General features: G+C 45.0%; 3 protein-coding genes across 3 annotated transcripts; 1 reads left to right on the top strand and 2 right to left on the bottom strand.

The window, feature by feature from the left end:
- Positions 1-25770: 25770 nt before the first annotated feature.
- LOC308175120 (6-phosphofructo-2-kinase/fructose-2,6-bisphosphatase 4-like) lies at positions 25771-30870 on the top strand (the record flags this gene model as incomplete). Its single annotated transcript, XM_080550840.1, has 13 exons — positions 25771-25882; positions 26042-26138; positions 26358-26424; positions 26519-26593; positions 27365-27421; positions 27667-27788; positions 28017-28224; positions 28644-28790; positions 28894-28998; positions 29232-29361; positions 29729-29791; positions 30000-30064; positions 30419-30870. 13 exons carry the CDS (start codon positions 25771-25773, stop codon positions 30476-30478), a joined length of 1308 nt encoding a protein of 435 aa, XP_080406966.1. The 3' UTR covers positions 30479-30870.
- A 1338-nt stretch (positions 30871-32208) lies between these two features.
- LOC308175123 (actin-related protein 2/3 complex subunit 4-like) lies at positions 32209-41629 on the bottom strand (the record flags this gene model as incomplete). The annotated part of the gene is made up of 4 exons (XM_080550843.1): positions 32209-32406; positions 38657-38752; positions 39090-39201; positions 41622-41629. The coding sequence occupies 4 exons, from the start codon at positions 41627-41629 to the stop codon at positions 32209-32211; spliced, it is 414 nt and encodes a 137-aa protein (XP_080406969.1).
- Positions 41630-41963: 334 nt separating this feature from the next.
- On the bottom strand, positions 41964-43858 carry LOC308175122 (uncharacterized protein; the record flags this gene model as incomplete). The annotated part of the gene is made up of 3 exons (XM_080550842.1): positions 41964-42329; positions 43188-43355; positions 43523-43858. The coding sequence occupies 3 exons, from the start codon at positions 43856-43858 to the stop codon at positions 41964-41966; spliced, it is 870 nt and encodes a 289-aa protein (XP_080406968.1).
- Positions 43859-72089: the final 28231 nt, after the last annotated feature.

The following is a 72089-nucleotide window of genomic DNA, read 5'->3' as shown; positions in this document are numbered from 1 at the left end:
TCCGTCTACTCTGTTCTACTCTGCAATTAGGGGTGTAACGGATCACCTAACTCACGGATCGGATCGTGTCACGGATTTTGAGTCACGGATCGGATCATTTTTCGGATCAACACAAAACATATATATATTTTTAATAAAAACAACATTTTCCTTGAATTCTGTAAAAACACCACTTTTAATGTGTGAAACAAAAAAACAACATTCAAGATGTCAAAACTGATATATATATATATCACATATATATATATAACATCTATATATAACAACATATATATAACATCACTGCTGCAAAGTAACAGAGTACTTTTTTTGTGTGTTTACACAATCACCCAGGCTGCTTAGCGGGTGATATGACGTGATATAATTGGGACAGAGATGAGTGAATGAATGTTGTTGTCAACTCAGTACACATGCAGAGAGTGAGAATAAAGCGCACATGATTGTTTTTCTACCGGTTACATTTGAATGAATGAATGGTCTTTATTGTCATTGTTACAGTACAGGTACCAAACAACGAAATTTAGGAGGGGTGGCTCCCCTGGTGTTAGGAAAGAAAAATAAATAAATAAATAATTGCTATTGATCCGCGGTACACATGCGTTCCGAACCGTGGAGGGCGATCCGAACGGATCACGGATTATCCGTGATCCGTTACACCCCTATCTGCAACTGGGTCCAAATACATTATCCCATCGTAACAACACCACTGCTAGAAAGCATATGTTTGTAGTTGGAACAGGGAGCATTTTGAGGGAGGGGTCAGAATATGGCAGCCTGCCTTTCATGATGGCATATTCTGACCCCCCCCCCCCCACCCCCCTAACTATTGTTTGCAAAGTCTGAGACACTTCATATTTATTGTGGTGACATCCTTAGGTAATTGGGTGGTACCCCTGAAAGCACATGCTTGTAGTTATGACAGGGAGCATTTTGAGGGGGGGGGGGGGGGGGTCAGAATATGAAAGTCATGCAGGCATATTCTGACCCCCCCCCCCCCCCCTAACTATTGTAGATAAGACAAGAAGGCAAGTTGGTGCAAGTGCAAAAGTAGTCTAAAGTATATTTTCTTTGCAGGTATAACCTGACACCAGAACAAAAAAAAATATTAACACAATTCAAACAAAACAACAACATATGTAACAACCGAAACAAAACAAAAATGACAATGAATACAGAAATATAGACATTATTTACAAAATCAACAAACGATTGATCATTTTGCTTAGAACAGTATTGTAGTAACATCCTAGGCTGATCTGTCTCATTAGACAACTGGAGTGCAGGAAAAATAGTGTGAGACGAAGTCAATACAAACATAGGAGGGGCGGGTCCTAACCAGAGGTAATGAACAGATGTCAGAGATATTTATCTCAACTAGGGCTGGGACGACGCGTCGACGTAGTCGACATAATCGACAACGTCAATACGCCGACTTGCGTAATGTGCGTCGCAAATAAACAACATGGCTGCGACCAGTGGAAACATGGAGGAGGCTACTAGCTAATGTTACACAAGCAATGTAGCTCACCACAGTTTGTATGTCTTGTCTTCTGGTTTTTCCTGCATAGAGAATTATGAGGCGGCCGCCTCCGTCATATTTCTAGCCGCATCCAGCTCTCGACAAACTGACGGTCGTATTTTCTACAAGCGCTGCACTCGGTGGATTTCTGTAATTGCAATTGTGGCACTGCGCCGACGTGGTGGCGGGGGCGCTGTTTCGCAAATAAGTTAGCTTTCGTTTTTGCTAGCAAAATAGCTGATAGTATGTTGACTGCTCAAGGAGAATACATATTTGAAAGTACAGAATGCCTGAGAGCCTTATATTGCATTATATTTTGAATGGTCATCTGGTGCCTGAATATTGTGTTTTCCTTTACATAAATAATGAAATTTCCACCATAAATTGATGCAGAAAGGGCACTAATTGGTGCATATCAATTCACCAGAATGCAAGAAATTAAGTATTTGATGTTTAAGGACCCCCAGACAGCCCTGCTTCATGGGTCCCCCCCGATGTCAAACACCACTGGTACCACCTCCGCCTCATTTTGAGCCAGGAAAAACCCTGATGGCCAGCTATTACCCAGAGTGCTTTATAAAGACACTGTTAAACAGAGAGAGACAATACAGCCATTATTTTGGGGAAAATTAAGTGATACATTAATCGAACAGCAAAAATAATAATCGTTAGACTAATCGGTAAACTAGTCGTTAGAGTAATCGACTAACCGAAAAAATAATCGCTAGATTAATCGTTAGAAAAATAGTCGTTTGGGACAGCCCTAATCTCAATATCTCTCTTGTTGTTTCTGTAGTAACATACTTAAAACAATTATATCCAAAATTAAACCACAGCTTGGGTTCTGGCAGGTAGGCCCAGATAGGGGCCTGTCCTTGATTACAAAAAGTTGACGTTAGGAATAGGGTATAACGCTAGGTATAACGTTGGAACTTTTTTCTGGGAGGGGGTGCTGTAAATAAAGGAAGATTTAGATGTTCACAAATCATCTTTATTATGACAATAGAAAATGGTTCATATCAAAGAGGATTGTAAGTCGCTTTGGAATAAGGCGTCTGCTAAATGCCAAAAATGTAAATGCATAGCCTATGTCACGCATGAACATATAAATCATGAAGAATCAAAACACATTAGGCAATTCATATGCCCTTGAAGGTACAAATAATTGTAGCCTACAACCACCCAGTTACCTAAGGATGTCACCACAATAAATGTGAAGTGTCTCAGACTTTGCAAACAATAGTTAGGGGGGGGGGGGGGGGCAGAATATGCCATCATGAAAGGCAGGCTGCCATATTCTGACCCCTCCCTCAAAATGCTCCCTGTTCCAACTAAAGACATGAAAGGCAGGCTGCCATATTCTGACCCCTCCCTCAAAATGCTCCCTGTTCCAACTAAAGACATGAAAGACAGGCTGCCATATTCTGACCCCCTCCCTCAAAATGCTCCCTGTTCCAACTAAAGACATGAAAGGCAGGCTGCCATATTCTGACCCCCTCCCTCAAAATGCTCCCTGTTCCAACTAAAGACATGAAAGGCAGGCTGCCATATTCTGACCCCTCCCTCAAAATGCTCCCTGTTCCAACTAAAGACATGAAAGGCAGGCTGCCATATTCTGACCCCCTCCCTCAAAATGCTCCCTGTTCCAACTAAAGACATGAAAGGCAGGCTGCCATATTCTGACCCCTCCCTCAAAATGCTCCCTGTTCCAACTAAAGACATGAAAGGCAGGCTGCCATATTCTGACCCCCTCCCTCAAAATGCTCCCTGTTCCAACTAAAGACATGAAAGACAGGCTGCCATATTCTGACCCCTCCCTCAAAATGCTCCCTGTTCCAACTACAAACATGTGCTTTCTAGCAGTGGTGTAGGTGACTGAAGTGGGTAGTCTATATTATAAAAGCAAACATTCTGAAATTGTTCGGTTTTTACATTGATTGATTGATTGAAAACTTTATTAGAAGATTTGCAGAAGTAGGTACATGAAAGTACATATTACATACAAGGCCAACTAACAGGATAAAAACCCAAGAAAGCCACTGGCTTATTTCAATTGGGGTCCTTGATTCTCAATTCATCGTTACATGTAAGACAGACAAAAAAAACTAGTACTATCTCTACAAGATAATACAGACAAATAACTAGTACTATCTACAAGATAAACATACATCCATCATGGGAAGAACAATACAACAAAACATAAGGTATGTACAGCGGGTAGGACAGGTGGGGACATACACCACAGGTGGGGGCGGGGGACAAAACACAAAGTATGTACAGTGGGTAGTTCGGGTCTTTTAATCTGATTTTTGATTTAGAGGGTCCAGTTACGGATTGCAGCCTCCTGTAAATGTTTTTTGAGAGTGGTTTTGAAGGTGGGCAGTGTTTTGCACTCCTTTAAGATTATAGGAAGGGCGTTCCACATTTTTACTGCATAGTTTGCAAACGAGTTTAACCCCTTGTTTGTGGTGCAACGCGGTTGAACGTGGTTCGTGGAGCTCTTATCCACCACATCAGTGGTGGATAAGAAGTGCAGTGAGCAAAACATGTAGGTTAACCACAATACATGTGAGGGGGGATAACTAATATAATACATAAACGTATTACTTGTAAACTATTATGTATTCTAAGTGCTCTCGTAGTGTATTATCGTATTTGCTGAGTGGTAGAAACTGTAGAAACACTCATCTTGTCGAAAGAACAGCGCAGATCACCGGCCAATCAGATAGCGCCTTATAATCAGCTAATGAATATTACGAGTTACCAATCGAGACGGCAAAACAGGGAAATGTTTGTCTCAAAAATACATACGTAAATCCAAGCAGAGCAAAACACGGTTCACAAAACACGGTTCACGAATGGAGAGATATTTGCGGGTCGGTCGCAAAACACGCTTGCGTGGATCTGTTCACGCACGCATGAATTCTTTTTACGGCACACGACTCGAGAGATGTGTGCGGATGGATAGCAAAACACGGTATTATACTTTCGTACGTGTGTATTTATGATATAAATCTATCTCCATACCATTGTATCTAGCAGCTCTGTACTGACCATTGTATCTAGCAGCTCTCTGCTTCATTCATCAATCACTCCAACTCCTACCGTCAGGTCGGCGCCTCCGTTGTTGTTCAAGCTAGTGTCGCTTTCCCAGTCTTTGTGTAATAAGTGAACATATTGTAATGTTTGCCCTCTAGCACAGTTATAAACTTAATAAATGACTCGTGTTGTCTTCAGTCTCAGCACTGTGTGCGTTTATTGACCCGCCATTTTAGTTTCACGTCCCGTTTCACATCCCGTTCCCTGGTCTCGCGAGAATAGCTGACGTCTATCCTAAGGCCAGCGGTGAGGTATAATATTATGATTTATAGTATATCAGATGCGTCAGATGTTACAACTCCTTTTTCCCCAAAAAAGTGCTGCCGTACACAATAATAATTAGTCTAACAGGTGGATCAATAAACCCACACAGTGCTGAGACTGAAGACAACACAAGCAATTTAGTGTGTGTGTGTGTGTGTGTGTGTGTGTGTGTGTGTGTGTGTGTGTGTGTGTGTGTGTGTGTGTGTGTGTGTGTGTGTGGGTGTGTGTGTGTGTGTGTGGGTGTGTGGGTGCGCGTGCGTGCGTGTGTGTATAAGCATATGTTGAGTGTGTATTGTGTGTGTGAATGTGTGCATTGTTGTTATTATCATTATTAATGTGTCTTTCTCCTTTGTTGCCTGTTAGTTCGTTTATACAGTATGTGTCTTCTCTTCAGTGGTATAGTCTAGTTTTTTCTAGTGGGTATACTGTGATTTTGCCCTCCCAGTCAGAGTGACACCTGTCCCGTAGCGACACCCCATAAGCACCACCACACTCACTTATGCATACAGTATGCATCTACACCAGTGTTTGCTGCCTTGGGGGGGGTGGCATGGACTGTACTTGTACATCAAGCTGCCTCACGCTACAGAAACAGGAGATAGGCTCCTGCCCCCTAAGGGCCGTTAGGCTCGAGAACCATCGGTTCTCAAGGCTACTTATGTGGTCTTGACTACATGTCCACTTTCTCACCTGGTTCTTGCTGTCTCTCTGGTGTGCCGACACCATCCTGCTCTCTCATTCTCTCCCTCTCTATCCTCATCTCTCCCTCTTTTGCTGTCAACCAAAAGGCAAATATAACAACCAGAGTATTTATAATTTAATAAGAGGTATACATTGAATTCATATCAAATCATAACGTCATTCTAATTGAATATTGGGTTGCTGTGGGCAATGCAGTCAGATACTGTCTTTACTTACTCTCTCACCTGTAAGAAAATCGTATGTCAAACTACAAAAAACAGACATTTCCAATGAGTGAGGGTTTGTTCCAATGCTTCAATCCACTGTCCATGTACTGTAAATATACCATTATGGTATTACCATAAAGCCCAATTCTAGCAGAATAAGAAAGATTGTACATCTACTTTAAGTAAAATAATAAAGTGCATCCAGTTAGCTCTTTAGCTGGCATGTGTGCAGCAGACTAGCTCATCTAATCACCTCTGAGCACGCTAGCTAGCTTGCTAGTTCTTTGACACTATTATTCACATCATGAAACTATAATCAGACACTTTTTAGTCACAATAATAACGACTAATTTGAACCAACTTTCTCTGTCAGAACACAGTAATTATATTTGCTAACGTTTCAACTTGCTTACTTTCTTCTGCAGAGCTTTCACCCTGCAAAAACTGTCTCGCGTCAAAACAAAACAAAACCAAAACCATTCTCCAGCGCGGCACGAAGCGAAGTGTGGAGGTCTGGCCCGCCCACCCCAAGGCAATTGTTGGGGAAATACTGAGAGCATTCTGAACGACTGGTTATGCGATAACAAACATGTCAGAAAGTTCGAAGTAAGTGCTTCGTTACACAGACGGGGTTTATGAATAAAAGTGTGAAAGTTCTGTCACAAAACGCTGTTACGTATCCTCGCGCATTTTTAAGTGGGTATACGGAAATCCTTGGCCTTTCCTAGTGGGTATACGGCGTAGTCCTGCGTATCACGTAGACTACACCACTGTGTGTCTTGGTGGTTGGCCCCTTCCTCCTACTGTTTTTCAAGTCAACTTTGTTATCCTCATGAGTATAACTATTACTATTTGTATTGTTTTGTTTTCTTTCATTGGTTACTGAATAAGTCGTTTGTCTTTTTTTCTAAATAAAATAAGAATGTGAATAAGAATGTCTTTTTTTCTAAATAAAATGAGTCCCCTGAAGAAGGTGATGCTACAGCATACAATGTGATTCTAGAGAATTGTATGCTTCCAACTTAGTGACAACAGTTTGGGGAAGGCCCTTTCCAGGTTCAGCATGACAATGCCCCCATACACAAAGTGAGGTCCATAATGACATGGTTTTCTGAGTTTGGTCTGGGAGAACATGACTGGCCTGCACACAGAGCTCTGACCTCAACCCCATCGAACACCTTTGGGATGAATTGGAACGCCGACTGCAAGACAGTCCTTCTCACCCAACATCAGTGGCCGACCTCATTAATGCTCTTGTGGCTGAATGGGAGCAAATCCCCCGCAACCATATTCTAAAATCTAGTAGAAAGTCTTCCCAGAAGAGTGGAAGCTGTTACAGCAGCAAAGGTGGGACCAACTCCATATTAATGCCCATGGTTCTGGAATGACAAGTTCAACAAGCACATATGGGTGTGATGTTCGGGTGTCCCAATACTTTTGTCCATATAGTGTATATGGAAACTAAATTATTAAAATATGTTATTGTTTATTCAGATTTACAGAATTGGAATGCTCTGCCCTTGGATCTTAGATCAGCTGGCTCGGTCGAGGTTTTTAAAAAAACGGTAAACACTGTCTTGTATAGTCAGGCTTCTGGATAGCCCCTAGGGCCTGTCTCTCTGTGTACTGTTGATGCTGTTGTACACCTGTTGTTTGTTATTTGTTCTCATTTTCACTTGTTTGCCTGTTTTAACCTTCTGTGGCTTTCGCTCTTTTATTATGCTTCATTGTGTTTCTTCTTTGTTATGTAAAGCACTTTGTGACCCTTGGTCTGGGAAAGGTGCTGTATAAATACATTTGACTTACTTACTTACACCACCTATAACCTCACCCTGCACCAGATCGGACATCAGCTCCAGTCTATGTAAGGGAACCGACAACCCTAATCCCTGATCCACAACACCCCTGTGTGTGTCTGTCACCGGCTGGAAAGGAACACTGACTAACACAAATGATTCAGACGCCCCAATGTTCCTCAGGATCTTCACAGGAACCTTTTCATCAGCCCCCCCCCAGAGATACAAAACTCACCCCCCCCCCCAGAGATACAAGACCCTCTGTGATAAAAGGTGCGCAATCTGAATCAATTAATGTCTTATCATACACTCAGGGTTCCTACAAGTTTCAACAAGTCAATTCAAGACCTTTTTTAGACCTCTTTGAATATAATTTTAGACCTATTCGCGACACCATATGATAGCTTTTTGTCATCCTCGAGGTGATGAAATTAGGGATTCGTTGAAGTCATTTATGATGACATCTGCCCCGGACTGGCCTTCCTTCTAACAGAGTCGATCTGTAGTCTGTATTACCCTAAAGGTAAACTAAGATACTTAGGCTAGAGGCGGAGAGATTCACCCTGCTGTTCTCTGTCTTACTTGCTTTCTCCTATTGTCATATCCCACAAATAAGCCCTTAATAATAGCACTTAGAAATCATAGGCACATAGGTCCCTGTAGTTAATGACAGCTCTGATATTTTGTAAGGCTAGGCTAACCATTTAGTAGTAACTATAACGTGCATTGAATCTAATGTTTTACAGTTGACAAGAAGGGTACAAGGGACCTTTGTTACATAGGGAATTCCTAATAAATGCTGTGCCTGTCTCTAAATCCTGCCACTTAACCTATAAAGAACCTTCTGACTGAACGAACCTATTGCTTACTATAGCTTATTAACCTTTGAACCTAGTAATAATTTTACCCTCGCCTTAAGCATGCCTGTCATCAAGACCCTCGCTAGCGCCACCTAGGGGCAAGGCCAGGTAGTGGAGCAGCGAACGGTACGGTCATGCCGCATGACATCAATGGTTGCAGAGTCTTCCCGCTGCTAGAGAGAGTTCATGCAAGGATATTGAGTCCTTGTAATACCTTAATCTAGTAACCTGTTAATCCCTGGTATCCAGTTCACCTATTATAAGGTCAATCCAACCGATCATACGATTGATCTACCCATTATAGAACTGGATACCTTATAGGCTTTGACCCACCCTTTCATAGGATCAGAGGCCTCTAAACCAGTGGTTTTCAACCCTCTCCTCGGGGACCACCAGCCGTTCCACATATTTGATCTGTTCCACCACCAGCACACACCTGATTCAACTAATCAAGTACAAATCATAAGAGGGTTGAAAACCACTGCTCTAAACCATAACCCGGAGTTGACCAACCCTCTCAGAGGGTCACGGCTACCTTAAACGCTCTCAGAGGGTCATGGCTACCTTAAACCCTCTCAGAGGGTTACCATGGCTACCTTAAACCCTCTCAGAGGGTTACCATGGCTACCTTAAACCCTCTCAGAGGGTCATGGCTACCTTAAACCCTCTCAGAGGGTCATGGCTACCTTAGACCCCCTAGTGGAATGGAACAGCAGAATGATGTCATAAACATCTGCCTCTGTGCTGCATTGTCTTCCATATCAGCCTCAAATGTGCTGGGTGTGAAACGTCAACAGACGTGTTCACACGGATATCAGGGCGTCCAAAGAGAAACTGGTGGAAACTAGAAGAGAACACAACAACAGAACACCCCCTACTCTACCTTGTGGGAAATGCCAAAAGTCAGAAAACTACTTCCTTAAACAACAATGTCACAAAATGTAATTTTACTTCATTTCGACAGCAACACCACATAATACCACCAACACATGTTTCTGTATTTCTCGATACCTCGACACAATGACTGTTCAGAGAAACAGCTGTTTGTGCGCTTCCATTATGAGGTCTAACCCTAACCCTTAAACCCTTTCAGAGGGTTACCATGGCTACCTTAAACCCTCTCAGAGGGTCACGGCTACCTTAAACCCTCTCAGAGGGTTACCATAGCTAACTTAAACCCTCTCAGAGGGTCACGGCTACCTTAAACCCTCTCAGAGGGTCATGGCTACCTCAAACCCTCTCAGAGGGTCATGGCCCTTAAACCCTCCTCTCCACCCTGATATAGGATTGAATTCACCCTTCTAAATCAATTTTTAAAATTGTTTTAATTATTTGTAAATATTTTATTCTCCTTGGAATGATACATGCACTCCATACACCGCACAGTCGCATGTCATTCCAAGTTTATGAATTGTAAAACATCTGTAACATCTGTAATCAAGACACCAGATGTTTCAATTCATAAATACCCTATTAATAATAATAACGTAATAATAATATTTGTTTATAATAGTGCTAATAATAATCATCCTAATACCTTGTCAAATCATTGAACCCCTCTTGTCAATTGCTCAAGTAATACTTTATTATTCATGAAGTGATGGTAAAAATGCCAGCACATGGATATATATAAATATATATCATCCCATAAGTGGGTAAAATGTATAAAAAAAAGAAATTAAAGAAATGAAATAAAATCATCAAGTAATTTAAAAGTCATACTAAATGTTAAAAATAATAATAAAAGGAAATTAAATGAATGACCAACCTTGTTCTTCCCATACTCTGCCTATCTGATATATATACAAAAATAATGGAGAAGTTCGGCTTCGACCGATGCCCTAATTTCTCCTTTCAGCCACCAGCCTGTATCCTCAGAGTTGAAATCGGCCCTCGGCAGAGCCTCGTTTCACTTCCCCAATACAAGTGAAGGCGGTTCCAAAAATAATTCAAGTCTGAGGCCCAATCCCGATTCTCTTTTTTACCACTTCAGCTTGTTTTGGAGTCACTCGTTTTGGAGTCACTCGTTTTGGAGCCAGAGCCGTAGTGGTTCCCCGGGGGAAATGGGACAACCCTTCATGGGACAACCCTAATACGTCATCTGTAGTGTAATGAATGGGTTAATTCATAGTCAGGACAGCGCATGCGCCTTAGAGCGAGTTCATGATATACCACTAGGTGACTGACAGGTGTCGAGAGAACCGAAGTATACTGGTTATACCTTTGTTGAACCCAGACTCAAGTGTCTTATTATTCTATGTCCAAGTGACATTACACGTAGTATCATAGAAAAGCATTGACGCTCGCGATTCATTCACAACTTGAATGAACTTGAAAGCTATCAATCGATCAAACAAGTCATCAAATAAAAAATAATAATGCTTCATTATCATGGGGGAGAGAAGTTCTACCCGGGATTTGTGTCGTATCGACACCATTCAAATGGTTTCAGATTCCCTGTCCTCTCCCCTATCCGGACACGTTTGAATTGTTATCCTAACCCACGGTAAACCACAGTAATTAACCCGCAAAGGGTGCCTCCGGGCACCGTGTTTGTCCGTGAATAACACCGGCTATGAAGGTGGTAAAAACACAATACTGCTTTGCTAACTTCACCATCGGTATACGGTCATTTTGAGCCATCAACCAACCCGCTGGTACCCCGGGACGTTATGTTTTGAACCCCGTGAGCATGGATAAATGTCTATCCGGAAAGAGTACACTCTCCTCGGCCACGGCACGCGCCTCTCCTCGGTAACGTGGAGGAACGAAAAGCTTACAGCAGGCGGTCTCCCATCCAGGTACTAACACGGCCCAACCCTGCTTGATTTAGGACAACAGTGCAACAACTTCGAGGCTGAACTTTAGTTACATTTACGGCGTCATATGCCATCAAAGGGAAACATGGAAAAATGCATGACAGATTTAATTTTATGACGTTACGAAATCCGAAGTGACAGGAACGCTGGAGAAACAGCCGCTGTCCACTGCATTAGTTAACTACATATATAATAGTACATAATAACAACTGCTCGGATTAGATTGCCGATTGTTGTTTTGGTATAATAACAACTATAGCGTCATATACCACCAAGGGGGGGGGAACACGGTGACTGTCAGCCTGTGACAAACGCGCTCCGGTGTCCTGCCCGCTGTCCCAAGCACGCTGGACTGTGGTACTTTCTATGTTAAGCACCTCGGCATAACAGCGATTTTGTTGTTATGCTTGTTGTAAAGAAAAGGTCTATAATGCATTGAAATAACATTAAATTATATAACCCATCAACAATATTACATAATAACAACTGCTCGGATAGGATTGCGGGTTGTTTTGGTTTAATTCGTGCCATAGCTGTAAATAAAACATGGACATAGGTCATGCGCGTCTATCATGCACACATCAGCCTAACGTTAGATAGATAACTTCACATTAAATATGTCTATCATCATCCGCTGTCAAACACCACAGGTAATCTTTTATTTCTAAACAGGAATGCACATCTCGATGTGAATCGCGCTCCTTATATTATTATATAATATATTATATTATGGGATGGCTGTGCTTGACGCTTCAATGGGGCTCTCCTGCATAGGCACAATAGCGGCATAATAGCGATCTTTTGTTGATATGCTTGTTGTAAAGAAAAGGTCTATGATGCATTGAAATGACATTAAACTAAGATAATACGATGGTTATCATATTTTTTCAAGTCTTTAATTACAAGTAATTCCAGAAAAAGTAAATGACATTTCAGGCTCGCTTCCGTATTACGAGAGCGAAAATAACATTTCTGTAGATGTTTCGCAATGCATGCCGGAAGGGAGTCTCATGGCTCCGAATCGAACGAGGGTCAAGATTTTCTCCGTTTGGAGCCAACCCTAACCCTAAATGAGTAATGAATTGGGACGCCACTACGGCTACACGTGAACGCGCAAAAAGGAGATTAGGGCTGAAAACGGAGCCAGAGTGGTGAATTGGGATTCACCCTGAGACCAAGTATTATTCAGTAAGAAACCCTCTACGTTTTACAGCCCAATTGGCTGGGATTACTCCAAACTATTAGCTACTAGCTAAAAAGAGGAAGTTCTCCTCTCCCGGAGACCATCTGGTCAAGAAGGGGAAAGTTACTAGCTCTTACGCCTAGTGAGCTTATTTTAGTAAAAGGGGAACTCCTTTGTCCTCAAGCTCTGTCCCTAGTTCAACATAAGACATTGTTTTAATCAACAACAAGATAGCGCACACATCCTATCTCAAGTCTCAGCTACATCACATTGGTCCTATCTCACATTTCTTATACATCTTGCAACACAATCAACCCCATTCTAGTGGGTACCTTGGATATGTTGATTTCTCTCAGAGTATATGTGTTTAGCTTTTCACTTCCTGATTCTATTCCTATGCAAGCAGGTCTACATTTCATAGCAAATCAGTCTGGCAGATCATGGCAGAAACATTCATCATTCATCAACAGAGTCATTGGTGGTAAACCCAGGTTAATCATGGGGAACAGCTCGATGTCATAGTTCAAGTCCAGACCCAATGCTGGCATTGGATCCTCCTCAGACGGAGGTGGGGTCTGCTCATCGTTGCCCTCTGGTGGTGTTATAATGACCTGTGGCAGGGTGGACTGCTCGATGCCTCCCTCTGGTGGCAAGAACCGTTGAGTGATCTTCAACAACCACTTATCCGGTGTGGTGAACATCACACACTCCTGCAGATTCTTCCTCTCTGATGCTTCTTCAGGCTATCTGCATGACTGAAACTCTTCCCACAGTCAGAGCACTGGTATGGTTTCTCTCCTGTGTGTATTCTCTGGTGTACTTTTAGGTTTGCTGCTTGATTGAAACTTGTCCCACACTGGGAGCAATGGTATGAATTCTCTCCTGAGTGTATTCTCTGATGTCTCCTTAGGGTTCCTACATGATTTAAACTCTTGCCACACTGGGAGCACTGGTATGGTTTCTCTCCTGTGTGTATTCTCAGGCGTGTCTTTAGGTGTCCTGCATGAATGAAACTCTTCCCACACTGGGAGCACTGGTATGGTTTCTCTCCTGTGTGTATTCTCTGGTGTATAGTTAGATATCCTGCCCACCTGAAACTCTTCCCACACTGTGTGCACTGGTATGGTTTCTCTCCTGTGTGTATTCTCTGGTGTATAGTTAGGTGTCCTGCTAGAGTAAAACATTCCTCACACTGGGAGCACTAGTAAGGTTTCTCTCCAGTGTGTATTCTCTGGTGTGTCTTTAGGTCTCCTGCTTGAATAAAACGTTTCTCACACTGTGTGCACTGGTATGGTTTCTCTCCTGAGTGTATTCTCTGATGTCTCCTTAGGGTTCCTACATGATTGAAACTCTTCCCACACTGTGTGCACTGGTATGGTTTCTCTCCTGTGTGTATTCTCTGGTGGAGAATTAGGTCTCCTGATCGATTGAAACTCTTGCCACACTGTGTGCACTGGTATGGTTTCTCTCCTGTGTGTATTCTCTGGTGTTCAATTAGGGATCCTGCCTGATTGAAACTCTTGCCACACTGTGTGCACTGGTATGGTTTCACTCCTGTGTGTATTCTCTGGTGTCTCTTTAGGCCTCCTGTTTGAGTAAAACATTTCTCACACTGTGTGCACTGGTATGGTTTCTCTCCTGTGTGTATTCTCTGGTGTGTATTTAGGTGTCCTGCATGAATGAAACTCTTCCCACACTGGGAGCACTGGTATGGTTTCTCTCCTGTGTGTATTCTCTGGTGTCTCTTTAGGTCTCCTGCTTGAGTAAAACATTTCGCACACTGTGTGCACTGGTATGGTTTCTCTCCTGTGTGAATTCTCAGGTGGCTCTTTAGGTTTTGTTCCCGATTGAAACTCTTGCCACACTGTGTGCAATGGTATGGTTTCTCTCCTGTGTGTATTCTCTGGTGTATAGTTAGGTTTCCTGCATGAATGAAACTCTTCCCACACTGGGAGCACTGGTATGGTTTCTCTCCTGTGTGTATTCTCTGGTGTATAGTTAGGTGTCCTGCTTGAGTAAAACATTTCTCACACTGGGAGCACTGGTAAGGTTTCTCTCCGGTGTGTATTCTCTGATGCTGCTTCAGGTGTGCTACATGCTTGTAACTCTTGCCACACTGGGAGCAGTGGTGTGTTTTCTCTCCTGAGTGTCTGTGTTGTTTATGGTTCCCTGATGTGGTGGCGCTGGGCTCACTGTCTGAACTTGCGTTGGAGCTCTGCTCATCTGTAAGAATATGAACATATACAGGGTTACAAACATATTTTGTGCAAAACATTGAGCAAAGTTGTCAAAAAGAAGAATATTATTTTAAATAGATATATACCTATAGTTTATACTGCAAAACATGGTGTCTCTCAAATATATTGTTAAAAGAAAAGGTGTAATAAAATAAAATAATATAAACATGCCTGTCCGTCATATACGTGTGAGTTTTTTCCCAACATAATACAAGGGTCAAAAGGTCAAATGGTATGACCAAGTGGATTGGGGGAGTAACACAATGGTTAACCCATTTAAACCGGGGGCGCTGTTGCGTTGTTCTACCTTTCAAGCCGGTAAAGCGGATACGTCATTTTGTAGTATGTGTATTTTTTCCACATTCTTCTGGTCTCTTGGCCAATGGAATGCATCAACATATACACGTGGGAGTATCTACACACGTGCAGATTATAATTTTTTTCACAATATCTTGGCAACAGCGGAGAAGTTTCTGAAGTTAGTTCGGAAGGGAGTGATATTGATGATGAGCTGCAACATTTGCAGGAAAAACACTATAAGAATAAAAGTTATTACTATTATGACAATGTTAAAACTGATTTGGATGATTTAGAAGGCTTTGAAACGGAATGGAAGACGGACAACTAGCACCGTAATCCTTGGAGGCGTTTCAACCGCGTCTCGTCAGCCTCGACAGCCTACAGTAAAGGGCCCTCCAAACTCATCACAGCTGGCTGAACTGCGCCCTTCATTCGCCAGGGCAAGACAGATCATTAGCCAACTTGTTGAGCCACTAAAGTGACGGTGCAGCCCCCCCGTCTCCCCCCCACCCTCACTCCCTGCTAGGGTTGGGTACCGAAAATCGGTACCGGTAGGTACCGGTTACTTTACATTCGGTATTTACCGTACCGAATTGCAAAGGAGATTTCGCTACCTCATTTCGGTACTTTTCTACTACAGTCAACCACACGTGACTGAGTCGTGACGTGACATCGCCTGTTACATTTCATGTCAGACTTCTTCTAGTCTTCAGAGACTACTCGCTCTCTCTCCAACAAATCCCCTGTCATATCTGAACTGATACTGGACAACAACCTGGACATACTTCTCCTCACTGAAACCTGGCAACAACCCTCGGACTACTACTCACTCAACCAGGCCACCCCCCCTAATTACACCTACATCGCTAAACCCCGCCTCTCCAAGCGAGGGGGTGGTCTCGCTGCTCTCCACAAACTCACCCTAACTGTCACTGTACTGGACCTCAACCTCCCACCCATGTCATCCTTCGAATACCTCACCTTTTCACTCCCCAACTCCATAACTGCACTTCTACTCTACCGCCCACCGAAGCCACACCCCTCTTTTCTGTCTGATCTCTCTGAACTCCTCACCATTGCCTCTTCCCTTTCTACCCGTCTCTTACTCACCGGTGACTTTAATATCCATGTCGACCAACCCAACTCCAACCTCACCTCTGATTTCCTCTCTCTCCTTGATTGCTTCCACCTCACCCAGCACATCAACTTCCCCACCCATGTAAAAGGCCACACACTCGACCTTGTCTGCTCTGCCTCCCTACCCATATCCAACCCCCACCCTTTTCCTTTCCCACTCTCTGACCACCACTGCATCCTCTTCTCTGCCCCCCTGCCCCTACCGCGCCACCCCATCAAACGCACCATCTCCTTCCGTAACATAAAATCTGTCAACCCACTCACTCTATCCCAGTCCATATCTTCTGCCCTCCCCACTGACTCCACTCCCACCAACCCGGAAGACTATGCCACCTTACTCAACTCCATTCTCTCTGACTCCCTTGACTCACTGGCCCCCTTGAAAACCATCACTGTCTCCTTCACCACCTCCTCCCCCTGGTACACCCCTGAACTACGCACCATGAAACAGACCGGCCGCCAACTTGAACGACTACACAATAGAACCCACCTCACTGTCCATGCCGAAGTCTACAAGCAACATATCTCCTCCTACCGTGACGCACTCCAAGCTGCCAAATCTGCCTACTACTCCACCCTCATCAACACCTCCAATCGAAACCCCCGCACCCTCTTCTCCACTGTCAAGACACTACTCCAACCCCCGGACAACAACACAACTTCCTCCCCTGACCTCTGCAACTCCTTTCTCCACGCCTTCAACAGCAAGATCTCCCACATCAATAGCTCACTGACTGCCTCCATCTCCAACTCCACCACCCCCGCCCCCCCTGCTGTCATCTTCCCCCCTCCTGACTACCCCCCCCTACTCCTCTCACTACTTTCTCCCCTATTGACTCCTCCCTCATCACTACTATCATCACCGCCTCCAAAACAACCACCTGCTCCCTCGACCCCCTCCCTACAACCCTGACCAAGGCCTGCCTCCCTGCCCTCATCCCCCACCTCACTGCCCTCTTCAATCAGTCACTATCCCAAGGCCACGTTCCCTCAACCTACAAACTTGCCGCTGTCACCCCCATTCTCAAAAAGCCCACTCTTGACCCAGCCAATCTCTCCAACTACCGCCCCATCTCCAACCTACCATTCCTTTCCAAAACCCTTGAGCGCGTTGTCGCTGCCCAACTTCACTCCCACCTCCAATCCAACAAACTGTATGAACCCCTTCAATCTGGATTCCGCCCACATCACAGCACTGAAACAGCCCTGGTCAAAGTAATCAACGATCTCCTCACCTCTGCAGACTCAGGTGCCCTCAACATCCTAGTTCTACTAGACCTGAGCGCAGCCTTCGACACAGTGTCCCACTCCATCCTCCTTCAAAGGCTGCGTCAACTGGGTGTTGAGGGCACCGCCCTGGACTGGCTCACCTCCTACCTCACCAACAGACACCAGTTCATCTCCCTCTCCGGTCACACCTCCTCCTCCTCCTCTGTCACACAGGGGGTCCCACAAGGCTCAGTCCTCAGCCCCCTGCTCTTCCTCTGCTACACACTCCCCCTCGGTCACATCATCCGCCAATTCAACCTGGACTTCCATTGCTACGCTGATGACACACAGATTTACATCACCACAAACTCCACCCAGAACCCACCCCTCACTCACATCGAAACCTGCATCTCCGCAATAAAAACCTGGCTCACACACAACTTCCTCAAACTGAACAGTGAAAAGACCGAAGTCATCCTCATCGGCACCAAATCCACCCTCAATAAAACCGGACCCATCACACTCACCATTGACGATACTACCATCACCCCCTCCCCCCTGGCTCGCAACCTCGGCTTCATTCTGGACCCCACCCTCTCATTCGATCCCCACGTCAGTTCCATTGTCAAGACATCCTACTTCCACCTCCGAAACATTGCAAAAATCAGACACTGCCTCTCCCCCCCCGCTGCTGAATCCCTCATCCACGCCTTCATCTCCTCCCGCCTCGACTACTGCAACTCCCTACTCACCGGCATCACCTCCCGCTCCCTCCATAGACTCCAGATGGTCCAAAACTCTGCTGCACGCCTCCTCTCAAACACCCGCTCCCGTGACCACATCACTCCTGTCCTCCACTCTCTCCACTGGCTCCCCATCAAAGAACGTATACAATTCAAAGTCCTCATCCTCACATACAAAGCCCTCCACAGCCTGGCCCCCCCTTACCTGACTGACCTCCTTCTCCCCCACCGCCCTACCCGTACCCTCCGATCCTCATCCATTGTTCCCCTCACTGTCCCACCCTCAAAACTCAAAGGCTTCGGTCACCGTGCCTTTTCACGAGCCGCACCCCGCCTCTGGAACTCTCTCCCTCAACCACTCAGAGACTCACCCTCACTCCTCACTTTTAAATCCCACCTCAAAACCTACCTGTTCTCCCACGCCTACAGCCTCCCCTACCCCTAGCCATCTCCCCCATCCCTGCCACCCCCGCCCCCCCCCCTGGACATGCATACAACCTCCCCTATCCCTAACCATCTCCCCTCACCCTGCCACCCCCCTCCCCCCATGGACATGCATACAACCTCCCCTTCCCCGTTCGTTACCTCTGTGTTCTATGTGCTCATGTTATCTGTTGCTTGTTGTTTCTGTGTTTTCCGTTTTGCCCATATTGTCAGCGTCTTTGAGCCTCGGAAAAGCGCTATTTAAATCGAATGTATTATTATTATTATTATTATTACTTCTCCGCTTGCAGTACTAAAAGTCGGAACAGCGCCACAAAACGAACTAGTGGTCGAAGACATAAGAGTTTCAGAGTAACTCTTCCCGACTCCGGAGGTCCCTGGTTCATGTCTCATGTGCAGGTAATGCAATTAGTCAAGAGAGGTGTCATATTTTGCCAGAGAAGGCAAATATGCTGATCTTTTTGCAAAAGAATTGCTGAGGTGGGAGTTTTATTTTTATTTATTTTAATTTGAGTGTATATTTAACTGTAATATTATATATATGTATATTGTGCCTCAGTCAGCAGGAGTTTTATTTCCATTTATTTTAATTTGAGTGTATATTTAACTAATATATATTGTGCCTCAGCAATAAAAAAGTGAAAAGCTGTTTAATGTTGTCGACCGTGTTATTATTATATATATGTCATTTTTAAAAATCAAAAGTACCGAATTAAGTACCGTTTCGGTACCGGTACCGTTTTTAAAGTATCGGTTAGGTACCGGTACCGGATAAAACCCAAACGATACCCAACCCTACTCCCTGCCCCCAACTCCACAAACCACTCAACCCCAAATGAAGGTCCTTAATGACATTCGTGTGAACACTGACTCCAGAAAAATCTCAGTTTTAGTACTACTAGACTGGTTTAGATCCTACCTACAGGACAGAAGCTATTATGTCTCCATTGGCAACTTTGTGTCCGACCAAATTAAAATGACATGTGGGGTTCCCCAAGGGTCAATCCCCCCCCTCCTATTCAATCTCTAGAAGCTTCCATTGGGACACATCATAAAAAAGAACAAAATTGCCTACCACAACTATGCAGATGACATACATCTCACCGAACGACTATAGCAGGGGTATTCAGCAAAAATTCAACAAGGTCCAGTTAGAGAAAATGTCTTCAAACAAAGGTCTGGAACATTATAATGTCTAGATTGCGTTGATGAGGTGATGGAGTACACGGTTCCATTTATAAAAACTCTCTATGTGCCATTCGTTCTCTAAACCCTCTGAATACTTAAATAAGGCTAACATAACAATATTGCAGAACATAACAATTATGCTAATACCAGGGCTTGACATTAAGCTTTTTCAGGTACTTGTCCTTCGGACAAGTGAACGTATCTTTTACTTGCCCGAGAGCTCAAGTTACTTGTCCAAATCCAAAGATTTTGAAAAAGCAATAATATTAATAATAATATATTATACTCTCACCGGCCACATTAGGTACACCTTTTCAACTGCTTGTTAATGCAAATATCTAATCAGCCAATCATGTGGCAGCAATTCAATGCATTTAGGCATGTAGACATGGTCAAGACGATCTGCTGAAGTTCAAACCAGCATCAGAATGGGAAATAAAGGTGATTTAAGTGACTTTGAACCTGGCATGGTTGTTGGTGCCAGACGGGCTGTTGCGTGATATTATAGTGTCAATATGGACCAAAATCTCTGAGGAATGTTTCCAGCACCTTGTTGAATCTATGCCACGAAGAATGATGGCAGTTCTGAAGGCAAAAGAGGGGGTCCAACCCCAAGGTGTGCCTAATGAAGTGGCCAGTGAGTGTATGTGTATGCAAATAACACATTTGACTACTATTGATTTGATAATGATGTATCCTTAATTTTCAAATGTATTCATTAAACAATCATTTGTAATTATTTTAAATTATTACGATGGGGTAATCAGTGATTACCCTAACCCTTTTAGATTAAGATTGGCCACAAAAGGGATGAATATCTAGGAATATTTACAAAAAACTATAGTCCCTCCCCAATGGAAGCAATCTTATTTGCTAGCTTTTGGATATGCTATATTCAAATTGAGAAATCTATCATTAGTGTCATTCTGAAGTTTGCATTGCGATGTGCTGGTCTTAAAACCTCAAACCTAAAATATAGAACTACATGAAAATAAGCGGCATTGAGAAGACCAACCTTACCGTTACCCCTCTTCCAGTTTCTGATCACCACTTTATATCCTTCTCCCTTCCCCTCAAAACTTCCTCTTCCCTCTCAGCCTCTAACCACTTAAGACCCTCTAGTCGTAACCTACGTACCCTGTCCCCCAGTGCCCTCTCTTCTTCTGTCCTATCCTCCCTACCCTCTGTCGAATCCTTCTCCCTTCTATCCACTGATGCGGCATCCTCAACCCTTCTGTCCGCTCTCACCTCATCCTTCGACACCCTCTGTCCACTAACCTTGAATCCAGCTCGATCCTCTCCTCGAGCTCCCTGGCTCTCTGAAACACTACATGCTTGTAGACTAGAGCTCAGAGCAGCTGAGAGGAAATGGAGAAAAACTGGCCTTTCTGATGACCTTAACCTCTATCACTCTCTCCTTGCCAACTACGCCTCCTCGGCATCAGCTGCTAAAACATCCTACTATCATTCAAAAATACATTCTTCTGCCTCTAATCCTAGAAAACTGTTCTCCACTTTCTCTTCACTCCTTAATCCATCTCCTCCCCCTCCTCCTTCCTCCCTGTCCGCCGATGACTTTGTCACCTACTTTGAAAAAAAGGTGGACGACATCAGCAGCACCTTTCTCCCCCCACCGCTCCCTCCTCCCACTAACAATGCTAACACTGTTCCCACTAACAATGCTAACACCCCTTCCAAACTCCCCCCTCGACACTCGATCTCTGGATTGTCATCTTTTTCCCCCCTCTCCCCCGATGAGATTCTCACACTTATCACATCAAAGCGGGCAACCACATGCCCTCTTGACCCCATCCCCTCCCCCCTTCTCCAATCCATTTCCGCCGACATCCTTCCTTACCTTACCACCCTAATCAACTCCTCCCTATCCACTGGATCTGTCCCAGCGGCCTTCAAAATAGCCAGAGTCAAGCCTCTCCTCAAGAAACCTACCCTTGACCCATCATCTGTCCACAATTACAGACCGGTATCCCTTCTCTCCTTCCCTTCCAAAACCCTTGAACGCGCGGCATCTAAACAACTGATTGACTATCTCCGGAAGATGGATCACTTAGACCCCCACCAATCCGGCTTCAAGGCTGGGCATTCCACTGAGACTGCGCTCCTTGCTGTCACGGAAGCCCTCCACTCTGCCCAAGCTTCCTCCCTCTCCTCTGTTCTCATTCTCCTTGACCTGTCTGCTGCCTTCGACACAGTCAATCACCAGATCCTTCTCTCCATCCTCTCAGACCTGGGCATCTCTGGCACCGCACACTCCTGGTTTTCTTCCTACCTGGCGGGCCGCTCCTACCAGGTGACCTGGAGAGAATCGCTATCTTCTCCACGAACCCTCTCCACTGGAGTTCCCCAGGGTTCCGTCCTAGGGCCCCTACTCTTCTCCCTCTACACCAAGTCTCTTGGCTCGGTAATCTCTTCACATGGGCTCTCCTACCACAGCTACGCAGACGACACTCAACTCTTCCTGTCCTTCCCCCCGTCTGATGTACACGTGGCAACCCGTATCTCAGCATGTCTCGCTGACATTTCAACTTGGATGGCTGACCACCATCTCAAGCTCAATCTTAACAAGACCGAGCTCCTCTTCATCCCCGGGAAAGCCTGCCCTCTCCAAGACTTCTCCATCACAGTGGAGAACTCTACTGTAACCCCCTCCCTGACAGCCAAGAACCTTGGAGTGATCCTGGATAACCGACTATCCTGTGCGGAGAACATTGCAGCAACGGCTCGCTCCTGCAGATTCCTCCTCTACAACATCAGAAGGATACGACCATTCCTTACCAGAGAGGCAGCGCAACTCTTGATCCAGGCACTGGTCATCTCCCGCCTGGATTACTGCAATGCACTCCTGGCGGGGCTCCCCGCTTCAGCCATTAGACCTCTGCAGCTCATCCAGAATGCTGCTGCCCGGCTGGTATTCAACCTCCCCAAATACTCGCATGTCACCCCTCTCCTTCGCACCCTGCACTGGCTCCCGATAGCAGCTCGCATCAGATTCAAGACCCTGGTGCTTGCATACCAGGCAGCTAAAGGGACAGCCCCTGCCTACCTGAAGGAAATGGTAACCCTCCAAACCCCTGCCCGCTCACTCCGCTCCTCCACCTCGGCTGGCCGACTGGCCCCTCCTCCTCTACACAGCAGTCGGGCTGCCCGATCACGTCTCTTCACAACACTGGCTCCCCGCTGGTGGAATGAGCTCCCCACGGCTGTCAGAACGGCAGAGTCACTACCCATCTTCCGTCGTAGACTGAAGACCCATCTCTTCAGGTTACATCTTAACTGCTCCTCCTGAGACATCTTCCGACCCTCACCTCTACGTCTCCTAAAGACACCCGCTTTCCCCTCTACTGTGTCCCTAGAACTTCTATTGCCCCCCTTGTACTGTTTCTCAGTTTCTCCAGTAAAAAAAAAAAAAAAAAAAAAAAAAAGTTTAGTAGAAGGCGATAATAGGGAGAAGGTTTTTCCTTCTATCAGTGGCCCCCGGCCCGAGCTAGAGTACTCTTCCTGCAACGAATGGTGGACTGCTGATTCACATGCTTAGTATTCAAATGTATTGATTGTAAGTCGCTTTGGAATAAGGCGTCTGCTAAATGCCAAAAATGTAAATGTAAATGTAAGAAGAAGCGAATATGCGTTCACGCGAATGGCACTAGTGACAGGAACCCACAACGTAGGCTACACTATAGCTGCGTTCGTAAACTCGCTCTGGAATCTGATCAGCACTCATGGAATGCCTTTTGTCCAATCAATTTACTTGGTCTCTTTATGACGTTGAACGCAGTGTGTGCTCTGGCGCTCTGAGCGAATTTACGAACTATGACGATAACGAACTACGAGAGACTGAAATAGCCTCAGCGAGAATGAGGCGCGGCATCGCTTTGCTTGTAATATTTTTTTTTACTATTCAGATCGGAAGGAGGAATTAATGTTTTGCAGATATTAATACATATTGATTTCTTTTTTTGTTTTGACTTGTCCATCGGGCAACTGCAGGAGGAAGTCCACTCGTCCGAACATAAAATGTACTTGTCCCGGACAAGCGGACAAGCCTTAATGTCGAGCCCTGCTAATACCGACGCTTGCATTAGAGCGATGCGCGCATTTTGGACTATTATAGCTGTCCAGTATCAAACTCTCGGAAAACAGCAACCAATGAAATGTTTTTACTCACATCAAAACCTGAGAATCACCGCCTGCCAGCGTTAGATCCCATCGCTGTTTCACTTCAACTTTACGTTTTGACATCTCTTAATAGCCTTTCTCCTTTCGCACTTTCAGCATGGTATCTACCATAGAGCCATGAGATGTAAACATGGTATCTACCATAGAGTCATGAGATGTAAACATGGTATCTACCATAGAGCCATGAGATGTAAACATGGTATCTACCATAGAGTTATGAGATGTAAACATGTTATCTACCATAGAGTCATGAGATGTAAACATGGTATCTACCATAGAGCCATGAGATGTAGACATGGTATCTACCATAGAGCCATGAGATGTAAACATGGTATCTACCATAGAGCCATGAGATGTAGACATGGTATCTACCATAGAGCCATGAGATGTAGACATGGTATCTACCATTGAGCCATGAGATGTAGACATGTGATCTACCATAGAGCCATGAGATGGAAACATGGTATCTACCATAGAGCCATGAGATGGAAACACTGCTATTGCTACTAGTGTAGGAATATGCGTGTTTTGTTTGTCTCAAATAGCAGTGTTTACATCGCTTCATTAGGACAAAACAGAGATAATTGTATTCGGTGCACCTGACAAAAGATCGAAAGTCAGTGCAAAACTTGATTCTCTCTCTAAACTAAAAAACAGGTCAGAAATCTTAGTGTAATTCTAGACTCTAAACTTCAACAGCCACATGAACTCGATAACTACCGTATTTTCCGGACTATAAGTCGCGGTTTTTTTCATACTTTGGCTGGTCCTGCGACTTATAGTCAGGTGCGACTTATATATAAATAATTCATAATCTCTGACTGACATGAACTGACATACGGTAATCTCTGACTGACATGAACCAAGGAGTAAACATTACCGTCTACAACCACGAGAGGGCGCTCTAGGCGTGTGACAACGAGTAGGCCTACCACTGAAAAAGACAGCTGATGACACAAACAAAATGGAGTCAAAAAGAAAATCCTATTCTGCAGATTACAAACTGCAACTTGTAAAATATGCAGCCGAAAACGGTAATCGAGCAACAGAAAGAAAGTTTGGAGTGAGTGAGAAACTTGTGAGGGACTGGCAAAAAGCAGAGGTTACTCTCACTGCCATGAAGAAAACGAAGAAAGCGAATCGCGGGCTGAAAGCTAGATGGCCAGAGATGGAGGAACGAGTCCACAGATGGGATCCCCTCTCTCCGACAACACAAAGGGCTCCTTCATGCTTGTTGCTTCTCTCTCTCTACTACTTTCTTTTCATCTGTCTGACAAGCCTCTCTGAGCATTCGTTCTGAGCTCACAATTGTGATCATCTGTACAATAAGATTTCTCCTAATATGAAAGTCTCTTTGAGGGTTCCTCACCTTCAAACAATTGTGCTGATATGATCTCCCAAATGTTAGTCGACAGGGTCTAGTCCACTGATCTGTCTATAGGAAAAGAGAAAATATCCAGTGAGTGGCAGTTCTCTGGGTGAAAACGATTGTGGTTGTGTAATGTCAATATGGACCAAAATCTCTTGAGGAATGTTTTCAGCACCTTGTTGAATCTATGCCACGAAGGATTAAGGCAGTTCTGAAGGCAAACGAGGGGATCCAACCCAATACTAGCAAGGTGTGCCTAATAAAGTCGCTGATGAGTGTAGATCAGTGGTCTCGTCTAATACAGATGTCTGACTAATTGTGTTATTAGATTCTGCCTGAATGGGGCAGTGCTGCACTCGACTAAGAACTGACTCTGCCATTCACTGATATTCACTGTGTGTACAATAGGTCAAGTCATCAACCCCCCCCCTCTCCTCTCTCTCTCTCTCTCTCTCTCTCTCTCTCTCTCTCTCTCTCTCTCTCTCTCTCTCAGTATGTATGACCAACTGTCCCACCAACATTGTGACTGTTGGACTGCCCGCGAGGGGGAAGACCTACATTTCCAAGAAGCTGACTCGCTACCTCAACTGGATAGGTGTGCCCACCAAAGGTACCTAAATCCAGCACCACTCTTTCCTTCTCTCTCGTTCTCTTTACTCACTCCCTCTCTCTCTCTCTCTCTCTCTCTCTCTCTCTCTCTCTCTCTCTCTCTCTCCACCCTGTAAGTTGCCCTCTGTGTCTGAGAATCTCTGTCTTGTCTTGTGTTTAGAGTTCAACGTGGGTCAGTACCGGAGAGAGTGTGTGAAGATCTACAAGTCCTTTGAGTTTTTCCGTCCAGACAACGAGGAGGGGCTGAAGATCAGAAAGTGAGGAAGGGGAGAGAGAGGCTGTTGGCCCCCGACACGGGTCGAGTTAGCCAATCACTTGCCTTTATCTTATTATACCAAACAGTCATAAAGAACAACCTCTTTGTTTAGCTTAAAATGGCTGAGGACTGGCTCTCTAGACAGTTTTAATACCTTGATTCAATAGATTGACTGACCATGTCTCTGACCGTGTGTGTGTGTGTGTGTGTGTGTCCATAGGCAGTGTGCGTTGGCTGCGTTGAATGACGTCCGCCAGTACCTGAATGTGGAGGGGGGGCAGGTGGCGGTGAGTAGATCAGACCAGGCTCTGGGTTACTGATGTGTTGTCAGTGTGAGTGAATAAGGATCGTCTAAATGACTGAAGTGTCTTCCTGACTCAGGTGTTTGATGCCACTAATACCACCAGAGAGAGGAGAGGGACCATCACCAGGTTTGCTGAGCAGAACGGGTTCAAGGTATGTTTAAAACAGAGCCAGGCTTTTGGTGGAGTTTGTTATCGGACCTCTCGTTGACCTCTAGTGCTTACTGTGTACTAGGGGTGTAACGGTACATGTATTTGTACCGAAGAGTTTATAATGCATTTTAATAATGCATTTTATTTATGGGCGCCTTTCAAAGCACTCAAAGAACTCATTGTTCAACTGTGATCGGGTATACGGCTGGCTGTACGTCGAACTTGCTCACTCATTTGAGACGGCATCTCCCGAATGTGAACATCACAGGTACAAGAAAAAAAGTGCAAACCCAGCTCCCCAGCCTCACGTGAACAATTCAGACCGGGCAATAACAAAATAATGCCATAGATGTTTTGTCGAGAACACAGGTTTTAAACATTAAAAGTAATCGAGCCCTGTTACGTAGTTCCCTCTTGTCCACATTTCAGCCAACAAATCATACCAGCCCTTTATAAACAAGCACAAACTACAGTTGTCCATGGCAACTGCTTTCTTAATTAAGAAAGGAAGACCCACTGTTTATTCAGTAAACCACTGTTTAATAATAATGAAAGAAATGAATGAATGAAATAATAAAAGAAAATACAAAAATAATCTAAATAAACTAATTTTATATTTTATATCTAATATATAAATGTATATATTATGTACATATATATATGTGAATTTTTACCCTGCTGTACCAAAAAACGTACGGTTCGTACCGAACTGAAATGTTGGTGTACCGTTACACCCCTACTTTGTACCCACCTCTGTCTGTCCATCTCCCAGGTGTTTTTTGTGGAGTCGGTCTGCGAGGACCCGGATGTCATTGCTGAGAACATAGTGGTGAGTGACATCTCTGATACGCCTGTTTATTCTTTCTGTGTTTGCACTTGTTATTATATAACATGGCAGAGATGACATTTTAAAGAACTTAATTATTCATATTCTGTGTCTCGTGAGACGAATCGTTTTGACGATGCCTGTGTTGATATGCGAGGGGCAAAGTTTCAAATGTTTTTATAGTGCGCGTTATACAAAAGTGAGCTAAAGCTTTATTTATCTGGACATCTATTTCCCGGTTCCTTCAGCAAGTGAAGCTAAGCAGTCCTGACTACATTGACTGCAACACAGAGGAGGCTGTCAAGGACTTCATGAAGAGGATCAAGTGTTATGAGAACTCCTACGAGCCTCTGGATGAGGTCCTAGACAGGTAAGAATAACACAGGCTTACTGGGAACACACTAAACCCTCATTTACACTACAGATCTGTACTGGTCTGTGTACTGTGCTGAGCTCTACTGGTCTGGTCTGGTTACACATCCACCACAAGCTCCTAAAACTAGGTCACCAGCCAGCTCACCAGAATAACGGTCACTCGTAATGTAACCCCCACTCCACCCCTTCCTCCCTCCCTCCCCTCCCTCTCTGCACCCCCCAGAGATCTGTCCTACATTAAAATCATGGACGTGGGCCGGCGGTACCTGGTGAACCGGGTCCTGGACCACATCCAGAGCCGGATCGTCTACTACCTGATGAACATCCACATCACGCCGCGCTCCATCTACCTGTGTCGCCACGGGGAGAGTGACCTCAACGTCAACGGTCGCATAGGAGGAGACTCTGGCCTGTCTGCAAGGGGCAAGGAGGTGTGTCTGTGTGTGTGTGTGTGTGTGTGTGTGTGTGTGTGTGTGTCTGTGTCTGTGTGTGTGTCTGTGTGTGTGTCCATTTGTGTCGAGGTGTGTGTGCGTGTCTATTTGTGTCGAGACTTCGACAGTGGTAAACACCATATCTAGATAACATATAGTTTTACCCTGGATAGAAACCAGCGGAGGTAGAAATCGGAGGACGTGCTCATTGTTAACGCATGGAACGGAAACGAGGGACTGTTTCAAACACACCAGCCTCCCCTGATAGAAAGTTTGGATTGTATTTCTATGCACATGCAGTACAGTACTCTACATGCGACGGTGCTTGAAACATCACATAGCCCCCCCCCCCCCCCCCGTACTCTCTCATTTAATGACCTCTCGTCTTACTGTGGGTTCTCTCTCCGCTGCGCTACCAGTTCTCCAGGTGTCTGGGGAAGTTCATCCAGGACCAGAACATCAAAGACCTGAAGGTGTGGACCAGTCAGATGAAGAGGACCATCCAGACCGCCGAGGCCGTGGCCGTGCCCTACGAGCAATGGAAGGCTCTCAATGAGATAGACGCAGTACGTGTGTGTGTGTGTGTGTGTGTGACAGAGAGAAATGGAGAGAGAATGTATTTGTGTGTATGCTTGGGTTTTGACTGGGTCCTCTCCCTCTGCCACACAGGGTGTGTGTGAGGAGATGATGTATGAAGAGATCCAGGAAAATTTTCCTCAGGAGTTTGCGTTGAGAGACCAGGACAAATACCGCTACCGCTACCCTAAAGGAGAGGTGAGTCCCTCATGGCAAACATCCTGGTTACTGCCCTTCCAAACTACCCGTGTGTGTGCGTGTGCCTGTGTGTGTGTGTGTTGTAGTGTGTACGTGTGTTGTAGTGTGTACGTGTGTTGTAGTGTGTATGTGTGTGCGTGCGTGAGTGAGTGTATTGTAGCGTGTGTGTGCGCGCGTGTGTACTGTGTGCGTGTGTGCGCGTGTGTGTGACACACCTCTGGTTCTCCCCCCAGTCGTACGAGGACCTGGTGCAGCGGTTGGAGCCGGTCATCATGGAGCTGGAGAGGCAGGAGAACGTTCTGGTCATCTGCCACCAGGCTGTCATGCGCTGCCTGCTCGCCTACTTCCTGGACAAGAGTGCAGGTTCGGTCATAACCTTTAAAGGACAGCCATGCCTATTTCGCCTACTGTTGGCACCGCCTCGGGGGGGGGGGGGGGGGGGGGGGGGTCAAATGACCAGTCTTTAGAATGGGGAATCTGCTACTTACACACAAAGACCACTAGTTGGCGCTTCTTGTCAATTTTAGCCTGCCTCCTACACAGAAAAACGGCTTAAACAGCATTAAATGGCTTTATACTAGCTTATCCTAATGTGGTTTTGAAAATGTAAGGATACTGGGTGGTAAAACGCACATATCTAGGAGAAGTCATGAAATGACCATCCTGAAATTTGAACTAGTCTTGTAATTCATTTAATCTAACAATGTTTTTTCTATGTTCTGGTTTTCAGAGGAGCTGCCTTACCTGAAGTGCCCTTTGCACACTGTGCTGAAGCTGACCCCTGTGGCCTATGGTGAGTACAGTGCATCTCTGAATGTATAGTTCCTCCAGTTGAAAATGTTGTTCATTTGTGGAATACATCCAGTTCCACTGCTGCCCCCTAGAGGCTTGAAGAAAAATACTAAATAGCTGTCTGCTAGTCCATAATCTCCCTTTTGTTTGTTTCTCTTTTTTCTTTCTTTCTCACGATTGTTTCCCTCTCTACCGACATGTCTTTCTAGGTTGTAAAGTAGAGTCTGTTTCCTTGAACGTCGAGGCGGTGAACACCCACAGGGACAAGCCAGAGGTACGTACCCCAGAGAGGTCAACTATTACAGAACAGTACGGAAGTACCAGTCTCATTAAAACATGTCCTCTGTTCCATTATTGTAGGAGGAGCCCAACTGACCAAGTCCCCTAACCTCATCTGTGTCCTTGGACTCATTCAAAAGATTGCAATAAGTAGAGTTACAGATAATAGATTCGGACACTTGGCAGTTGGCACAATTCCTTGTTCCGCATGACAGAGAATCTTGGGGTTTGTCTTCATTTGATGGGGAGAAGAAAAAAAAGGAAGAAAAAAGATATATACACACTGCACCCTCCTGAATCCAGTCCTTGTGACCAGTGCTGACCCTTTCTCTTTCTTCTAATTCTACAGAATGTCGAAATCTCCCGCATGCCAGCGGAAGCCCTGTTCACGGTCCCCGCCCACCAGTGATCCGTGTCATCACCCAAGACCCTTGTGACGTCACTCACCAGGACCACTCCTGCTAGTCTTGTCGACAATGTTTAGCTTTTTTCTTATTTATTCCTCACTGGGAGTGCATCCTGATGTTTTATTGGATAGATTCAGGTTGTTTTTATTCATTTTTTTTACTCTGTTTTTCACCTGATCGTTTTTGATTCCTCTCAGTGATTAAAGACTAAACAACTGGAATCCAGTTCAATGGTGACTAACCCCACTATTGGGGTGTGTTTGTTTGTGTGTGTGTGTGTGTGTGTTTGTTTGTGTGTGTGTGTTTTGCACGCATGTCTGTTTACGTGTGTTTGTCCTCGTGTACATATGAACACCTGATGTGAATAATATTTTGAATACAGTATATATATGGCTTTTAATCAAACGTAGCTTTGAACTTTATTGAGATCATATTGCTTCGTCTGACAATATCTGTGTATCTATGAACCTCAACCTATTGCGATGTCTTATTGTTATTAAATGGGTTTGTTCAGCCTTTTGTCTGCTCTGTTCGTGTTGATCAATCGTTGTGTTTCATTTGTGTTCATTGTATTACCTTTTAATACATATCTTATGTTTACAACCTGCTGAGGCTTTGACAGACTCAACGCAGGGACACTGATTTAAGTATTTTTTGATGTCTTGCCAGGCAATGTAAATGCATTTTTGCACATATATTCATTCCAAGATAATATGTTAGTTAAAATGTATACTGATTGACACGTTTTGACCATGTTTCACAAGTGATTTATCCCATCTAATTTGTGTTCTGCTGTTGTTTAATGTAAGTGAAGGGTATTTGATGTCAACTGTTGTGTACTCCAGTAACACCAACTGTTAAACATTGATCGTTGCTGTGGACATCTGTTGCTAGTATCATAACAAAGCAATGCACATGAAAATGACTGCTAATGCCTGTGTATATGCACAAGTCATAATTACTATAATCATCAATAATGCTGTGAATGTCACAATTATCTTAACTTCCTACATGATTTACAACACCATGTTATCCTTATTTTACCAATGTCTGTTGATTCATTGTTGTTCTCTTATTAAAGTGTCAGGACAACAATGCTTTGATGTAAATAAGATCAAGGTGGAAAGAATAAATATTTTATGAGTTCACCCTGGCTGTTGTCTTCTCATTATAACATGTCCATGAAAGGGTTATCTAGTTTGTATTTATTGATTGTAGTTACAATTGATAGAAATAAATTCTCATTCGCAAACAACTTGTGTTTTAATGCAGGTAGCTGATTTCGTGTCATGTATTTCATGTGAGTCTTTAGCAAATTAAATGTGTCATTTTGGCCAACGTGTTTCAGCTTAATTAATTCAACACAAAGTATGCCAATGTTGATTGAATCTTGTACTAAATCAAGAATATCAAATCACATCCTAGTGACGTACATAAAGAGTTGTGAGAACGAATCCAAGTAATACACACGTACATGGAAAATAATAACAAGAGTGATAAAGGGATTTATTCAACCTTTATTCAATCACTGCCAGCACTATTATTATCATCATAATCATGTCCATCAATGATAGGGTCTGCTCTATGTATTAAGACAAGAAACATGTTCACCAACTCATTTTCCTCATGGTTGAAGGTCTGTTGTAACAAAAAACGATATACGTGTGCATATAATATTTATATAAAAAAAACAAAGGTTGAAAGAGACCTACAGACTGACAAGCAAACAACACTACAGAGAGGCGGACTTCAGACATACATTTTTAAGGAACTCTTCGGCGACAATTCTGGCCCTGGCGTTGACAGACAGCTTCATCTCACTGATCTCCTTGTCGATCTCCTCCATGAAATGGATGACAAAATCCACCAGCTTGTGCTTGTACATCTGCTCCGTGTGGAAATTAGTGATGAGGAAGCTGATGTCATAGCCCTGGAGAAGAATAAAGGACAGGGAAAGAAAAGGAATGGTTATAATAAGAATTGTTTTATTGCCATGCAATCAACTTGTCTGTCAATTGTTTGGTTTTTTTGCTCTAGGCACAGGGTCAGTCATAGTCGGCACCCCTGGAGCAATTAAGTGCCTTGCTCAAGGGACACATGCAGCTCCCTCCTGAGGGGGGGGTCAAACCAGCGACCTTCCGATTGCTAGCCCGGCCTCTCTAGGTTAATGGAATAATGTGACACTGTGATAAACAGTTTTGCTCTATTTACTGCCAAATCTCTAGTGGCCGGACATCCAGCATTTGTTGTGTTTAAAGTGTTTCAAATAATGCTTAGGGAAACGAGGCCCACACTGAGTATGGTGTGTGAATATGACTACTTGTGGGCTATCAGTCAAGGGCAGTAGGAGACAGGAGGGGGCAGGGGAGACATGTCCCCCCCTCAATAATAATAGAATTATGTTGTTGCATGACTTTTCATTTGGAAAAACAAGCCACCGGTTTCGTTGCAGGACTTCTATTTTGAAAGGACATATTTTCAACCTTCACTTTAGCAGCATCATTAGCCTACTCACTGCTGCGGTAAAGTAATTGTAGGCAACCACACACTGTAAATATAGGTAAAAAGTTAATACACTTTTGTGTATGTTAGTGTAGCAGTCTCTAGGCACAGAGGGAGGTCGACACAGAGGAACAGTTGTAGAATAGGCTTTTATTTAACAGTTGCACAGCTCAGCACCGTCACTGACGTGCTGAGCGAGTCTTTTCCCCCCCGCTGTTCTCCCTTTCGGGACCCGCTCCGTCCGCTGCTGGCAGAGCCCTCGCTCTCGCCCCGCTATTCCGCTCCTGGCAGAGCCCTCGCCCTCGCTCCCGCCCCGCTAGTCCTCCCTTTCGGGACCCGCTCCGTCCGCTGCTGGCAGAGCCCTCGCTCTCGCCCCGCTATTCCGCTCCTGGCAGAGCCCTCGCTCCCGCCCCGCAAGTCCTCCCTTTCGGGACCCGCTCCGTCCGCTGCTGGCAGAGCCCTCGCTCTCGCCCCGCTATTCCGCTCCTGGCAGAGCCCTCGCTCTCGCCCCGCTAGTCCTCCCTTTCGGGACCCGCTCCGTCCGCTGCTGGCAGAGCCCTCGCTCTCGCCCCGCTATTCCGCTCCTGGCAGAGCCCTCGCTCTCGCCCCGCTAGTCCTCCCTTTCGGGACCCGCTCCGTCCGCTGCTGGCACTTTCGGGGTCTCGTGCGTCCTCGCCGCGGCTCTCTCTCTCTCGGTCTCCCCGTGTCTCCGTGTGGCAGGTACTTCCTGCCCTACTCATCTCCCGAGGGAACAAACACACATAGGTTAAATGGACCAGTGGGACAATGAGACTGATCACTGACACCTGTCCGTAATCAGCCCATCATTCCCCTCCAATGGCAGTCTAGCTCCCTCTGCAGGCCAGAACGCGCCATGTTCCCCACACATCCCCACCGCCAGTTTCGAGGCCGGGGATACAACCGGCCGATAGCCTACTCCCCCCCCCCATCACGGGAGAGGAAGTCGGCCACGACCATCTGCGTCCCCGGCCTGTGAACCACCGTGAAGTTGAAGGGCTGCAACGCGAGGTACCACCGGGTGATCCTCGCGTTGGTGTCCTTCATGCGGTGGAGCCACTGTAGGGGAGCATGGTCGGAGTAGAGGGTGAACGAGCGCCCCAGCAGGTAGTACCGGAGGGCGCCGACCGCCCACCGAATGGCCAGACACTCCTTCTCCACCGTGCTGTACCTGCCCTCCCGCTCCGACAGCTTTCGGCTCAGGTACAGCACCGGACGGTCGAATCCCTCCACCTGCTGGGTCAGCACCGCCCCCAGCCCTCTATCCGACGCGTCTGTCTGCAGAGAAAAAGGAATGTTAAAGTTAGGAGCATACAAGACTGTCTCCCCACAGAGGGCGTTCTTAATCCCATCGAACGCTACTTGGCACCGCTCACTCCATTGGACCGGATCCGGGGCCCCCTTCCGGGTGAGGTCGGTAAGGGGGCTGGCCAGCTCCGAGAACCCCGGCACAAACTGCCGGTAGTAGCTGGCCAGTCCCAGGAACCGCCTCACGTCCTTCCGGGTCCTGGGGCGATCGCAGTGGTTTTGTCCACCTGCGGTCGCACCTCCCCACCGCCCAGGATGTACCCCAGATACCGGATCTCCCCCCGCCCGATCACGCACTTCGCCGGGTTCGCCGTCAGCCCCGCCTGCCTCAGCGACTGTAGTACCGCAGCCACCCTCTGCATATGCTGCGGCCAGGTGTCCGCATAGACGACAATGTCATCTACGTACGCCGCAGCATACGCAGAGTGCGGCCGCAGAATACGGTCCATCAGCCGCTGAAACGTGGCCGGGGCCCCAAACAACCCGAACGGAAGCGCGGTGAACTGGAATAACCCCCGCGGGGTAGAGAATGCCGTTTTTTCCCGGGCTGCCGACGATAATGGTATCTGCCAGTACCCCTTCGTGCAATCCAATGTTGTGTAATATTTAGCCGTGCCAAGCCGGTCCAGGAGCTCGTCGACCCGGGGCATAGGGTAGGCATCGAATTTAGACACCGCGTTCACCCGTCTATAGTCCACACAGAACCGTACAGACCCATCGCGCTTTGTCACCAGCACGATGGGGCTGCACCAGTCGCTATGCAACTCCTCGACCACGCCCAGTTTTAGCATAGAGTCTAATTCCCGGCTCACCACGTCTCGTTTGTGAGCCGGCAGCCTGTATGGCCGCGTACGTACCGTAACCCCCGGTGGCGTAACTATCTGATGCTCTATGAGGCGAGTACGACCGGGTATAGGGGAGAACACATCTGCGAACCTATGTTGCAATCGATCAACGTCCGCCCGCTGGTTCGCCGAGAGATGGTCGCCTACGCAGGCCGGGGCGCTAGTACTCGTTTTTGGGACCTCCGGCCCGAACTCATCCTGCTCGGGAAGTAGCGTCACCAGGGAAACAGGGACCACGTCGTTCCATTTTTTTAATAGGTTAATGTGGTATATTTGCGTGCAATCCCCTCTATCCGACCGCACTACCTCATAGTCTACATCCCCAATTCGCCGTGTGACCACGAACGGCCCTTGCCACTTGGCGAGTAATTTAGAGCTAGACGTGGGCAGTAATACGAGGACTTTGTCTCCCGGTGCGAAATTGCGTAGTCTAGTCCCTCTGTCGTACAGCCGTTTCTGACGCTCCTGGGCCTCGAGCAAATGCTCCCGTGACATAACCCCCAGTGCGTGGAGCTTTGCTCGTAGGTCCAGGACGTATTGTATTTCATTCTTACTGTCACTAGACCCTTCCTCCCAGCTTTCTTTAATCAGGTCTAGGACGCCCCGTGGCTTGCGCCCGTATAGGAGCTCAAAGGGGGAAAACCCCGTGGAAGCCTGGGGTACTTCCCGCACTGCGAACAACAGAGGGTCTAACCACTTATGCCAATTACGACTATCTTCGTGAATGAACTTACGGATCATTGACTTAAGCGTCCGATTGAACCGCTCACACAGCCCGTCGGTAGCTGGGTGGTACACGCTCGTTCGGACCGCCTTAATGTCTAACAACCCGTAAAGTTCCCTAAGTGTTCGTGACATAAAGTTAGTGCCTTGGTCGGTGAGGATCTCTTTCGGGATCCCCACCCGGGAGATGACCTGGAATAACGCCTGTGCTACACTCTTTGCAGAGATAGTACGAAGCGGTATTGCCTCGGGGTATCGAGTCGCGTAGTCTATGAGGACTAACACGAACCGATAGCCCTGTGAGCAACGTTCAAATGGCCCGATTATATCCATCCCAATCCGGTCGAATGGTGCCTCTACCAGGGGAAGGGGGCACAACGGTGCCCTGGGCACGGCCGGGGGATTGACTAATTGGCACTCGCGGCAGGATGCACACCACAGATGCACCTCTGCCCGAATCCCCGGCCAATAAAATCGAGCCATTATCCGATTGAGTGTTTTGTCGTATCCTAAGTGGCCCGCCATAGGGTTATAATGCGCCGCCTGAAATATAGCTTTCCGGCGGCTCCTAGGTACCAACAACTGGGTCGTTTCCTCGTCCCTGCGAGTGTCACGACTCACTCTATACAGTCTGTCCCTAATCAATACAAAATACGGGTGGGCGCGCACAGCGTCTGGCCGTACCAGCACACCATCAATACTGATCACCTGGTCATAGGCGGAGCGTAGAGTGGCGTCGCGAGACTGCTCGAGGGGGAAGTCGGCTACTGGAGGGAACGCAGGCGGCGGATCTGCGGGTGTCGGACCCACCGCCTCCTCCGGCTCCTCGGCAGCGTCGGACGCCCGCGCATCAGCGCAGAGCACTGCGCACGCCTCACATTTCCCTGTCGGTCGTGCACGCACCCCCGTGGTTTCCCCTAATACCTGCGGAAACCCAGCCCAATCTGACCCCAAAACTAGGGGGTGCATGAGGCTCGGACTAACCGCCGCCTTGACACTATATTTTTTCCCCCCATAACGAATTTCGATGGGGACCACCGGATACTGGTGACAATCCCCATGTATACACAGTATCCCAACCCGCGATGCCTCTAACAATGCCCCGGGTCGAACCAGGCGCTGGTGGATCATGGTCTGTTGGGCGCCAGAATCCAACAGCGCCTGGTGCGTCTCACGCTGTACCCTTACTGGGATGTAAAACGCCTGTCCTGGACGCGGGGGAGGGGTCGGACTGCCGACGACGCGGATTACCTGACCCACCTCCATCTCGGGGCATTCCCGGCGGAGGTGGCCAGGCTGTCCGCATCGCCAGCATCCCTCCTCTACCGCTCGTGGGGCCATCTGTGGGGTGGAGGTTGGCCCCCCGTGTGTGTTCCTCCCCCCGGTGTCCCGCCCCGTCCTACGGGCAGGCGTTGGTGGCTCCCGCCGCGGCTCCACCGCAGGCCGTACCCCACGCCGCGGGCCCGGGGCTGGAACCTGCGGTCGGGGCAGGTGGTTGTCGGGGAAGGGGTCGAGAACGGCCTCCGGCTCGTCCCACACCCCCATCCTCTGGGCCCGAACCCGGGGACCTCCCCCGGGTGGCTCGGTGCGGTCCAGTAGCTCGCGGAGCAGGGCCCGCTGCTCCGCCTGTCCCCGCATCAACTCCGCTGCCATCACCTCCTGCGCCTGTAGCATTCGGGCCAGGTGCGTCACCACCTGGACCGATGAGTCCATGGTCCTCTGGGCGTGTGTGCCGACCCCCTCTCTGTGCCCCACGTTGGGCGCCAGATGTAGCAGTCTCTAGGCACAGAGGGAGGTCGACACAGAGGAACAGTTGTAGAATAGGCTTTTATTTAACAGTTGCACAGCTCAGCACCGTCACTGACGTGCTGAGCGAGTCTTTTCCCCCCCGCTGTTCTCCCTTTCGGGACCCGCTCCGTCCGCTGCTGGCAGAGCCCTCGCTCTCGCCCCGCTATTCCGCTCCTGGCAGAGCCCTCGCTCCCGCCCCGCTAGTCCTCCCTTTCGGGACCCGCTCCGTCCGCTGCTGGCAGAGCCCTCGCTCTCGCCCCGCTATTCCGCTCCTGGCAGAGCCCTCGCTCTCGCCCCGCTAGTCCTCCCTTTCGGGACCCGCTCCGTCCGCTGCTGGCAGAGCCCTCGCTCTCGCCCCGCTATTCCGCTCCTGGCAGAGCCCTCGCTCTCGCCCCGCTAGTCCTCCCTTTCGGGACCCGCTCCGTCCGCCCGGCTCCCTGCACCTCACCCCCTTTCGGGGTCTCGTGCGTCCTCGCCGCGGCTCTCTCTCTCTCGGTCTCCCCGTGTCTCCGTGTGGCAGGTACTTCCTGCCCTACTCATCTCCCGAGGGAACAAACACACACAGGTTAAATAGACCAGTGGGACAATGAGTCTGATCACTGACACCTGTCCGTAATCAGCCCATCATTCCCCTCCAATGGCAGTCTAGCTCCCTCTGCAGGCCAGAACGCGCCATGTTCCCCACAGTTAGGAAACTTTTTTATTGAATATCCACATTCAGTCACACCGTTGTCTTACGATAGATAGTGCAACTCTATCCACACTGATGTGTCTGATAACTCACGACAGGTAGTTCCGGCGAGGCGGGTCGCGCCGGAATGATGACACTTGTCGTAAAGACAATGCAGTCAAACTGCTATTCAGTACAGTGTAATGTGGCATGGCCCTACGACTGATTGGACTGTACCAGAGTTAACGCCCCTCTGCAAGGCCCCCCCGATAGCTTTGTAATTTGCTTCAATTGTAAATTAAGAATTGTCTGTATCCTTATCCTACCTCCACTGGTTTCCTCCTCAGGATGAAGAAGTTCTCAGCTCTCATCATCATGAAGCGCATAAACTTATGGCACAGAATCTTCTCAATCTCATCTGCCTGCAGACCAATCATAACAGAGCAGTCAGATTCAACACAATCACAGGACAGGCAGCTCTGGTAGTGAAATCACAATAGTAAGCCAATCACATCATGTCAATCATAAAAAAATGCATAGTCAGCTACATAATGGAAAACCCTGCTGCAGCTTCAGTCCTGGCACTTCTGTTGGGTAAGTTTGCCATATATAAAAGGTATACAAGAAATCAATGAAAAATCCAAGGGATTATTTTTGGCAACAGGGATTCATCGTTTTCAAACCTGATTCTTGTGCCTAAAACTAGGTTAGAGGCTAGTACCCCAGTGGTATAAATCAGGAACATTGAGGCTGACTGACCTGCTTGACAGCAATGCTGACTCGGACTGAGTTGATGGAGCCCTCGATCAGAACCTTCTCCTTGTCATTACGACTGATGATGACGGGCTGCAGCAGCAGCTCTTTACTGCTCCTGAGAGGGGACGGCAAACAAAAGTTCACGCTCACTTTCTTTCTCACACTCAGAAAGTAGTGAAGATACCACCGCTCTTCCGTGATCAGACTTAGCTGAGGTACTGGAGCTGAAGAGTATCAAATAAGAGTGCAAAAAAGCAGCATCCGCACACTCAAATCTGTGCAGAATTAAGTGAATGCAGTGGTATAAAGGGTTCAAATGACCGAAAAAGCACGCAAGCCCGCAAATGACCATTTTTGCACAGATTTGAGTGTGCGGATGCTGCTTTTTTGCACTCTATTCCTGTCTGGCTGTCTGGCTCTGACCTAGGCATCTGTCTGGCTCTGACCTAGGCATCTGTCTGGCTCTGACCTAGGCATCTGTATGGTTCTGACCTAGGCATATGATTGATTGATTGAGAATGTTTATTTTGGTCCCCTATACAATTCACAATACAGATGTAAAAAATGTACACAGTCACAATGCATAACACCTATGCTCTGAGTCTACTGAATGATACAACTGAAGAAACGAACATGATGGAAATTAGCCCTATGTAACTATTAACAATGCAAAAACAACTCAAGATTAACAGTCTACAATCAACTCAGTTGATATGAACTCAGTCAGAAGTTACAGAGTTGTAGCCTGTGTGGCTCTGATGAGGACCAGCCAGCTGAATGAGTGACCAGAGATGTGCAACTCCCAAACCACCCAAACAGATGTTTGATCTTGAATATGTCTATTGATATGAATAATGCGATCCAGTAAACAGGTTCCAATGAATGTAGATCTCACATCTGGGTGGGTCTGATTGTACCAGACGTTAGCTAGCTGGCTAGCTGTCTGACACACCGATGACAGGTCAGGTAGCAGCGTGTGAAGCCGCTCCTCGCGGATGGCCACTCTTAAAATGTCAGCTTGAATATATCTCTCGTCGTGTGATTGACGTTGAACTGTTGGGATAATATCTCTAATTTCAGTGTAAAATGTTAAAATTCCCTTACCATTTCTCTGTATCCGCAGGGGTAGAAGACGGAAGTCCACTTGTCGTCAGGGCTCTTCCGTGACCCTGGGTCGCGTTCGTCAATTCGCTCTGAGAACGCGGGAGCGCACACTGGGTTCAACGTCACAGAGCGACCGAGTAATTTGATTGGACAAGAGGCGTTCCGTGAGTGATGATCAGATCTACGGAGCGTATTTACGAACGCACCTGCTGTGCGCTCACCAGAATGTACCATCTACGGGACCTCGTAGGGGAGGGAGTATGGTTGAGTACGTGATGCCCAAAATGTACGATGAATAAGATGAATGTATTTGTTTTTGTCTTATTTCAACCATATTATTTACTTATTTTTTATTTGTTTGAATAAAACCACTTAGTTATATAATTCAAATTCCAATTTAAACCAGTGGAACATAAAGACCTCTATTCCAAAATTATATAATCTGCAAATCAATTTTGGGAATGCAAATCACATTTAGGAAAAAATAATTAATTCGTTCAAATGTGTCAAAAGAGACAATAGCCTATTTAATATTGAATGATGGTAATTGTCTCATCATTCTTATCGCTGTAGCTGGTGTTTTCTTCCTTATAAGGTAAAAGGACCTCTCCACTATTTTTCCAAAGCAGGGGGGGAAGTCTATAACTGAAATGCCTGATTCATATGCTCAGGCCATGATCATTATTAGATGACTACGTTCTGAGTCCCATTTCTCTACCCTTCTACTGAAGTATGCATCTGTGCACTTCCTCATATGGATTGGTGGTGCCCATGCTTCTATTTTAAATTAATGTGGAAAAGTGCTCAAGTGCAGCAAGTGGGATGCAGCACGTTTTAATGTTGGGCTGAAGCAAACGCCGGCACACCCTTGCTGAACGGACACTCTTAATATCCCTCTATTTGTTTTAATCAGAAACACCATCTACCCATAGATGAGCATCTTAAGAACGAGGAACGTCATGTCAACAAACACCAAGTAAAGGCACTGAGAAGGTGCAGTGGGAACATAAATGTGTGTGCGTGTATGTATGTAGAATATATAAATGTAGACAGCAATACATATCCTGGCCTATATGCCAGTAGACCTCCAAAATGACACCTTCTATAGGACCAATGTGTGTTTTATATAGTCACTTCGATAATATTTGTTTTTGTATAAAACAACGTGTTTTGAGCCTCCAATGAAAAATGAAAAGAGACGACCTGAATGCATCAACATTTATTTACAGGGGATGCATGGGATTTGGAAGGCAACGATAGGCAATACATAATGGCAAATAGTCTAAAATACAACCATCAGTTCTTCACAAAATTACCAATTACATGATTATGAGGTCGATGGAAATAAATCAGTTTCACTTTTTTTTTGTAGCCCATTTTGCATCGGACAATGTAACCTACGGGGGCGTCACCTGTGTATGGGGGCGTTACCTGCTCATGGGGGCGTTACCTGCTTCTGGGGGCGTCACCTGCCATTCAAATCAAACGTGGGCGCTAAAGCCCTGATCCCTGCTGACCGCGGGGGGCCCGATGCAAGACACACATGAACACAAACAGAACAATTCGCAAACATCAAAACAGTATGAAATCTGCCCCAAGCATAATACAAATAGAAAAATAAAAAAAGAAACGTGTAGCCTAAGTGCACGTACACGTAGGCCCAACCATGAATACTTTACAAAACTAAAAAGTATAACCATACATTGTTTATAACAAAAAAAGAATGTATAAAAATAAAAAAATTCTTAAAATAAAGTCTTATGTCGTGGTCTTCTACTTCTTCTTCCTAGGGGACCTGGTGGGTGTGGGTTTGCTGGCTTTCTTCGCTGGCTTCTTGGCTGCTGGCTTCTTGGTGGCTGATGGCTCCTTGGCTGCTGGCTTCTTGGTGGCTGATGGCTCCTTGGCTGCTGGCTTCTTGGTGGCTGATGGCTCCTTGGCTGCTGGCTTCTTGGTGGCCGCTGATGGCTCCTTGGTGGCCTCTGCAGCCTTAGCTGTAAGCTTCACTGCCTCCTTCACAGACGCCTTGGCCGCAGCCTTCACCGTAGCCCTCTTGATCCTGGCGGCCACCTTCCTCGCGTTAGCGGCGGTCTTCTTCTGAGCGGGGGTGGGGGTCGTCTTCTTCTTCGGACTGGTAACCACCTAATATTGCAAAAAAAGAGCCATAAGTTTAATTCATAATTCCGGTTATAGAGATCACACAAATTCATTATTCTTAAAATCAAAAACATTAAAATTCACGGATCTGGTCCACCTTCTAACAGCACAAATAATGTATAAAGCAAATAACTACCTACTCCCTGGGAATATTCAAAATTTGTTTTTTGATAGAGATGGGAGTTATAACTTGAGGGGGGAGTTACATTTAAAACATATTTATGTACGTACAACGTTAAAACGTTTTTGTGTTTCTATATGTGGAGTGAAGCTGTGGAACGGATTGAGTGTGGAGCTAAAGCGGTGTCCAAGCATGACCCAGTTCAAAAAGCGGTATAAAAACATGGCTTTCACCAGGTATGAGGAGGAAGAAGGGCTTTGATAGTCACCAGTTGTTTTCACAGATTATTTGTTTATTTACATTATCTGTTTTCTATTGTTGGTAAATATGTAAATACTTAAATAAATTTGATTTAATTTAAAAAAATATTATATTAATATTGAAGTCAACTGCAGATTATTAATTATTAATCTCTGAGTATTGGAGAAGGGGTAGGATTAAATAAGCATAATATGCTTCTTCCTACTCCTTTTCGGACATGTTAAGTAAATAGTGTTTTTTGTTTTGTTTTGTTTTTGTTTTGTTCTTGTTTTTGAATGAATGAATGAATGAATGGTCTTTATTGTCATTGCTATAGTACAGGTACCAAACAACGACATTTGGGAGGGGTGGCTCCCCTGGTGCTAGGAAAGAAAAAAAACTAAAAAAACAAGAAGGGAAAGGAGCTGGTTTACATAAATAAAGATGTATGTTCGAAATAAAGCTTTCATTCATTCATTCACCTTTGCTTTGGGCTTCTTGGCCGCGACAACTTTGGAAGGAGTCGCTTTGGAAGGAGAAGGAGTCGCTTTCTTTGTGGTTTTCGTTGGGGTCTTCTTGGCTGCTGGCTTCTTCTTCTTCTCCTCCAACTTCTTAGTGTTGAGCTTGAACGAGCCGTTCGCCCCCAGGCCCTTGAATGAATGAATGAATGGTCTTTAAATTATTGTCATTAATACAGTACAGGTACCATACAACGACATTTGGGAGGGGGGGCTCCCCTGGTGCTAGGAAAGAAATACTAAAAACAAGAAGGGAAAAAGAGCTGGTTTACATAAATAAATAAAGGCTATATACATACCTTCACCTGGACCAGCGTGTCGTTCAGCACCAGGGCTCTGACGGAGTAGCGCAGGTACATCCGGCCGTTCTGTTGGTCAAAGAAGGCCGCCTTCTTCGCCTCGTTGTAGATCTTCCCCAGGGACGAGCCGTGCCTCTCGTTCAGGGTCTTAATGGCCTCGACCACCAGCACGCTGTACTTGCCCGGCTTGCCCTTCTTCTTTTTATTCTTGGACGGAGTGTCGCCGGGGACGGTAACAGTCATATACGGAGTTTCTTTCTTTCTACCCGAAGACGCTCTCCTCGCAGGCACCGCTGGAGCCACCTCGGTCTCGGTCCCCTCACTGTCGTCGGCCATGGCGCCTGTAGGAGCTTTGGGAAACACCGATCGCAGGAGTTAGTTGTTTAGTAGGATGAAAGTACAGGTATGCATCCATAGAGTTATTGCCCAAAATGTACTCTAAACTCTACAGTGCTTTGTGTGAAAATGTTTGTAGTAATAACAAATATTAGCGTTTTCTATAACTTATAATAAGTCATGCAAAAATACATTCAGTATGTGATCAAAAAGGATAATTCAAGACACCACAAACTGAAATGTGTCTGTACCGTTACACCCCTATATATTTTAAATGTAACAATTACAAACCTGATCTTTTCAAATCTGTAATCTCTTACGGATTCTCTGTCTCTCTCCTCGCCTGGGCTAGTCTGGTACTGGCCCGCCCCCGTCCCGACTGGCCCTTATAACCACCACGCGGACGTGATTGAGAACAACAACACCGATCGTTGCACCGTGTTCGGAGTTGTGCTTTTGACGGTAGTTTAGAGGTGTTTTTTCTATCATTAGGGAAGGTTTTTATGTAATAATCAGTGACCTTTTGAAAGTTGACACGGTGACATTATCGCTGTAACACGGCCATATCTGTCACTGTCGTAGATGTGTTAGAAAACAGAGAAAGTCAAGAGGGTGGGTCACAATCGCAGCGCTAAATCGGATGGGGGCACCCACTTTAGGAGTCAAATGTTTGAAAAACAATAACTGAATGTTTTTGAGAAATACATTTCTACGGTAAATAAATGCGACTTATGTGTTTTTTTCCTCTTCATGACCCATTTTTTGACTGCTGCGACTTATACTCGGGTGCGACTTATAGTCCGGAAAATACGGTAAATCAGCCTACTATCACCTGAAAAACATAACAAGAATGAGAGGTTTCATGTCCAAATAAGACCTTGAAAAAAAAAAAACTCATCCATGCATTTGTTTCAAGTAGACTTGATTATTGTAATGGTCTACTAACAGGCCTATCTAAAGGGGCTGTTCGTACATTTACATTTACATTTTTGGCATTTAGCAGACGCCTTATTCCAAAGCAATTTACAATCAATACATTTGAATACCAAGCATGTGAATCAGCAATCCACCATTCGTTGCAGGAAGAGTAATCTAGCTCGGGCCCGGGGCCACTGATAGAAGGAAAAACCTTCTCCCTATCGCCTTCTACTAAAAAAATAAAATATATATTTATTTTTTAGGAGATGACCAGTGCCTGGGTCAAGAGTTGCGCTGCCTCTCTGGTAAGGAATGGTCGTATCCTTCTGATGTTGTAGAGGAAGAATCTGCAGGAGCGAGCCGTTGCTGCAATGTTCTCCGCACAGGATAGTCGGTTATCCAGGATCACTCCAAGGTTCTTGGCTGTCAGGGAGGGGGTTACAGTAGAGTTCTCCACTGTGATGGAGAAGTATTGGAGAGGGCAGGCTTTCCCGGGGATGAAGAGGAGCTCGGTCTTGTTAAGATTGAGCTTGAGATGGTGGTCAGCCATCCAAGTTGAAATGTCAGCGAGACATGCTGAGATACGGGTTGCCACGTGTACATCAGACGGGGGGAAGGACAGGAAGAGTTGAGTGTCGTCTGCGTAGCTGTGGTAGGAGAGCCCATGTGAAGAGATTACCGAGCCAAGAGACTTGGTGTAGAGGGAGAAAAGTAGGGGCCCTAGGACAGAACCCTGGGGTACTCCAGTGGAGAGGGTTCGTGGAGAAGATAGCGATTCTCTCTTTAGGTCACCTGGTACGAGCGCCCCGCCAGGTAGGAAGAAAACCAGTTCTATATCGTGGAGCTCCGCCCCATAGGGGAGCTCTGCTCCTATTGGTTTACCCGCTACCTAAAGTAGCCAATGACTGAATTTTTCAATGCCTGCGCCCGCCTGGGGTGCTATATAAAGGGGCGTACATCGCTCCATCATTCTCCCAAAAAGTTCAGCACGGGTTTATATCTGAAGACTGAGAAGGACGACTACTAAGACTGGAGGACCCGCCAGACTTTTCCCTTCAAGATGGATCGTCCGCCGCCTATGGAGAAGTTCCTCCGGGACGCCTGCCGCTGCGACTTCCAAGCAGCAGAGGACACTTTTCAGCGGAGGAGACTTTTCCCTTCAGCGATGGATCGTCCGCCGCCGACCACGAAGAAGTTCCCATGGGACACCTGCCGCTGCGATTTTCTAGCAGCGGAGGACAAGCAAGAACGGCGTTCTGGGCAGGCACCTCCCCAAGTAGGGATGGTCCCGCCCGCTCAGCCGGCCCTGACATCACGCCGCCCTCACCCAGCTGAGTGGTCGGTGCCGGTGTCAGAATCAGAAAGCTCTGATGAGAGCGAGCGGCAGGTAGAGCACGTGCTCCCCGCCCTCGCCGCCCCATCTCGGTGCGCAGGCGGCGGCAGCGGCGAATAACATCGCCGTGTTTAACGCCGCCATTGCGAAAATCACTGCGAAACGGAGGTTTCGGCGTGATGCGGCACTGGCTCTACCTCTAAACGACGGAGCCATGCCCCACTCGGCATCCCCAGCCCCCGCCGCTGACCACTGGGAGGGCCCGCTACGGCCCCCCACGGCAGCGTGGCCCGGTTTCACGGGCGGAGGGGTCGGTAATGACCCCACCACCGTTTTCCTGTTCATGGCTGCTACCTCATAAAGAGGCAAAAGAAGGAAAATCCCCACCTTACTTTTTCAGTAAAGGAGATTTTTCCCATGTTATCTACCGGAGCGGAGACCCACCTGCCTTGTCGGAGCGTGGTCCAATCGCTACCGGTTAGAAACAAGGCGGAGACTGGCCCAGCTTACCAGCGTGTGGCCAGCTCTCTGCCTAGCGGTCTAACCCCTATCACGACACAAAGGGGGTTAAACACCCCTGTCTGTAGCCGTATGGAGGGACCGTTATTACATCAAAAACTCCTCCATGTCTATCAAGACCTGGCCCAGCTCATGAGCGTGCGGCCGGTTTTTTGGTTATCAGGCATAATAAACCTACGTCGATAAAGGGCATTGTTACTCAAAACAAGCACTCTTTACAGACGGCAAACCATCCCTAAGGAGGATTTTCCATGGTATCTACCAGAGCGGAGACCCACCTGCCTTGTCAGAGTGTGGTCGAATCGCTACCGGTTAGAAACAAGGCGGAGACTGGCCCAGCTTACCGGCGTGTGGCCAGCTCTCTGCCTAGCGGACTTACCCCTATCACGACACGAGGCGGGTTAAACACCCCTGTCTGTAGCCGTATAGAGGGACCGTTATCTACCAGAGCGGAGATCGACCTGCCTTGTCAGAGTGTGGTCGACTCGCTACCGGTTAGAAACAAACCGGAGACTGGCCCAGCTTACCGGCGTGTGGCCAGCTCTCTGCCTAACGGACTTACCCCTATCACGACACGTAGCGGGTTAAACACCCCTGTATGTAGCCGTATAGAGGGGTCGTTATGTACATCAAAAACCCCTCCATGTCTATCAAGACCTGGCCCAGCTCATGAGCGTGCGGCCGGTTCTTTGATTATCAGGCATAATAAACCTGCGTCAATAAAGAGCATTGTTACACATAACAAACACTCTTTACAGACGGCAGCCCATCCCTTTCGAAATGACCCCACCTTGGGCTGTGCCACCTCCTCGGTGTGCAGCGGCGGCTGGGATCATACAGAAATTCAAGTTTTTTCTGTCGACTGCACCACAACAGACGGTCCAGCCGCTGTCGTTGCGTTATGCAGAATGACTAGAAGGGACAGGTATTCTGTCGGGCTGGCTAGACAGGACATTGAGGAGGGGATATGCACTACAGTTCATTCAGCCTCCTCCGCCCTTCAGGGGCGTGAGAGAGACTGTTTTTTGTCCTGCCCGTTAAAGACACGTGCGCTCCAGGAGGAGATTACGAATCTCCTAACAAAGGGCGCAGTGACATTGGTTCCGAGGGACCAGTGGGACATGAGATGGTACTCCCCGTATTTCCTTGTCCCAAAGAATTCGGGAGACATGAGACCCATACTAGATTTCAGGGTCCTCAACGAGAGAGTGGCGAAAGGCCCCTTTCGTAGATACCTGAGGGTCGTGTATTTCGTGTGCCAATCACAGAGTGGCACAGGAAATTCCTACGTTTTGCTTTCCAAGGGAAGGTTTACGAGTACACGCGCCTGCCCTTCGGGTGCACGCTTGCTCCTCGTTTTTCTCCAAATGCGTGCAGACAGCACTCGAACCACTGAGGCGAAACGAGATACGCATATTAACATATCTCGACGACCTACTGGTCTTGGCCCAATGCCCAAATCGAGCCATTCGGGACGCAACCTCACTGGTGCAGCACCTCACTCAGCTGGGGTTAGCTGTAAACTGGACAGAGAGTGCTCCGTGGCCGGCTCAACAGTTTTCCTATCTAGGCATTCAGTTGGATACTGCCGAGATGAGGGCCAGTTTATCGGCACCACGGAGAGCGACACTGACGTCAGCTCTCCGGGTGTGTCGAGTGACAAATACAATCACCGCTCTGTCAAGGATGTCCTTACTAGGACTGATGTCTGCAGCCCATGTAGTGGTCCCCTTAGGCCTGTTACACATGCGCAGACTGCAGAGGCGGTTCGCACGACTGCGACGGGTTCCAGTGAGACGCCGTCGCAAGTTGATTGTAAGACAGAGATCGGTCAAAACCGACCTGAGCTACTGGAGAGACCCGCGCGTCATCGCGCGCGGAGTCGCCTGAGTTCGCTGAAGCTCTCCACATTCCAGGTCTGCTCAACGAAGGAGCAGATCTGTTATCACGGGGAGGCCCGAGGGACGACGACTGGAGGTTAGCACCCTCCATTGTGTCGCTGATTTGGGCACGGTTCGGGCAAGCAGAAGTGGTTCTGTTTGCGTCACGGACGAATGCGCAGTGTCACCTTTGGTTCTCCCTGCGCGAACAGGACAACCCGCCATTGGGAGTCGATACATTCGCACACCACCCATGGCCGAGGGTCCTGTTATACGCGTTCCCACCCCTGACATCTATCCTCCCACTGTTGGCACGAGTGAGGTCAGAGAGGCTAGAGTTAATTCTTGTAGCCCCGGACCGTCCCGGAGCCCCGTGGTTTCCGGAACTGATGGAGATGTTGGTAGAGGGCCCATGGCCCATACCTCATCGACAAGATGCACTCTCTCAAGCCGGAGGCTTGGTGAAGGGGCCGCCTATGAGGGGGGGCCCCTCATGGCCTGGTTACTGAGAGGGATTGTTAGAACGCAGGGGTCTGACAGACGCGGTCATTCAGACCATTCAGAGTGCGCGCGTGCAATCCACTGCAAAGGGATATGCGGCGCGCTGGAGAGTTTTACACAGTGGTGTGAGGGACAGGACGTTGACCCTGTCTGTTGTCGGGTCGAAACGTTCTTGTGCTTCTTACAGTCGCTGTTGACAAGGGATTGGCGGCGGGAACTATTAAAGTTTACGCGGCTGCCATCTCAGCTTGTCATGAGGGTTTTGCGACAACGACACTGTTTTTTCAGTCATTCGCTGGTTTAGCGTTTTTTTACTGGAGTGTGTAGGCTTAGACGCCCTCATAGGACTCTAATGCCAAAATGGGACCTGTCGATTGTGCTAGAGGCGCTGTGCGTGCCCCCATTCGAACCCATTGTCACTGTGTCGTTGCGTTTTATTGTCTCTCAAGACGAGTCTACTCCTCGCCTTGACTACGGCTGAGCGAGTGAGTGATTTGTGCACGGGCAGATTGTTTGATCATATCTGATGACGAAACAAAAGCTGTATTACGCCCTAACCCGGATTTATCCCTACGGTTAATCGTGGGTTTAGGGTTCAGAGCTGTGCTCTGAGCGCCTTTTTTTCCTCCTCCTCACGACGGAGAGAGGGAGAGGCGTTTTACATTGTATTGTCCGGTGCGCGCGTTGGCACAATATGTGAAGCGCGAGGCAGGACTGAGATCTTCTCCCCGGCTTCTGATCTGCTATGGCGGACAGAAAGCCGGGACACCACTCTCGAAGCAGAGGCTGTCCCTTTGGATTTGCGAGGCTGTTAGCCTCGCATACGAATCGAAGGGGCAGCCCGTGCCGACTAGCATTCGGGCTCATTCCACCAGGGGCATGGCCGCATCAGTGGCCATTCTCAGGGAAGTGGGAGTGGAGGAGTTATACGGTGTTACTTGAAGATATTTCTTCCTCATCCTTTTCTCATTCTGTCCTCAGTTTTGATGATGACTGATGTAGTGGGGAAGGCACTTGGATTACCCTGGTCATGGGATTCTATTCAAGTGCTGTCAGGATGAATACGGATGTGCCTGGGGAAGGGACCCTCCTCCAGGACATGTTCCGTTAGATCAACAACCCTACGTGCTCACGTAAGGGTTAGGTCAGTGATATTCTTCCTCAATCCTTTCTCATTCTGTCCTCAGTTTGCTGATGACTGATGTTGTGGGAAGGGCACTTGGATTACCCTGGTCATGGGGATTCTATTCAAGTGCTCTCAGGATGAATACAGATGTGCCTGGGGAGGGGACCCTCCTCCAGGACATGTCTGTTAGATCAACAACCCAACGTAAGGGTTGGGTAAGTGATATTTCTTCCTCATCCTTTTCTCATTCTGTCCTCAGTTTGCTGAGGACTGATGTAGTGGGGATGGCACTTGGATTACCCTGGTTGGGGATGCTATTCAAGTGCTGTCAGGATGATTACGGATGTGCCTGGGGAGGGGACCCTCCTCCAGGACATGTTCCGTTAGATCTACAACCCTGCGTGCTCACGTAAGGGCTAGATCAGTGGAGCAGACTCGGTGTGGGTTGGGCCAACTTTTTAAGGTTGTCTTGAACCAACATCAGTGGTCAGCTCCGGGTGCCGCTGAGATTGTTTTTGGATTAATAGTCTCAGTGGGGGTACATTTGGCCTCGCTCGCTCCGCCTAAACCAATAGGAGCAGAGCTCCCCTATGGGGCGGAGCTCCACGATATAGAACGATAGTTATGGAGATAGACTCCAGTTCTATGAGTGGAGCGGAGCCCCATAGGGCTGCTGGCCCACTTCGACTCGTTCAAACCCGGCTGTTTTGTATGTTTGGGAGAATGATGGAGCGATGTACGCCCCTTTATATAGCACCCCAGGCGGGCGCAGGCATTGAAAAATTCAGTCATTGGCTACTTTAGGTAGCGGGTAAACCAATAGGAGCAGAGCTCCCCTATGGGGCTCCGCTCCACTCATAGAACTGGAGTCTATCTCCATAACTATCGGAGTGTGCGGTGCCAGAGATGCCCAGGTCTGAGAGGATGGAGAGAAGGATCTGGTGATTGACTGTGTCGAAGGCAGCCGACAGGTCAAGGAGAATGAGAACAGAGGAGAGGGAGGAAGCTTGGGCTTGTTCGTAAGCTGCAGCTCATCCAAAACGCAACTGCTAGGGTCCTAACAAAAATGAATACGTTTGAAAACATTACACAAATCCTGAGATCCCTACACTGGCTACCAGTCTCTCACAGAAAATGGTCTGGGACCAAAATACATTTCAGATGTCCTCCCACCCTATATTCATATCAGATCTCCTCCCTCCCTATATTCATATCAGATCTCCTCCCTCCCTATATTTAGGGATGCTCCGATTTATCGGCCACCGATTTAAATCGGCCGATTTCACTCCAAATGACTCGATCGGTGATCGGCAAAAATGGCCGATCGCAAAAACCGATTTTTTTTTTTTTTTTTTTTTTTTTTTTTCCTGGGGAAGACAGATAACTGAACAGAAAACATAGGAGGACGTAACAGTATGTAAACCATGAAGGCCACGTTTATGATGTCTTTTATACAGCCATATCGACTGACTTGGGCTTCAGGCCCTAACTGGGTGATAGGCCAGACCTTTACTATGCCATAAAAATGGGTCTGCGTTTGCTTGATGCCTAATGGATCAAAACTTTTGTCTAAAAAGCAAAAAATATTTAGGCTATCCAGTCAGTTATGTATTTAAAAAAAAATCGGTATCGGTATCGGTTGATCTTGAGGAAACAAATCGGTGATCGGTATCGGCCCCAAAAATCCAGATCGGAGCATCCCTACCTATATTCATATCAAATGTCATCCCACCCTATATTCATATCAGATGTCCTCCCACCCTATATTCATATCAGATGTCCTCCCACCCTATATTCATATCAGATCTCCTCCCTCCCTGTATTCATATCAGATCTCCTCCCACCCTATATTCATATCAGATGTCCTCCGTTATTCCCTAAGGCCCCTAAGGTCAGCTGCTGTATGCTCCTGGAACAAACTCCCTGAAGAAATCAAACAGGCGCAAACCCAAAAAATATTTAAATCTAAGCTAAAAACCTTCATGTTTTGCAGCAGTTATGATTAAACACTTCTATCAATGTCTTTTATCCATGAACTATTGTCTTATTAAATGTTTTATCAATTTACCTCTTATATTTGCTTTTATTCAGTAGTTTTTATTTTCTTGCTATGCTCCTCTTGCTGTATTTTTAAATAATGTATGTAAAGCACTTTGAATTGCCCGTTGTATGAAATGTGCCATACAAATAAACTTGCCTTGCCACTGGCAGCATTGATTTTACAGCAGAGCAATGACCCTCACCACTATACAACAAATACTTACCATCCGTGTCTTCAATCTCCACTTCTACTTCGACCTCTTCTTTCACCATCACTCCCTCCTCCCTCATTTCTTCTCCTCCATCTTCTTCTTTCACCATCACTCTCTTCTCCTCCACTTCTTCTTTCACCATCACACCATTCTCCTCTACATCTTCTTCCTCCAGCTTCACTGCCACCATCTCTGGACCCCACTGTGTGATTTTCAGGGCTGGAGAACCACAGCCAGATCCGGGGGACTCTGTGGACTCTGGTTCATACATGGTTACATGAGCTGAAGAGGACCTGCAGCTAGAAACAATGGAGGCACAAACAGTGCAGTCAATTATAAATGACAGCCAACCAGTTCACTGAAAGCCCATCTAGACTGAGAGGACATGTCCTGCAAATGCAATAATCTATGGATTACTGATTGCATTTCTTTGTAATTAAAGGGTCTGGAAAATAGACATTAAACGGTTCCAATTGTATTTTGTGTCCAAGAAAAATGACAATAATCTTCTAGTTAGGCTCAACTTCCTGGTCAGACAGAGGGCTGTATGGGCGTGGACTTTGCATGCTTGACTGGCAGCTCCCTTTCAAGCAAGCTTGCTGCGTTATCATACATGACATTCATCTATTAGATGTGCTTATAGTTCTGCCCTTTAATTACCAACTGTTTAGCTGCTGCTGAAATGTACTGAGCTAATACAATGACTTGGCTAAGATTATAGTTATGCACCTGGCAGTATAATTCATCATATCAATTCAATGACCACCATTAGCATACTGTACACCTGGCACCCTATGGTGAATTATTGAACCAGGGTTCGACAGTAACGCATGCCCGCTTGCCCGGAGCAAGTAACAAATTCACCAGATTTGTTTGCGCGAGCCCGACAACGCTGCTGGATCCTGGATATTTTTACCTGTGTGCAGGAAGAACAACAGACGGCGCAGGCGCCAGACCAGACTAGATGATCGTGGAGTGAAGATATTATTATTATTATGCCGTCTGTTGTTCTTCCTGGACACAGTTAAAAGTATCCAGGATCTAGCAGCGTCATCGGGCTCGCGCAAACAAACCCTGCGAATGTTTTACTTGCTCCGGACAAGCGTTACTGTCGAACCCTGTGAACACAATAGGCTACTTGTGGACAGGATTCACAGCATGTGTATGACTTACTGATCAGTTGTACCACAATGGTGTTGTCCTCCTTTTCTAATTCGCTGCCGTATTTTCACAATATCCGCCATGTTTAGTTTCTTCCCACACTGGACGTAGCACTGGCGCATGTCGTCATGACCAGAACAAGCAGAAGCATCCATCATTGCCCAGATGGGGAGTTCACAGTGCAGGGAATCCTACGAATAAAGATGATCAAAATATTAAAACAAGAGTGAAGACATTTAATCAAAACATATTTTATGTTATTTTTTCACCAGAAGTGGAAAACAGTAGCCAAGCTATATGTAGGTCCATATATACATATATATATATATATATATATATATATATATATATATATGCATTTTGGACATTTTAGCTGTTTACCAAAACATATTCAAGTTGCAGTTATAGAATGCATATGGCCTTAAAGTGCAGACTAAATACCCTCTTTAATTTGAGGGTATTCACATCCAAATTGGAGGAAGGGTCTAGGAATTACAGCTCTTTAATATGTGGCCCCCTCTTTTTCAAGGGAAAACCAAAAGTTTAGCTTTTTCTGTGTTGACAACACAGCAAATAGGCTGATCATGCCATGATTTTCAAATACCATTTACAGGCCACAGGATAAGAGTGCAGACGAAATGAAAATAGCGATTGAAAGGTAAGAGATTACAGATTTGAATAGATCAAGTTTGTATTGTTACATTTAAAATATATAGGGGTGTAACGGTACAGACACATTTCAGTTTGTGGTTTTGAAGTCACGGTTCAGTACCTTTTCAGTACAGCAGTGTAAAAGTAAGTAAGGAAGGAAAGCTTTATTTACATAGCGCCTTTCGAACATGAAATGCAATCTTTTACTGAACAAAAAGTGCCATGGATAAGTGGTGGAAAGTGTTTGTGCTTGTTTATAAAGGGCTGGTAACATTTGCTGTCTGAAATGCGGACGAGAGGGAACTAGTAGGCCTATGTCATGTCATGAGTAATTCACTAGGGTAATGTTACAGAGTTGGCTGGTTAACTAGCCAAACAAAGCCACATCTATTAACATGATTGTATTTGATTGTAATGAATAAGTATGTAATAATGATCTTGTATCACTAACGCAGCTCTGTACTGACCATTGTATCTAGCAGCTCTCTGCTTCATTCATCAATCACTCCAACTCCTACCGTCAGGTCGGCGCCTCCGTTGTTGTTCAAGCTAGTGTCGCTTTCCCAGTCTTTGTGTAATAAGTGAACATGTTGTAATGTTTGCCCTCTAGCACAGTTATAAACTTAATAAATGACTCGTGTTGTCTTCAGTCTCTGCACTGTGTGCGCTTCCTGATCCACCATCTTTGTTTCACGTCCCGCCGTTTCACATCCCGTTTCCTGGTCTCGCGGGAATACCGCTTGTTAAGTCGTGACGTGTTTCCGGGTCCAACGTTGGCTGAGGCGCTGTCTTCGAAATGCCGAAATAATAATAATAATAAATTATATTTACATAGCGCTTTTCCGAGGCTCAAATACCCTGACAATATGGAGAAAACGGGAAAGTGCTGTGTACCTTGTTGTATGAATAGATCCGAGTCTAAAAAAGGATTAAACTGTCATTCTACCGCTGTAGTTCACAGGTACTCTGGTGCGGGGAATTTCTGGTTTGGACTCGGAAATGGATAAACGTCACTTTTGACGTCAGACTTAACAAGCGGATGGCAATGAATGAATGCATGAATGAATGAATGAATGGTCTTTATTGTCATTAATACAGTACAGGTACCATACAACGAAATTTAGTAGGGGGGGCTCCCCTGGTGCTTGGAAAAAGACTAAAGACAAGAGGGCCAAGGGTAAAATAAAAAAGGGGAAAGAGCTGGTTTACATAAATAAAGGCTATGTACACTATCTACTATACTATACAATAAAACACTGTGCTGTACTCTATGCTATGCTATAAATATCCTAACTGTTCCTATATCTGAACCTTATGTACATGTAACCCCTCACAATCCGGACAGACCAGGCAGGCACACAGGTTCACTTTCAAGCTGTTTATTTATCTGAATGTGCAAACAAAATGGTGGTTATTTAATGGTAGGCTCCAGCACAAAACAGCTCTCGCCCCATCTCAACCGCTCACAGACGAAAGTAGTGATCTTTGTCATAACATCAAATAATTATTAGTTATCATACCATTCATATCATAATAACACACAAGACTAAACCATACCCATGGATACAACATAGCCTACTGAGTAATATGAATCAAGTGAATATGAATCAAGTGAATATGAATCAAGTGGATATGAATCAAGTGGATATGAATCAAGTCAATATGAATCAAGTGAGTTTCAACCTTGAGGGGTGTGATACAAAGTATTCTTGGTCCTTTCCTGCGTCCCAACAGTTAAAAGTGCCACCTCTAGGTTGCATAGGGAACCCATAATGGACTGTACACACAAACATATTTCCAAGGCTATAAACATGACCACTACCACTGTACTCAGCAACACTTGTAGAATATGGATCAAGTGAGTTTCAGCCATGAGGGGTGACACACAGCTGTGTCTTGTCATGTCAATTCTACTAATTAACCACTAATAAAGACACATGTGAGTGGGCTAGGCTCACAAGAATTGACCCCTAAGGGTACATACGGTGTGATTAACAGATCAGTCTTATTGTTACGACCCCATATAAGATCTACGGATATGGGATGTATCAATAAGATAAAGAACTAGAGGAGGTGGGAGAATATAAATAAAACAAGATTCATTGTAAAATAGAAACACAAACAGGTTTCCTAGAAACACATGAACTGAAAACTACTCTATAAAAGAAGAGCGAAATGAATCTAATGTATAAATGAATGATAAAGTAATTTAATTAACTGACCAAGTGGTAACCCTAACTCTAACCCTAACTAACAGATCAAATCAGATTAACAAACACAACTCTATAAAAGAAGACCAAAATGAATGAATGTATACATGAATGATAAAGTAATTTTATGTATTTACTATTTATTGTAAATATTAATTCATATTTATATGTGACTTTATTTTGTATCTATGCTTCTTGACGTTTTTTGCACTACTTGCTTTTAAATTCTTCTTCTTATTATTCTTATGTTGCCTGTTTGCACCAAGAACCACAGCAAATTCCTTGTATGTGAAAACCTAATTGGCAAATAAAGTCATTCTGATTCTGATTCTGATTCTGAATTAACTGACCGAGTGGTAACCCTAACTCTAACCCTAACTAACAGATCAAATCAAAACAGATCAAAACACTATGTGCAATATGACAACCCTCGGGTACATAAGGTTCAGAGATAGGAAATGTTAGAATAGGTATAGCATAGCATAGAGTACAGCAGTGTTTTATTTGTATAGTATAGTATAGTGGATAGTGTACATAGCCTTTATTTATGTAAACCAGCTCTTTTCCCTTCTTGTTTTTAGTTTTTTTTTTCCTAGCACCAGGGGAGCCCCCCCTCCCAAATGTCGTTGTTTGGTACCTGTACTGTAGCAAGGACAATAAAGACCATTCATTCATTCATTCATTCATTCATTCAAATGCAACTAAGGCTAAATTGTTACAAACACAAGATTAACAAACACAACCTACAAAACTAAGATACCATACTACAGCTGTATCAAACAACACCAACACAAAAACAACTGGGGAGTTGTCGTCTGGCCCACTGGCACCACGTCTCTCCCAGCCTTTCATCCTCCCTCCACCCTTCGGTGAGTGAGTCAGCACACCTGTCAATCAAGCCGTCGCCATGGCAGCAGGCAGGAGGAAGGACAATCACCTGGGAGAAACAACACACAAACACACTAGGGCTGCACACAACACAACACAGCCGTAACACTTCTACTAATAATACAACAACAAGGAGGACAAGATGTTCTCACTTCTCATTGGTCTATCGACACAAACACACATTTACATCTATGGGGTGGAAGCTGTTGTCCAATGTTGGGAATTTCATTTTGAAAATGTAAATACATTTCAACTTTGTTAAAAAGCAATGTGACACACTCGCTAGTCAACTAACACAGCTTGTTTTGTGAGCCTGCTAACAATGTAAAGCAGTGTTCTAGTTAACTAGGTAACAATGTAAAGTGGTGTTCTAATTAACTAGGTAACAATGTAAAGCAGTGTTCTAGTTAACTAGGTAACAATGTAAAGCAGTGTTCTAGTTAACTAGGTAACAATGTAAAGTAGTGTTCTAGTTAACTAGGTAACAATGTAAAGTAGTGTTCTAGTTAACTAGGTAACAATGTAAAGCAGTGTTCTAGTTAACTAGGTAACAATGTAAAGCAGTGTTCTAGTTACCTAGGTTACAATGTAAAGCAGTGTTCTAGTTAATAGTTATAGGTGTATGTAGGTCCTGTTTTCATCCAACTGAGCTGATGTGCCATGCAGGGGTCATAGAAGTCAATACCACACAGTAGTCAAGTGTAATATAGTCTGGGCTGCCACATATCCCTCATATCTCAACACATGACTGGTAATCCAGAAGAGGTTGCTAAGGATGATCTCTCTATCTAACAGATTTGAACCATCTGCTGCTGACACCACTTTACACGTGTTCTGGTCCTTTGTGTCACAGATGAATGAGGCACCTAGCAGACATCCTGTCTGGGATCACATCCACACACCTCTTTTCTCCTTATTATTACGTTTGAATGCATCAGTAGTTGGGTCCAGTCATGTTTGATCTCATCTTAATGTGTGTTTCATCAGTGATATGTTGGTGTCATTTTCATTATTGTGTGATGTTTCTTTCCAGTATTTTGTTGTGCCTTTTTAAAAACATTCCACAGAAACCCAGCCAAATGGTCAATGAGCTCATTACAGTTTGTATTGGGATGTAAATAGTGTCACACCCGTGGCTGATGTTTCTGTGGAAAACACTGCTTATGAATTGAATACTTTTGTTGTGTAACTTGCCAGTGAGTGTCCCTATTTGATAAAAGATCTTTTGATATTTATGACTGAAACCACAGCCAGTGTTGGAATGGGATGAATTTGCAATCAGAGATCGATGAAAGGTCTTTTTATATTCATGGCTGTTCTTCCCACCAAAGTACAACAAGTCTGAAACCCACCAGCACCAGAAAAATAAAACTATTTCTCCTGCTGCCATCATAAACGTTAACAGGTTATGGGCCCAGGAGTCATTCGGGGAGAAGTTTGAAGATGTATCACCGTCAGAAAGTTGCAGCGAACCGCGTGCTGACGGGATAGCAAGAAAAGCTAGCATGGATCATCGAGGGACAAGCAGGTTGGCTCGACTGATGTTCGACGGAGATGAGAATAAGTATGAACTGTGGGAGACCAAAGTGTTGGGACACCTTCACCTATTAGGGTTAAAGAATACGATTCTAAGAGCACCACATGGCGCAGACGAGATAGCGGCAGACGCATATGCTGAGCTAACTTTGAGACGATAAGAGCCTCTCACTAATGATGAGAGATGCGCCCGACAATGCAAGAGAAGCCCTGAAGATATTAAGGGGATATTATGCCGGGAGGGGAAAACCCTGGATAATTAACTTGTACACCATGTTGACATCGCTTCAGAAGGCGAACAGTGAAAGTGTCACGGACTATATCATAAGAGCAGAAACAGCCATCACCGCGCTACGGAACGCAGGTGAAACGTTAGGCGACGGCCTACTGATAGCCATGGTCTTAAAAGCACTGCGAGAGGGGTTTAGGCCATTTGCAATACATGTGGCACATAATGATGACAATATAACATTCGCAGAGTTCAGGGCAAAACTACGGAGCTTTGAGGACACCGAGAAATGAAGCAGGATGGAGTCGAGCGATAACGTGATGAAGACTCTAGCGAGACCCGGACGGCGGCCCGCCAAGCAAGGTGCATATGACAGGAATAATGACGACGCAGATATTGTGTGTTTTAAGTGCGGCACAAAGGGCCACCGAGCGAGAGCATGTAAGCGGAAGACATGGTGTAGTCAATGCAAAAGTGACACACACACGGACGCCACGTGCAGGCGTAAAGACAGACAGGATGGCGCGAGAAAAGTCTCAGAAGAAGATGGCGACGACGCAGATGACGTCTTCAAGATCAAGGACGGAGTAACCAGGGTCAAGCGGCAGCCAGCACGCGGCATCCAGGAGAAGGGCCTGATGGTCGACACAGGAGCCACCTCGCACGTCATCACGGACATCACCAAGTTCAAAAGCTTCGACGACACGTTCCAGCCAGATTTTTATATTTGAAAATGAACATTTGTTATTTAAATAACAATAATAAGCACACACTCACACACCAATGAACAAGTTAACCTCTTAAAAACCCTGAGGTTGAATAAATAACTATTTACAGAGGAGAAGAGAGCGACTTCCTAATCTTCTCCAACCACTGCTCCTTAGTCAGAGACTAGAATATAAGTTTTATGACAATAAAGAGGCGTGGTTTACTTCACAGGTTGCTGTGTTCATTGTGAAACAATTATATTGTTAATCCCAATTATTTATTTAATTGTACAGCCAAATGTTGAACTGTTATAGGCCTAGTGACAGCCAGTGACTTTCCTTGCGTATCCAATGTAGCCTGTGTCTGGTCACTCTGAAGTTGGTGTATTTCAGGGACACATGTTACCTTCTGGTATGGAGCATAGCAGCTCTTTTGTCTGGGGGCTTCTTCCAGACATTAGAGGGCCTCACCCCAGTGGTGGCGAAGGTGTTTAGGTGAGACAGCCACTGAGGCTAACACGAGGAAGAAAGTTCATCTAACTGTCAAAGTCTGTCCTAGCAACAGTTTATCATATTTAATATTGTATCAATAGTTAAAATCAATCTATCTAGAAAGGGTCCCCCCCTTCATTTCACAGTATAATGACACATCACATTCATCAGGGGGCTGCAGAGCTGGTGCAGTTTTAACAATCTGGAGCTCAATGCTCTAAAAACAGTGGAGATGGTGGTGGACTTCCGTAGGAAAGCAGCCCTGCCCCCTCCCATCACGCTGGGAGGTACCCCGGTGGCCTCCGTGGAGTCATGCCGCTTTCTAGGCATGACCATCTCCCAAGTGGGAGCGGAACACCGAGGCCCTCACGAAGAAGGCCCAGAAGAGGATGTTCTTCCTCCGGCAACTGAGGAAATTCAGGCTGCCGAGGTCCATGATGGTCCAGTTTTACACGGCCATCATAGAGTCCATCCTCACCCACTCCATCATCACCTGGTTCCCTGCTGCAACGACCAAGGACAAGGCCAAGTTGCAGCGGGTAATACGCTCAGCAGAGAGGGTGATCGGCTGTCCCTTGCCCTCCCTCAACTCCCTGCATGACACCAGGGCTCTGAGGAGGGCAAGGAAGATCATGGCAGACCCCTTCCACCCCGGCCACGGCCTCCTCACCCTGCTTCCCTCTGGAAGAAGGTTGCGGCTGCCTAAGGCATTAAAGGCCCGCCACAGGCTCAGCTTCTTCCCCTCAGCCGCCAGGCTGCTAAATGACTCTGGCTTCCCCCTCCCCCCCGCCTCCAAGTCTGCCCAGGACTGAACATGCACTGGACCTTGAATTAACTCTGCACTGCACTTTACATACAGCACTATTCATGCACTGTCTGACCTGTGTTGTCCTGTTTTTGCCTGTCTTTGCATTTGTATTTGTACTTGTTTTGTTAATGTATATGTGAAAAAAGCATAAATGCACCTTCTGTAAATGCCAAAGCAAATTCCTACATGTGTCAAGCATAATGGCAATAAACGTTATCTGAATCTGAATCTGAATCTGAATCTGAATCAACGTTTTAGCCAGCAAACTGTGGTGGAAAATCATCATTAAATCATCATCATGTGTTATTGCTGCTCCATGATAGGCTCACTATAACAGCGGAGCCCTCCCGGCGTCTCAAGTCGAGACACCCATTTGTGCCTAACGCACAGGATCTCAGGCAGCAATGCAGAAATCTTAACATCAGTGCAGCAGGATGGGCGGATTATATGTGGCGCGCGGAGTGGGAGGCAAACACCTCCAAACTCCGCGACCACATCCCAGTCGCCGGCCCTGAGCCCCTCGGGATGGACTTGCCAAGGCTATCCTGGGTGAGGCTCAATCGTCTCCGGACCGGCGTCGGGCGTTTCCACTCATCAATGCACAGATGGGGCTTGGCCCCAAATGCGTCGTGCGAGTGTGGCGCAGAGGACCAAACCGCAGACCATGTTATCCTGGATTGCCCGGTGTACCACCCACCCAACGGGATGCATGGTCTGTCGGTATTAGATGACGAGACGATGACGTGGCTTCTGGAGGGGTGTCCAGAAATATAGCCTGGGTGAGCCCCTCAACCAGGTCTCGGGGTGGTAAAAGGGTAGCCCCTCGGCCCTGAGTCTGGTGGAGTGGAGAGGAAAACAACAACCCATACGCCGAAGAAGATGTGTTATTGCTAATATTGTTGTTAATTAAATCATCATATGTGGTTGTGGTATCGTTCATGTTATGGTAGAAATGTTCAGTGTGATTCTCTCATTTCTTTGAGGCCTTTATGTTAATGATTAGCAACGTTTGTGGGAGCTGATAGTATCATGTTTTTCCTCATGAAATGTTTAAAGGTCACTTTGAGTCAAGAAATAGGGTATCTAGGGTAATATCTTGAATATTATTATTATCTTACCGACAATCTACCTAAGGTATAAGCTACTTTTTTGGGGCACTAAATAGGATAAATGACCTTGCATTTTAGACATACTGTACCTTCCTGAAAAGATAAGAGCCTGGCTCTGACAATAGTCTGTCTCTATAACAGTCTGTCTCTATAATAGTCTGTCTCTATAACAGTCTGTCTCTATAATAGTCTGTCTCTATAACAGCCTCTCTCTATAACAGTCTGTCTCTATAATAGTCTGTCTCTATAATAGTCTGTCTCTATGATAGTCTGTCTCTATAATAGTCTGTCTCTATAACAGCCTGTCTCTATAATAGTCTGTCTCTATAATAGTCTGTCTCTATAACAGCCTGTCTCTATAATAGTCTGTCTCTATAACAGTCTGTCTCTATAACAGCCTGTCTCTATAATAGTCTGTCTCTATAACAGTATGTCTCTATAATAGTCTGTCTCTATAATAGCCTGTCTCTATAACAGTCTGTCTCTATAATAGTCTGTCTCTATAACAGCCTGTCTCTATAATAGTCTGTCTCTATAACAGTCTGTCTCTATAACAGTCTGTCTCTATAACAGTCTGTCTCTATAATAGCCTGTCTCTATAACAGTCTGTCTCTATAATAGTCTGTCTCTATAACAGTCTGTCTCTATAACAGTCTGTCTCTATAACAGCCTGTCTCTATAATAGTCTGTCTCTATAACAGTCTGTCTCTATAATAGTCTGTCTCTATAATAGCCTGTCTCTATAACAGTCTGTCTCTATAATAGTCTGTCTCTATAACAGCCTGTCTCTATAATAGTATGTCTCTATAACAGTCTGTCTCTATAACAGTCTGTCTCTATAACAGTCTGTCTCTATAATAGCCTGTCTCTATAACAGTCTGTCTCTATAATAGTCTGTCTCTATAACAGTCTGTCTCTATAACAGTCTGTCTCTATAATTGTCTCTATAATAGCCTGTCTCTATAACAGTCTGTCTCTATAATAGTCTGTCTCTACAATAGCCTGTCTCTACAACAGCCTGTCTCTATAACAGTCTGTCTCTATAACAGCCTGTCTCTATAACAGTCTGTCTCTATAACAGTCTGTCTCTATAATAGTCTGTCTCTATAATAGTCTGTCTCTATAACAGTCTGTCTCTATAACAGCCTGTCTCTATAACAGTCTGTCTCTATAATAGTCTGTCTCTATAACAGCCTGTCTCTATAATAGTCTGTCTCTATAAAAGTCTGTCTCTATAATAGTCTGTCTCTATAACAGTCTGTCTCTATAATAGTCTGTCTCTATAACAGTCTGTCTCTATAACAGTCTGTCTCTATAATAGTCTGTCTCTATAATAGTCTGTCTCTATAACAGTCTGTCTCTACAAGAGCCTGTCTCTATAATAGTCTGTCTCTATAATAGTCTGTCTCTATAACAGTCTGTCTCTATAATAGTCTGTCTCTATAATAGTCTGTCAATATAACAGTCTGTCTCTATAACAGTCTGTCTCTATAACAGTCTGTCTCTATAACAGTCTGTCTCTATAATAGTCTGTCTCTATAACAGTCTGTCTCTATAATAGTCTGTCTCTATAACAGTCTGTCTCTATAATAGTCTGTCTCTATAACAGTCTGTCTCTATAATAGTCTGTCTCTATAACAGTCTGTCTCTATAAAAGTCTGTCTCTATAACAGTCTGTCTCTATAATAGTCTGTCTCTATAACAGTCTGTCTCTATAAGAGCCTGTCTCTATAATAGTCTGTCTCTATAATAGTCTGTCTCTATAACAGTCTGTCTCTAAAATAGTCTGTCTCTATAACAGTCTGTCTCTATAACAGTCTGTCTCTATAAGAGTCTGTCTCTATAACAGTCTGTCTCTATAACAGTCTGTCTCTATAATAGTCTGTCTCTATAACAGTCTGTCTCTATAATAGTCTGTCTCTATAACAGTCTGTCTCTATAATAGTCTGTCTCTATAATAGTCTGTCTCTATAACAGTCTGTCTCTATAAGAGCCTGTCTCTATAATAGTCTGTCTCTATAATAGTCTGTCTCTATAACAGTCTGTCTCTATAATAGTCTGTCTCTATAATAGTCTGTCTCTATAACAGTCTGTCTCTATAACAGTCTGTCTCTATAACAGTCTGTCTCTATAACAGTCTGTCTCTATAATAGCCTGTCTCTATAATAGTCTGTCTCTATAACAGTCTGTCTCTATAACAGTCTGTCTCTATAATAGTCTGTCTCTATAATAGTCTGTCTCTATAATAGTCTGTCTCTATAACAGCCTGTCTCTATAATAGTCTGTCTCTATAATAGTCTGTCTCTATAATAGTCTGTCTCTATAACAGTCTGTCTCTATTATAGTCTGTCTCTATAATAGTCTGTCTCTATAATAGTCTGTCTCTATAACAGTCTGTCTCTATAATAGTCTGTCTCTATAACAGTCTGTCTCTATAATAGTCTGTCTCTATAATAGTCTGTCTCTATAACAGTCTGTCTCTATAATAGTCTGTCTCTAACAGCCTGTCTCTATAATAGTCTGTCTCTATAATAGTCTGTCTCTATAACAGTCTGTCTCTATAATAGTCTGTCTCTATAACAGCCTCTCTCTATAATAGTCTGTCTCTATAACAGCCTCTCTCTATAACAGTCTGTCTCTATAATAGACTGTCTCTATAACAGCCTGTCTCTATAACAGTCTGTCTCTATAATAGTCTGTCTCTATAACAGCCTGTCTCTATTACAGTCTGTCTCTATAATAGTCTGTCTCTATAATAGTCTGTCTCTATAATAGCCTGTCTCTATAATAGTCTGTCTCTATAACAGTCTGTCTCTATAATAGTCTGTCTCTATAACAGCCTGTCTCTATAATAGTCTGTCTCTATAACAGTCTGTCTCTATAATAGTCTGTCTCTATAATAGTCTGTCTCTATAATAGTCTGTCTCTATAATAGTCTGTCTCTATAACAGTCTGTCTCTATAATAGTCTGTCTCTATAATAGTATGTCTCTATAACAGCCTGTCTCTATAACAGTCTGTCTCTATAACAGCCTGTCTCTATAACAGCCTGTCTCTATAACAGTCTGTCTCTATAACAGTCTGTCTCTATAATAGTCGGTCTCTATTATAGCCTGTCTCTATAACAGTCTGTCTCTATAATAGTCTGTCTCTATAACAGTCTGTCTCTATAATAGTCTGTCTCTATAACAGTCTGTCTCTATAATAGTCTGTCTCTATAACAGTCTGTCTCTATAACAGTCTGTCTCTATAATAGTCTGTCTCTATAACAGTCTGTCTCTATAATAGTCTGTCTCTATAACAGTCTGTCTCTATAATAGTCTGTCTCTATAACAGCCTGTCTCTATAATAGTCTGTCTCTATAACAGTCTGTCTCTATAATAGTCTGTCTCTATAACAGTCTGTCTCTATAACAGTCTGTCTCTATAACAGTCTGTCTCTATAATAGTCTGTCTCTATAACAGTCTGTCTCTATAATAGTCTGTCTCTATAACAGCCTGTCTCTATAATAGTCTGTCTCTATAAAGGTCTGTCTCTATAATAGTCTGTCTCTATAACAGTCTGTCTCTATAATAGTCTGTCTCTATAATAGTCTGTCTCTATAACAGTCTGTCTCTATAAGAGCCTGTCTCTATAATAGTCTGTCTCTATAATAGTCTGTCTCTATAACAGTCTGTCTCTATAATAGTCTGTCTCTATAATAGTCTGTCACTATAACAGTCTGTCTCTATAACAGTCTGTCTCTATAACAGTCTGTCTCTATAACAGTCTGTCTCTATAATAGTCTGTCTCTATAACAGTCTGTCTCTATAATAGTCTGTCTCTATAACAGTCTGTCTCTATAATAGTCTGTCTCTATAACAGTCTGTCTCTATAATAGTCTGTCTCTATAACAGTCTGTCTCTATAATAGTCTGTCTCTATAACAGTCTGTCTCTATAATAGTCTGTCTCTATAACAGTCTGTCTCTATAAGAGCCTGTCTCTATAATAGTCTGTCTCTATAATAGTCTGTCTCTATAACAGTCTGTCTCTATAATAGTCTGTCTCTATAACAGTCTGTCTCTATAACAGTCTGTCTCTATAAGAGTCTGTCTCTATAACAGTCTGTCTCTATAACAGTCTGTCTCTATAATAGTCTGTCTCTATAACAGTCTGTCTCTATAATAGTCTGTCTCTATAACAGTCTGTCTCTATAATAGTCTGTCTCTATAATAGTCTGTCTCTATAACAGTCTGTCTCTATAAGAGCCTGTCTCTATAATAGTCTGTCTCTATAATAGTCTGTCTCTATAACAGTCTGTCTCTATAATAGTCTGTCTCTATAATAGTCTGTCTCTATAACAGTCTGTCTCTATAACAGTCTGTCTCTATAACAGTCTGTCTCTATAACAGTCTGTCTCTATAATAGCCTGTCTCTATAATAGTCTGTCTCTATAACAGTCTGTCTCTATAACAGTCTGTCTCTATAATAGTCTGTCTCTATAACAGTCTGTCTCTATAACAGCCTGTCTCTATAACAGTCTGTCTCTATAACAGCCTGTCTCTATAATAGTCTGTCTCTATAATAGTCTGTCTCTATAATAGTCTGTCTCTATAACAGTCTGTCTCTATTATAGTCTGTCTCTATAACAGTCTGTCTCTATAATAGTCTGTCTCTATAACAGCCTGTCTCTATAATAGTCTGTCTCTATAACAGTCTGTCTCTATAATAGTCTGTCTCTATAATAGTCTGTCTCTATAATAGTCTGTCTCTATAATAGTCTGTCTCTATAACAGTCTGTCTCTATAATAGTCTGTCTCTATAATAGTATGTCTCTATAACAGCCTGTCTCTATAACAGTCTGTCTCTATAACAGCCTGTCTCTATAACAGCCTGTCTCTATAACAGTCTGTCTCTATAACAGTCTGTCTCTATAATAGTCGGTCTCTATTATAGCCTGTCTCTATAACAGTCTGTCTCTATAATAGTCTGTCTCTATAACAGTCTGTCTCTATAATAGTCTGTCTCTATAACAGTCTGTCTCTATAATAGTCTGTCTCTATAACAGTCTGTCTCTATAACAGTCTGTCTCTATAATAGTCTGTCTCTATAACAGTCTGTCTCTATAATAGTCTGTCTCTATAACAGTCTGTCTCTATAATAGTCTGTCTCTATAACAGCCTGTCTCTATAATAGTCTGTCTCTATAACAGTCTGTCTCTATAATAGTCTGTCTCTATAACAGTCTGTCTCTATAACAGTCTGTCTCTATAACAGTCTGTCTCTATAATAGTCTGTCTCTATAACAGTCTGTCTCTATAATAGTCTGTCTCTATAACAGCCTGTCTCTATAATAGTCTGTCTCTATAAAAGTCTGTCTCTATAATAGTCTGTCTCTATAACAGTCTGTCTCTATAATAGTCTGTCTCTATAATAGTCTGTCTCTATAACAGTCTGTCTCTATAAGAGCCTGTCTCTATAATAGTCTGTCTCTATAATAGTCTGTCTCTATAACAGTCTGTCTCTATAATAGTCTGTCTCTATAATAGTCTGTCACTATAACAGTCTGTCTCTATAACAGTCTGTCTCTATAACAGTCTGTCTCTATAACAGTCTGTCTCTATAATAGTCTGTCTCTATAACAGTCTGTCTCTATAATAGTCTGTCTCTATAACAGTCTGTCTCTATAATAGTCTGTCTCTATAACAGTCTGTCTCTATAATAGTCTGTCTCTATAACAGTCTGTCTCTATAATAGTCTGTCTCTATAACAGTCTGTCTCTATAATAGTCTGTCTCTATAACAGTCTGTCTCTATAAGAGCCTGTCTCTATAATAGTCTGTCTCTATAATAGTCTGTCTCTATAACAGTCTGTCTCTATAATAGTCTGTCTCTATAACAGTCTGTCTCTATAACAGTCTGTCTCTATAAGAGTCTGTCTCTATAACAGTCTGTCTCTATAACAGTCTGTCTCTATAATAGTCTGTCTCTATAACAGTCTGTCTCTATAATAGTCTGTCTCTATAACAGTCTGTCTCTATAATAGTCTGTCTCTATAATAGTCTGTCTCTATAACAGTCTGTCTCTATAAGAGCCTGTCTCTATAATAGTCTGTCTCTATAATAGTCTGTCTCTATAACAGTCTGTCTCTATAATAGTCTGTCTCTATAATAGTCTGTCTCTATAACAGTCTGTCTCTATAACAGTCTGTCTCTATAACAGTCTGTCTCTATAACAGTCTGTCTCTATAATAGCCTGTCTCTATAATAGTCTGTCTCTATAACAGTCTGTCTCTATAACAGTCTGTCTCTATAATAGTCTGTCTCTATAACAGTCTGTCTCTATAACAGCCTGTCTCTATAACAGTCTGTCTCTATAACAGCCTGTCTCTATAATAGTCTGTCTCTATAATAGTCTGTCTCTATAATAGTCTGTCTCTATAACAGTCTGTCTCTATTATAGTCTGTCTCTATAATAGTCTGTCTCTATAATAGTCTGTCTCTATAACAGTCTGTCTCTATAATAGTCTGTCTCTATAACAGCCTCTCTCTATAATAATCTGTCTCTATAATAGTCTGTCTCTATAACAGTCTGTCTCTATAATAGTCTGTCTCTATAACAGCCTGTCTCTATAATAGTCTGTCTCTATAACAGTCTGTCCCTATAACAGCCTGTCTCTATAATAGTCTGTCTCTATAATAGTCTGTCTCTATAACAGTCTGTCTCTATAACAGTCTGTCTCTATAATAGTCTGTCTCTATAACAGTCTGTCTCTATAATAGTCTGTCTCTATAATAGCCTGTCTCTATAACAGCCTCTCTCTATAATAGTCTGTCTCTATAATAGCCTGTCTCTATAATAGTCTGTCCCTATAATAGTCTGTCTCTATAATAGTCTGTCCCTATAATAGTCTGTCTCTATAACAGCCTGTCTCTGAAACAGTCTGTCTCTATAATAGTCTGTCTCTATAACAGCCTCTCTCTATAACAGTCTGTCTCTATAATAGTCTGTCTCTATAATAGTCTGTCTCTATAACAGCTTGTCTCTATAATAGTCTGTCTCTATAACAGCTTGTCTCTATAATAGTCTGTCTCTATAACAGCTTGTCTCTATAATAGTCTGTCTCTATAATATCCTGTCTTTATAATAGTCTGTCTCTATAATAGTCTGTCTCTATAACAGCCTCTCTCTATAACAGTCTGTCTCTATAACAGATTGTCTCTATAATAGTCTGTCTCTATAACAGCCTGTCTCTATAACAGTCTGTCTCTATAACAGTCTGTCTCTATAATAGCATGGCTCTTGTGTTGAGGTAAATAAAAGCCATGCACATTAAGTTCAGAATATATTTCAAGATCCTTCTGCTTGTTTATAAAGCTCTCACTGGCACAGCACCAGAATATGTTCAGACCTTTCGCTAGCAGATCAGCCCAATAGAGCTCTCAGGTCATCTGACGCTGTTTTTTTCTGTGTACCACATGTAAGGTGGTGAGGCTGCATTCTCATTTTATGCTCCCAAATTGTGGAATGCACTGCCAGTTTACATTAGGAATGCAACCTCAGCAAATATGTTCAAGTCAAGGCTAAAAACCCATCTTTTTAATATTGCCTTTAAATGACTAAATAATTATATTATGATTATATAACGATTGGAGCACTTTGAGCTGCAACGCTTGCAGGAAAAGCGCTATACAAATAAAAGTTATTATTATTATTATTATTATTACTGTACAGCTTTTACACTCTTTGATTATGAATTGTTTTAGAGTGAATAAAGCAGCATCCGCACACTGAAATCTGTGCAAAAATCATTATTTTATTGCAAGCTTTCGGTCATAGACCTTCTTCAGGCATAAAGCAGTGACAAGTGAATGCAGGAGTATAAAGGGTTCAAACAGCATCACTTTATTAGCCAATGCACAACACACGTGTCAAATATTTCACCTAATGGCTAGACATCTGGGGAATTGTAGTCCTAGATTTAGTGGACTACAAAAACACGTACACAACTGAACTGAACAGAAATACAAACATAACACTGAGACAACAAACTATAAGTATAAGAAAGTGATCTTAAAACTGTAGTTTGTTACATTGAGGCTCTTCAACCTTTAAACTTTCATAACATCAAAAATAAGAAAATCACATTTAACCCCCCCCCCCCCCCCCATCATTAAACAATGTCAATGTGTCCACACAGGACAGAATGGCTTCTCTCCTGTGTGTATTATCTGGTGTCTCTTTAGGTGTCCTGCCTGACTGAAACCCTTCCCACACTGGGAGCAGCAGAATGGCTTCTCTCCTGTGTGTATTCTCTGATGCCTCTTTAGAGCGCCTGCGTGACTGAAACCCTTCCCACACTGGGAGCAGCAGAATGGCTTCTCTCCTGTGTGTATTCTCTGATGCCTCTTTAGAGCGCCTGCGTGACTGAAACCCTTCCCACACTGGGAGCAGCAGAATGGCTTCTCTCCTGTGTGTATTCTCTGGTGACTCTTTAGGTTTCCTGCCTCACTGAAACTCTGCCCACACTGGGAGCAGCAGAATGGCTTCTCTCCTGTGTGTATTCTCTGGTGTTTCTTTAGGGATCCTGCCTCACTGAAACTCTGCCCACACTGGGAGCAGTAGAATGGCTTCTCTCCTGTGTGTATTCTCTGGTGTTTCTTTAGGTCACCTGCCTCACTGAAACTCTTCCCACACAGGGAGCAGCAGCATGGCTTCTCTCCTGTGTGTATTCTCTGGTGTCTCTTTAGTTTGCTCAAATAACCAAATCTCTTTCCACACTGAAGACAAGAGTGAGTCTTCTGTCCTCCTTGAGTCTGTGGTTGTGATTTAAGGTGAGTTGGACAAATGAAACTCTCACTGCAATCTAAACAGTGGTGATTCTTCTGTCTTGAGCTCCTCCTCCTCCGTCTGTGTTGTTTATGGCTTCCTGATGCGGTGGAGCTGGGCTCCATGTCTGAGTCTGGGTTGGAGCTCTCTCCTGTAAGAATAGGAACATATACAGGATTAGAAACAACATGAGAACAAGTGCTGCTTCCATAGACTCAGCAGTGCCAGAAGTAACACCACATCTCTGGAGTCTGCACACGCTGTGGGAACATGAAGTGTTCAGAGTGTTAGGATACCTGTAATGGAAAACTGTAATATTCCATCCTTGATAGAACTGTGTCATTTAAATTAGGGATGCACCCACGGCCGCATAGAGCCATGAGATGTAAACATGGTATCTACCATAGAGCCATGAGATGGAAACACTGCTATTGCTACTAGTGTAGGAATATGCGTGTTTTGTTTGTCTCAAATAGCAGTGTTTACATCGCTTCATTAGGACAAAACAGAGATAATTGTATTCGGTGCACCTGACAAAAGATCGAAAGTCAGTGCAAAACTTGATTCTCTTTCTGAACTAAAAAACAGGTCAGAAATCTTAGTGTAATTCTAGACTCTAAACTTCAACAGCCACATGAACTCGATAACTAAATCAGCCTACTATCACCTGAAAAACATAACAAGAATGAGAGGTTTCATGTCCAAATAAGACCTTGAAAAAAAAAAAAAACTCATCCATGCATTTGTTTCGAGTAGACTTGATTATTGTAATGGTCTACTAACAGGCCTATCTAAAGGGGCTGTTCGTAAGCTGCAGCTCATCCAAAACGCAACTGCTAGGGTCCTAACAAAAATGAATACGTTTGAACACATTACACCAATCCTGAGATCCCTACACTGGCTACCAGTCTCTCACAGAAAATGGTCTGGGACCAAAATACATATCAGATCTCCTCCCTCCCTATATTCATATCAGATCTCCTCCCTCCCTATATTCATATCAGATGTCCTCCCTCCCTATATTCATATCAGATCTCCTCACCCTATATTCCCTAAGGCCCCTAAGGTCAGCTGCTGCATGCTCCTGGAACAAACTCCCTGAAGA

This window comes from Nansenia antarctica (genome assembly GCF_963989245.1).
Source record: "Nansenia antarctica genome assembly, contig: SCAFFOLD_46, whole genome shotgun sequence".
In the NCBI taxonomy this organism is placed as follows: domain Eukaryota; kingdom Metazoa; phylum Chordata; class Actinopteri; order Argentiniformes; family Microstomatidae; genus Nansenia; species Nansenia antarctica.
This window is presented reverse-complemented; position numbering and strand designations above follow the sequence as displayed.